The sequence below is a fragment of the Dryas octopetala genome, chromosome 8 (genome assembly GCF_963921425.1).
Source record: "Dryas octopetala chromosome 8, drDryOcto1.1, whole genome shotgun sequence".
NCBI classification, from domain to species: domain Eukaryota; kingdom Viridiplantae; phylum Streptophyta; class Magnoliopsida; order Rosales; family Rosaceae; genus Dryas; species Dryas octopetala.
Window position 1 is genome coordinate 10,404,559 of NC_141373.1, and position 60,948 is coordinate 10,465,506.

Genomic DNA, 60,948 nt, shown 5'->3' on the forward strand with positions numbered 1-60,948 from the left:
AGTCACTCAACCTATTGTAGTACTAAACAGTCTAAACTCATTTGTTCACCATTTCTTACCACTTGAGGTAACCCTTGTTATAACACTAATACACTATTGACAATATGTTACATTTCTCATGCCTACAAAATTATACTAAACAAACTTAAAATAAGCCCTATTCAATAAAAAAATAAGAACAAGTAGAAAATGGAGAAAAGAAATTTGCACTACAGTTGCAACACTCGCAAAAATTACTACATTGCAGAGTAGATCATTGCAAAGTCGATTATTGCCGCTATTTAAAGAAAAACGGAGACGCGTGCCCGTTGGTGTACTTTTGTCCTTATATGTTAATATAAAATGAATACTTATTTTTGAGAATTTTTAAAAATTATTAAGGGATTTTCAAGAGTTATATAATAGTAAATGACTCATAAGTTTACACTACACATGTTAGCGTAATATTAACCGGTCTAATATTTGCAATGCTAAAAAGATTCATCTTAATTTTACAAATGATAAAGAAGTCAACGCCGAGTGTTTGGCAACACATGTAATTTTTCTTCACTTGGAAGCATTGTCACTATTGAATTTAGGGTGGATGTGACTTCTTATTTTGGTTTATTAATTTTTGTCATATTTACGTGAAAAAATAATATATCTATAAATATTATTTTTACTAGATATATTATTTTTTCGTGATAAAATTAATTGTTATTGTCGGACAATTAATGATACAATTAATGATAATGATGTAAAAAAAAAAAAGATGCTCAGAGCTTCGACCTATGAGGTCCTTATTGTTTTTAAGTTTTGAAAAATAAAAACTCTATAATAAATAATGATATTATTAAAAATGCTGAACAAATTTTTATTTCTTATTAATTGCACAAATCAAATATTGGAATGAAAATAAAAATTTCATTAAAAAATGAAATGAAAATGGTCCATTCTTATCTCCCGGAATGGGGATAGAAATGATATTACCTACCAATCCACTATGGGAATTGGGAATCGGGAATCATAAAGAACTTCAGCTTAGGGGGGTGTACAGTGTACTATACTCCCATCTCATCATGACATTTCCTGCAAGCCACTTACAAAAAATGTACCATATAAGCAAAGCAACGACTTGAGTGGCCACACACGAGACAAGACAGTCAAGTTGGTGAATCCAACATTTTTTTTTTGGGTCGAAGAATTCAACATTAATAGTAGTTAAGCCGTTAAGGAAGAGACCTCACCAAGCTCATTGGGTCCCAATCCCAAATGTGGAAAGTTCAGTCAACACTCTTTGGAAATGCTTTCGGCTTTCCCCATTTCCCACGGCCTCTACTGTACTGTAGACCCAGTTCTTCTCCATCACATTTATCTCCACCTCTCTCTGAGACTCCCAGCTGAAAGACAAACAAATCATGCATGTATCTAACAATCCACCACTATTTAATTGTGCAATGTGAATGCTCTGACTGTCCCACTAGTGGAGCAGGTTACTAGTGTGAAGTACTGTTGTCAATTGTCCCACCAACAACAGCAACAACACAAAGGCTACAGCCTACAACCCCAAAAAATTTATAAGTCAAGAGGTGTGTGTGTGTGTCTTTTGGCATTGCCAATTTCAGGACTCACTCTCACATGGCTTCTCCTGCTGGGATTATTGGCACCCTTTTTCTTCTTCTTACCCTAAAACAATCTTGGTTCCTTCTCTCTCTTGCTTCCACAAATGTGAGTCTTTACTGATTATGTGATTTGTTCTTGAATGGTTACCATATGATCAATTTCATTTTCTGGGTTTTTTTTTTGTTTTTTGTTCTCACTTTCTGGTTCTTGGTCTTGGCAGGTTTATATTGTGTATATGGGAGAAAGACAATATGGAGAGCCTGAGCTGGTTTCTGAGTCTCACCACCAGATTCTATCATATATATTTGAAAGGTTCGCTCTAAGCTCCTCTTTGTTAGCTTCTAATGTATAATCTATGCAATAAGAGTAATTTTTTTTATTAATATGTGATTGAGTTTAACTAAAACCAGCAAAAGAAGACAACTTAATGTTGTATTTTTATGTTAGGAACATAAATTTGCCCAAATTGCAAATGATTCTGTATGTTCTTACTGAGAGAAGAGATTCAATTCCTGTATATGTATGAAGTTTAATATATTCAACCAACTCCCTAGACCTATTTGGAAGCATTTTGTGCTTTAAATTTCCCATTTTCCAATTTCAAGCTAGAAATTTAAACTTACCATTGTCCCCGGTTGTGAATGATGGCTTTGACAGGAAAGGCATGAAAACTCCCTTCACCGAAACTTGTGACATGTGCATGTATGCTGCTGTGTAGCATGCTAATTTAGTATGCTTGGGCATGGTATTTTTATCTGCAATATCACAAGCATAGAGTGCATTCTGTTATTCATTTAATTACTTGTAGGCCTGTAACATGAAACATCATCTGGAAAGCACTTTTTAACAGGACATGGTTAGAGCAATTATAAGAAAGTAACAACTCTAGATTAAAAATTCACAGCAAAGAAGCCGCCAAGGAATCAATTCTGTACAGCTACAAGCATGGATTTTCAGGGTTCGCTGCTGTCCTAACTCGGCCTCAAGCCAAGCTTATTGCAGGTGTTACAATGTTGGTGAACTATAAACTATGTTTTTTGCTTTTTCTTTTTGAGTCAGACTTGTTCTTTGCCAAAAAGTACTTGTAGTTAATATTTTCTTTTCCATTAAACTCAATGCAGATTTCCCTGGAGTTGTTCATGTCTTTACAAACAGAGTTCTTAATTTGCATACGACTGGAAGTTGGAATTTCCTGCAATTAAACTCTCATACTAGAAATGGAATTCTATCAAGGAGTCAATCCGGCACTGGGTCTATTATTGGAGTCATGGACACTGGTCAGCGTTTGGAAATTCAGTACAAGCTTACATAAGTGTTTGAGATCAAGTTTAAATTTTGCTCGTCTTTTCATTTTGTTACTCAGGAATTTGGCCTGAGTCTGAAAGCTTCAAAGATGAGGGTATGGGAGACGTTCCATCTCGTTGGAGAGGAATATGTCAAGAAGGAGAAAAATTCAATCGCTCCCATTGTAACAGGTTAATTGATTTCACATTCATATAAGTTGTTCTGTGGTTAATTATTTCCTAATTTGATAACTGTAGTCAACAACTGTTGTGTTCCCACTGATATATAGTCCCTCACTACAACATCATTCATTTAATATTAATTTTGCTGTCAATATTTGTGATGTCTACTCTCGAACCATATTTGATATCGATAGTCTCAAGCATCATCTTTAATACTTATTCTATCCTTATGATGTGATAATTTTGGCAGGAAAATAATTGGTGCACGGTGGTACGTTAAAGGATACGAAGCTGAATTTGGGAAGCTAAATACAAGCGACGGGTTTGAATTTCTATCTCCCCGAGATGCTGCAGGACATGGTACTCATACCTCATCTACCGCAGCTGGTGGTTTAATCGAAAATGCAAGCTTTATGGGACTAGCTGCAGGATTGGCAAGAGGGGGTGCTCCATCAGCTCGGTTAGCTATCTACAAAGTCTGTTGGGCTACTGGTGGCTGCAGCTCAGCAGACCTACTTGCCGCATTTGATGATGCAATCTTTGATGGTGTGGATGTGCTGTCAGTATCTCTTGGTTCTTCGCCTCCACTTGCTACTTATGTGGAAGATGTTGTGTCCATTGGCTCTTTCCACGCTGTAGCCAAAGGAATCTCCGTTGTAAGCTCTGCTGGAAATTCCGGTCCATACCCTCAAACTATCATAAATTCTGCTCCTTGGATTTTCACTGTTGCAGCAAGCACTATTGATAGGGCTTTTCCTACTGTAATTACCTTGGGAAACAACCAAACTATAGTGGTACATCTTCACTTCCTTCTTTCAACCATGAAAATTTGTTATGTTCCAAGTTTGAAACTGAACCGTAAAATTATGCTCTCCATGCTTCGACTTGTTTATGAATTTCCGTCTAAATGTTTTAGTTGGTAATATCAATTCATGTCTATAACTTACATAGAAGTAAAAATGAAATTTATTTTTCTCATACAGGGTCAGGCTTTGTATACAGGGATGGATATGAGCAAGTTTTACCCTCTTGTATATGGAGCAGACATTGCATCTATTGATGCAGACGAAGACAGTGCTGGGTATGAGTCCTATGACAACCTTTTCTCTACTTATTTTGAATGTGAATTCTACATGAACATCCTAGCCCACATTAGAGAATGCACATCTTAATGTTCTGCACTTTTAACAGAACCTGTGACTCGGGAACTCTGAACGATACTTTAGCAAGTGGAAAGGTGATTCTTTGTTTCCAATCTCGATCGCAGAGGTCATCTACTACTGCAATGAGAACTGTAATGAGCGCAAGGGGAGCTGGTCTCATTTTTGCTCAGTTTCCCAGCAAGGATGTTTCTTTGTCCTCGGGTAGTTTACCTTGTGTCCAAGTTGACTTTGCAATTGGCACATATCTGCTCACATACATTGGGGCAGCCAGGTATTTTCTAGTATGGGTAACTTTTCTTCATGCAGAACCTTCACTGCTTGGAAATAAAAATATAGAGTGCATCATGGTGTTCTTGTTTTAATTCCTGTCACTCCTTGTCAGTGTCACTCCTCTTAGAAGAAATAATTGCATTTCCCTATATAATTTACATCCTTTGTCAATTTCCATCTCCATTGTCAAGCACCATGTGTGTTGTAAGCATATGCATTCTTCATTGCATCCACTTTGAAAGAGAATAGATGCATAGGAGTCCTAACTACCTTCTTTTGTCTTAAAAATAATAAATTAACTGTGTGACTTTAATTTGAGAAGAACCAAGAAAATGCCCTTATAGAATGACTATGCCACAGAAACCCCGTAGTCAAGTTCAATCTGACAAAAACACATGTGGGACAGCAGATATCCCCAGAAGTGGCATTCTTCTCTTCCCGGGGTCCCAATTCTCTCTCACCTTCCATACTGAAGGTACTGAAACTATGATATATTTTTCATTGATTGTGCTTAAGATTTCATGATTAACACATTCGAATGTGTTGTGTTATGCAGCCGGATATTGCTGCTCCCGGTGTAAATATATTAGCCTCATGGTCCCCTTCTTATTCCCTATTAGAATTGACCCAAAATCAACCATCTCCGGAAATCTTCAAAATTGAATCAGGAACTTCCATGTCTTGTCCCCATATATCTGGCATTGTGGCTCTTCTTAAAGCCATCCATCCAACATGGAGTCCTGCTGCAATAAAGTCTGCCTTGGTCACAACAGGTGAAAAAGTAGATTTCATGGCATTTTAGTCCATTCAAGACATTTAAGGCCCCGTTTGATATTCTTTCCGAAAAACTGTTTTTGTTTTCGTCAATGGTATTTATGGATGAAATAAGAAAGAAAACTTTTGAAAACTAGGATACCAAACACAACCAAAATTTCTTAGACAATTGATTGCCTTCTCTTTACAGCTTCTCTAGAAGATGAGTATGGTCAAAGTATTGAGGCTGAGGGAGCTCCTCACAAGAAGGCTGATCCATTTGACTATGGTGGTGGTCATGTCAATCCCAACAAAGCCATAGCTCCCGGTCTAATATACGACATAGAATTCTCTGATTACATCCGTTTCCTTTGCTCCATGGGTTACAACAACACAGCCATCAGCTTAATGGCTAGGACTAGCATCACATGCCGTAAATCAACCAACTTCATTGTAAATCTTAACCTGCCTTCTATCACCATTCATGAGCTGAAGCAGTGTATGACAGTATCAAGAACCGTCACAAATGTAGGTCCGGTTAATTCCATCTACACTGCTCGTGTACAAACGCCTGCTGGCGTGTCTGTCAGAGTTACACCATCAAGTTTGTCATTTAATTCTACTGTAAAGAAGCTGGTGTTCAAGGTTACATTTTGTCCCCTGATAAGAGTTCAAGGAAGATTCTCTTTTGGAAATCTGTTCTGGGAAGATGGTTTGCATGTAGTGAGGATACCACTAACGGTTCGAACTGTCCTTAATGATTTTTATGCAGACACATGAGTCCATGATCATGTTTATTGGACCGAATTTAATTGTAATTATAAGTGTATCACTATGACTCAATGATTTATGGTTATGTACGTATCCTCTGTTGCTGCATTCCTCAAAGTCTGTTGTTTGAATCCTTCATCTCTGCTATATATATCTTTTAATCATCATAATTTTCTTGTTTATAAAATTTTGCTAATTTTTCCCACATCCTTTCTTTTTCTCTCTTCCTTTCACTATTTCTCTCTTTGTTTTTCTCTCACAAAGAAATAGGGCAATGAGAGAAAGAGGATGTCAATTTTGCAAATGCATGCATTCACGGTCACAACAAAGTCTGCCCTGGTCACAACAGGTCAAAAAGTTCTACTCAAAAATTGTTTTCAAAAATTTTCTTCAATATTTGATCTATAAATGCTATAAATGAAAACCAAAAACAATTTCCAAAAAGGATGCCAAATGGGGCCTAGATTTCATGGCATGTTTGTCCATTCAAGAAACTTCATAAATTGGTTGTCCTTCTCTCTGCAGCTTCTGTAGAGGATGAATATGGTCAAAGTATTGAGCATGAATATAGTCCATTCAACAATACAGCCATCAGCTTTTAATAGCTCTAGCCCCTGTAATGTTTCGAAGTTCGCAATTTCAATTTCTTCCCTCTAGTTTAAAAACGTACAATCATACTCTTGTAGTATAAATTAGGTTTCAATTAAGCCCAAATTCTTAACAATGTCAATAGATTAGACAAAATGATGGCATCTCTGTCATGTTCTTGCCACGAGCATGAGTATTTTCGTCCTTTAATGCCTTTAGAACCTCCCAACCACTTACCTGTCATAAACATGAATTTGAAATAATTTTTTTTTTCTTTTTGAAAATTTGAAAATTTAAGGATAGTCATAGTCACATCATTATTTCGTCTATTGCATTAACAAAGTTTGGAAATTAGCCTTGATTGCAATATAATGTGAACTACAAAGGTAAGATTATACGTTTTTAAGCTACAAGGAAGAAATTGAAACCCAAACAAACTACAACAACAAAAAGTGTAAATTAAGATTTTTTTTTTTTTTTTACTTTCAAAATCAAAGAAGAGAGTGACTGACATTGTGGTTTCTTGTTAATTTTTATTCATGCTACAAACTTTAGCTTCTTGGATTGTTTTTCTTTTTTATCAAAAGGATAATTTCATTAATGAGAAATCAAATGGAATTTGAAAGCAATTTTAGAGGGTTCTTTTTTTTTTTTTTTCATCAAATGAGGAAATGAGTTTTCAAATGAGAAACATGCATAAACAGCTACATCAGCATCAAGGCAACTCATGAATCCAAGAAGGGCATGCCCAATACAAATTAGTAAGTAAAGTAAAAGCATGAAGTTTTTGTTTGAAATATATTACTAATTAAAATTAGCACTTTGAAGAAGTTTTTGTTCGAATATATAAATTAAATAACTAAATTATCTTAGGTGCTCTCACTATAGATTCTTGCCACTAACTCTCTGATAAATTGAATAGTGTCTTAAGATGGGTTAGAATCCTAGCTTGGTGAACGAAACTCCTGATGGTTGAGAGATTGTAGCCACTGAATTTGGCACGTGGCATGAGTGAAATTGGTCCCTGATATATGATATTTTAATTAGTTTAATCAATTTATACCCTATCCTTTACACATTACAGCAATGTTTTATTAAATTTTACAATATCAGAGAATTCAGAATAAACAATTCAGTGTTGGGTCAAGCAGCCGCATGTATTCTCACGTCGCCGACATAAGTTCAGTTGTCTACATATTTGGACAAATCATTGAGCCTTTAACACACTAGGGTAATTTTATTCACACCCATCCTCTTGCTCATTCCACATCGAAAACCATTTTCCCTTGGAATGATAAAAAAAAAAGAGATCATAGTACCTACTTTTTCTTTTTGGCCAGTAAAAGAAAATTACAAAGCAGCACCATAAAAGTACCGTCGTGTAATAAATCAAACTGGACTCGATAAACAATAAGCATAGGAAAGTCAGAAGTCCAAGAAAAACAAAAAAAAGAAAGAAAGGAAAGGAGTTAGGAACTTAGGAAACAAGAAATGCCCTGTTGTGTTTTGGGCAACCTTTGTCTTCTTTGCTAATTATTACTATTATTTTTCCTTCTGTCTTGTGTGTTTTTTATGTGGACATTACATATTGGTGGTGAATCTGCTGATAGTGAGAGAAAGGGTGAAAGGAGAAGTATTAAAATAGGGGAATAACTTAATCTATTCATTCCAAAATTAAAAACAAAAATCAATTGACTCAATAGATTCATTCATCAACATTAGTATAATAGAAGATGCTATACAACCCATTGTAGGAAATACTATATTAGCATCTTCCTACTATTATACTCATGGGATTTTATCTTTCTTTTCAGTCAGAATGGGATTTTGTCCTTTGTTATTTTGATGAAAGGGATTTTGTTTTTAAGTATAGAAATAGCCATGGACGAAGACTGAAAAAGAATTTTGTTTGACGTACGAAATTAAGCCATAGCCATAGGCTCTATTACTAGATTTATAATTTTTGACAGTGGGTCACTTTGCAAATAATTCCGGTGCTTATCCCTTCACTGTAATAAGTAGGAACAAAAAAATAAGTAGGAACATACTTACAATCACTAATTCTAATAAAGAGAAAGTATAGATTTGATCCATTTATTTTATAATTAATTTGATTTTGATTCATAATTTTTTTTAAGTTCGATTTTGGTCAACTACTTATTATTTCTCTTGTTTAATAATGGTCCATTCCGTCCATTTTAAGTGGATGACTGTTTATTTGAGAGGCAAATATATAATTTTCTCATAAAAATAATTTATAAAATTAAATTAAAAGAAAAAAAAAAAGCAAAAACTTGCAAAAAAATATAATTTATATCTATTGAATTCAAGGGGGGGTAATTTTTTAGTTTTAAATTTATCTTTTTTAGTTTTTGTTTTAATTTATTTTATAAATTGTTTTTATGAAGAATTATAGATTTGTCCCTCAAATAAACGGCATCCACCCAAAATAGACGGAATGGACTAATATGGAACAAGTTAGATAATAAGTAAATCAAAATCAAACTTAAAAAAGATCGTAGACTAAAACCGAACTAGCTGTAAAATAAGTGGATCAAATATGTAATTTCATCTTCTAATAAAGACTATATATTAAGTTGAATGAGATTAGAGATCTTAAAATTATATCTCAAATTTGGTTCCTAAATAATGTAGCAATGTATTTATCAGTGTTTTACTTGTTGTAGATAAATGAGCCTAAAGTGGAACCTACTATAGAACTATGAAACATTGCTACCACATCCTATACCATGACTAATGAGAAGTGAGGGATTGAGGTTGGAGATTTTGCACACATAACCTCCTAAAGTCATAATTTTGATCCTTGAAACTATCTCAAACAACTATTAATTTTCAAAAATTGAACCAATAATGCATATCAAGCTAATTAATAGAAACTTATTTAATAATTTAGGCAATTGAAGTCCCTAGTGGTGGTGCTCAATGGATAGGTTATCTCTCTTTTACGAAACCAAGTCATCTAAATTTACTATCATCTCTAAGTCAATTCTTTAACTTTTTCAGGAATGCTAGCTACTTTCACTTTTCTACCTTATCTCTTATAATTATTATTCTGCAATATAGTCTCACGATAGAATCATTTATTTTCTAGATCGTTCTTTAAATATCATCTTTGTAAAAGATCAACTAAATAAAAAATCGTTTAGTAATATAACTATTATAAAATATGTAGACGGTGAACCAAATTGTTACAAAAATAAAAAATCGTTTAGTAATGTAATTGTAATCAAATAAATAGACGATGAATCTAACAGTTACAAAAATTGTATATTTATTTGATAACAGTTATATAATTTTTGATTTGATTAATTTTTTGTAGAGATAATTTTTAAAAAATGATCTATAAAATGAATGATTCGAATCATAAAACTACACTGCAAACTAAAAATTATAAAAAATAAGATCAAATGAAAAGATGTTTAGCATTCCTCCAATATTTTTTTGTTTAAAGTTTAAACCATCAACTAGTGATTTCCTAAATAATTTTATTTTTTTCAAAGAGAAGAAAGAAAAGGTAGAGAGCCAAAATAAAAAAGGCCAGCTAAGAGCCTATGGAGTCCATGGTGCAACACACTTTCTAACATGATTGGTGACGTGGAGCACTAGGCTTTTAACCTTTTTCCAAATTGAGACAAAAAATTCTCAAAACAAACCAAAACGCATGCATGTTACCTGCTTTTCTGGTTCCACTCTGAGCAATCAATCAACAATTCAACGCGCTTAATGACGCGCGTGGTCTATGACTTTTCTCCATCAATTGTCATCATCATCAGATCATCACGCTCAAATTAAGAAGGTAATGAGCGGCGGGAAAGACATTGCAAATTAAGCAAACAAGTGCCGCGATTAACGCGGCCAAGCAATCCATTGCGATGCCATTGGCGTAAATAAGTGGAATTCCAGTGGCAAATGGCAAAGAAAAATGGGCACACACAAAAACACCAAAATGATGGCGGTTTCCCGGGTGGTTTCCACATGGACTTCGTCTTGTTTTGAATAATCCCAGCGTCAAAGTCCCCATACCCCACTGTCAACAATGAATGCATCGATGCAACACCCACCTCACATTCAAATATCTTCAAAGGTCTTCGTACTTAATGAAAGAGTAAGCGACTGGTGAGTGTTTTGGTCGTTACCACAAAACAACATTCAAATAATACGGGTTCTTCAAAGTTGTTTAAATAAGAAATGAATTTTGAATAACTATGAGAGATTATGTATAATCATAATTTGGTTGAATTGATAAGTGCTAAAAAAAATAATGTTACATCCACCAAATGATGTGGTATTGTTTTATATATGGGCTCATTTTGGAGTGCGGACATTATTTAATTCTAATTCTAGCATGACAAATGACATATGACATATTTAATAACAAAATAGCACTTTTCATGCTAAAATTAATAACTTATTGACAACTCCTTGTATTAGATCAAACCATTAAGTACAATAAGTGCTTACTATTGCTCAAAATTAGTCCCTTAGGTAGCATTTCTACTTATATTGTGTATGCTCATATTATGATTGTGTCTACAAAATTGATCAAATGGTAAAAAGGATGAGCAACAAACAAGCTATCTATCAATATGTGTTAGGTTTGAATACTCATGTGCAAAAAAACTCATTTAACTTGATTCGTGTGGTTTACAAGGTATCCATTTTTATCTCAATATTTTGTGCTCGACGGGAAAGTGGACCGTATAAGTTTTTCTTGTAGCTATAAATCAATTCTAATATACATGTGACTTTACCAACTATCTATTGATTTAATTGTAAGTTTACAACTCCTTTATCCAGATAAAAAGAAAAGATATATGACTATTTTATGAAATATTGTAGCAATTCATCATAATGACATAGTTAATTATTTAAAATAAAATAATTTCTTCTCATTTATAGTTTAGGTATATTGAAATTGAGGAGAAAATTATATATTTCTTAATACTATATATTCACTTAAAGAAATTTAAATTGAGGGACAATATATTTAATAGTCGAATTTGACATAATCATTGAAATTAACAATTTATTATAATGAATTTAACCTTTAAATGTGCAAACACTTATCATTAAAATACATCAATTATATTATAACAATATATATTATGATGAGATATGACCGTAGTTTATATTAGAATATGAACTTTGATCTTGGGCTGCTTAGAAAAGTTGGGACCGAAGGAACCATGATTTTGAAATGCCCCGGAGGCATGATGGTCAGAAGCTCTCACAGGACCATAACTCATAAGGTCAAGGTCAAATTGCTTATAGAAGGGGAATAGGGATGTGGATTTGGTCCGAATAGGCCAAGCATGCCATGCCATTGCCAGCCCTATAAGACCCAACAATTTAGAATAGTCAGCCACACACCCACCAAATGTCACGCCCATAATAAACCAAACCAAACCAAACCAAACACACCCCAATTCCCAACCCCTTCCAATAATTAAATTAAAAAATATCGTGATTTTAACTTAAATTAGTAAAATTATAAATAAATAGCAGAAAGAAAGAGAATAATGAGACAGATAAAAACACAAACCAATAACTCAGCACTAGCTTCGCCCACGAACCAGCCTTTATTTCAGTGCTTTAACCAACCAACTCTGACCCTTCTTCATCATCCACACAACACTTTCATCTTCCTCAACACCTTTTCTCCTACCTTTCTTTCTTCTCAATTCTCACCAGGTACGCAGTACACTTCAAATTAAATAATGAAAATAACAAATTAACAAACCCATAAATTTATATTAAACGAAACCCATGCAAAACTCAAAGAGAACCCACAAGTTTTTTTGTTTTTTCTGTTTTGTTTGAGTTTGTGATTTTTGATGATTGGGGTTTTGGGTGTGTAGAAATGGAGCACTGCATGGCAGATAAGGCCTTGAAATCGAGTTTGCGCAGAGAGCTGGCCATGAAGTCAAGTACCCAGCAAGTTTTGCTTGAGGAGCTTTGTTGTGCCACTGGACTTAGCGGTGTGCCCTTTGAGGATTTTTCAGTGGACGACCTTCTTGACCTCTCTAATGGCGAATTTGAAGATGGGTTTGTTGCAGAAGAAGAAGATGAAAAACACTCGCTCTCAGTTGAAGATGAAAATTCAAATTCAAATTCTAGCTATTTCGCTGCCTCTGCTGACTCTGAGTCACCTCTCGCAACCCAACTCGCTGTCCCGGTAACAATATTTGAATTAATAATTTCTCTTAATAATTTTTGTTAATTATTGAGAATTTGAAGCTAAATTTGGAATTTTGTTTTCTGGGGTTGACAGGACGACGATTTAGCAGAGCTTGAATGGGTTTCTCATTTCGTGGACGATTCTGTCTTAGAGCTCTCTCTTCTTCACCCAGTTAGTAAGCACAAACCGGTGGAGAACCGGTCTGAACCGGAGGTGAAACCGGCTGAACTGAGACCTCTGTGTTTTCGTTCACAAGTTCCAGTGAAACCCAGAACCAAACGTTCCAGACCGGCCGGTCGGGTTTGGTCGCTTTTGAACCCACTCGGCGACTCAGTGTCCTCAGCCTCTTCATCTTCACCATCGTCATCTTCTTCGTCTTCTGGGTTTTCATTTTCAACGCCTTGGCTTATCTTCAGCAACACGGTTCAGAACATGGACGTGTTCGTGGGAGAACCGGCGGCCAAGAAGCAAAAGAAAAAACCGGCGGTTCAAACCGGGGGTGAGGCGGGTTCAGTTGGGTTACAGTTTCAGCGGAGGTGCACTCACTGCCAGGTCCAGAAGACCCCACAGTGGAGAACCGGTCCGCTCGGTGCCAAAACGCTTTGTAATGCTTGTGGGGTTCGCTACAAGTCCGGTCGGCTTTTTCCCGAGTATAGACCGGCTTGTAGCCCGACATATTCGGGTGACGTTCACTCCAATAGTCATCGAAAAGTGTTGGAGATAAGGAAGAGGAAGGAGACGGGTGGACCGGAGTCGGGGTTGACCCAAATGATTCCGAGTTTCTGATGGGTTAGAATTAGAGAATAGTGCACTTGGACCGGTATGAACCGGTTTTGTCTTGTATATCTTTTTGTTTGTGGTTGTAGGAGCTTTTAGACTTAGCCTTAGTTTTAGTTTTAGGCTTTTAGGATTCTAGCTTTATACTTTCTTTTTTTGCTTGTTATTATGTGTTATTTCATATGAGGACTGAGTAGGAGGTTTTTATGTTTTAGGTTTGTTTGGAGCTTAAAATCTTTTGATTTTTTTATTTAATTTCATTTTCACAAGGCATTGAAATGTTCAAACTTCCAAAGTTGAAGTGGTTCAGCGGTATTTGATGGATATTGAAAGTTGAAGGCCAACAGAGAGAGAATGGTGAGCTGGTTTAATTAAGGAAAAAATACTAATTGTGTGGGTCAATCCTATGGCATGACTAATCGCTAAGAACACATTTTTTAATTTCAATACATATCCATCAGTTCGTATGATGACATGGTATGTTTGATACGAATAAGTTTTTCTTATAAATTAAGGCATTAGAAATGGTGATTAATTTTGCATGAAATACATAAGAAATTTAATTAAACATAATTTACATATTCTTTTGCCAAATAAAACAGGAGAATGCAACTTATTTAAGTAGTTTGTTGGTCACCCTAAACCCTAAACTCAACTTTGTTGTTCTATATTTATTTTTCAATATGAAATAAAATACTTTGTTGACATTTTTGGTATTTCTTTTGTGCTATGTTCAAAAAGGCATCATTTTGGAGTCTCAAGATTGAGTATTTTTTATTGAGGGTTTAACACCACGTGATGTTACCAATTCACTCAAATTATAACACGTATATAATAATTAATTTATAAAACTCTAAAATCTATAAAAAAAAACCCTAAAATCTAGGAAAAAAAAACCTTAATATATATTTTCGTCCACGTGTTATAATTTGAGTGGAATGATAACACCACGTGGTGTTATGGTTACATACAATAATTTTTCGACTAGAAGTGATCTCAACTATATTCTATTTTTGTTGGTCACCCTAAACCCTAAACTCAACTTTGTTGTTCCATATATTCATTTTTCAATATGAAATAAAATACTTTGTTGACATTTTTTGTATTTATTTTGTGCTATGTCCAAAAAGGCATCATTTTGGAGTCTCAAGATTGAGTATTTTTTATTGAGGGTCTAATATTTGTAGTTTATATTGAAAAAATAATTATTAAAAAGTCTAAAATGACATATAAATCAACACCGAAAAGATCAATAAAGAATCCAGACACTCATTCTCTAAATATATATTTGAGCTTAGCGTGTTCTCATGTTAAATAAATCATTCTATCTCGAAGATAAATTACCTTATTTATTAGAAACATATAAAAATGGTCTAAAGAGTAAGTTTTAAAATCAATTTAATTTTTTATTTTTTTTTGCCAGTAATATCAATTTGAATTAATATAAAATAAATTAATGAAAACAAAATGAGGCGGCTAAACTGTTGTGAGTGTGTTGTTTTGCCAATTGAAATAGGCAACTAAGGCAAGTGGTTGAAGTATCTAAACCACGTGCGTACCTCTAGTTGCTTGACAGCCTTGACATAATCAATTGATAATTGAATAATAAAAGTCAATGTCAACAGTGGAGGAACACAAAACTAGAAGACATTAATGGCCATAAAGACTAGTTTCTTGTGCTTCAATTGCCATTACATATTTGCATGTACAATAGAGTATTGTGTTGAATTCTTAAGACAAATCATCATAATAAAACTCAAAAAAGAAAACCAAATTTCCATATTTTCTGTTCTACCTAGCAAACTCAAGTCAACACAACCTGCCATCCAATTACAATCTACTTACAAATTGTTTCAAGATCAACCATCCAAAAATAGAAATCAGTCCAATTTTCCCCCTGATAAGAGTTTAGAGTGATATACATGTATACGTGAAAATATTTTGGTCATTAAGTCAGCAATGAAGTGAAAGATAAAACAAGCTCAAGATAATTATGATAAAAAATGCTCAATGCGAGATACGTTTACGGAACACTACGTCAGTGTTACACATCGAAGGCGTGTAATACACACTTCTTTGTGAATATGTTTCATATATTATGACTTTATAAACTTTATCATTTCCAAAACCTCCCATTCTAATAATTTAGATCAGCAAAATGTGCTTCTCATCTCTTCGAAAACCGAAGGGTTAAATGACGGTTTCTTTTTCCTCATTGTACGTCCCTTTGTTATAAATCAATCAGTCTCCTAATCAATTAGGCAAAAATATGTACAATAGAGTACTGTGTTAAATTCTTAAGACAAAATGACCATAATAAAACTCATAAAAGAACACCATTTTCTGCTGAAAATTTTAGGGTTAAACCAAAGAAAACAAAAGAACAAACATGATTTAATATAACTCTCAAGAGAAATAGTTTTTATGCACATAAAATTATATTACATGGCATTCATCTTTTACTTTCTCCAAATTATATATGGGATTGTTATTTCGAGGTAGATTAATTTCTGTACTCAACTCATGTTAGACACAGTAATCACACAATGAACCAGCCCTAACAATATTGGAAGACTAAAGAGACTGAACCTAATTAGTATATTAAGTTTTCACATACATACAACTGAATATCATAGCAATTGCCAAAGATGAATAAAAAAAGTATTTCAAGCTAGCTAAAAAATACATTATATCATTAAAGCCTCAGAAACTTTCAATGAATTAATATAACCCTTGAGTCTTCAGATTTCAACTCAAACAGAGAAAGAGAGAGCTATAGAAAGGGGAAATTTCAAAGAAATGAAAACAAATATCTGTTGCTTCAAATCATCCCTTGGATGGATTTTTTATTTTATTTTATAAATCTTAAACAAATCAAAAAATAAAGGGAAAAAAATGAATAAATTCATATATCAAGGAAAACAATTAATCAAACATCACACCTCATAGATCAACAATGACTACTCATCATATTAATGCTTAAAAAACTATTCCGCCAAACAAACAAGTATATAATGATACGTAGTATTCACATTTTGGTCATATCCTCTACATGCCATGATGAACACTCATCACGTCAATGCTCGATCACATTTTTCATATTTAAGTTATTCCATTTTTTTTTTCGTATTAAAGTTATTCAGTTGTAGAAACATTATTAATGTTGACAATTTTATCCATTTAGTTACTAAAACATTACAATCTTAACATAAATCGTTAAATCCTTCAATTTGAATTTCCATTATTTTTAGGGAGCGTCATTGTCACGTGCAAGGCATTCTTAGTCCATTGATTGGGTACAGGGAAAATGGACTGCACGGGAGGAAATTGTGGACTTTGGGGTCCATCAACTCATTGATTAGTAAAAATTAATTATTTGGATAAAATATCAATCGACTTTGAAACCTAGCTAATTGTTTTTTGTTTTTTGGTAGAATAGACAAAAATTAAAAAACCAAATATTTGAATACAAGGATTTGGCTTTAGAATTTCAAATAAATTATTTAATTATGGGTAGTGATTTTCAGGTTTGTATTTTGTACATTTGTACTCTCTCTTAAGAAGTGCAAACGTATAAAATTAAAGTGTAAAAATCATCACCCTTAATTATAAATGTAAAAAAGATTTTGTTTTTTGTTTTGGGCCACTATATGTAAAAAAATTAAAAACACAAGAATCCATGACCCGTGAACCACGACCCATTACCTGTCAAATTACTCTAAAACAAAAGCCTTCTAAAAGTTTCCAAGAAATTTACTATAATGCCAAAATTAATGAAGTTATAACGCAAAAAGAACAAATCAAATCAGCAAGACACCTGAATTTCGAAATTAATGATAGGTATACAACTAAACCACTGTCATTATATATTCTCTATAAATAGGCAGAAGTACCACAGAATAACCCAATCTCAGAATGTAAGCACTCAAGTTGAGCATTAACAATGTTTGGATATAAGTCAGTCAAGTATGAGAGGCTCGGGTTTCTCTCTTTGCTCCGAGCGTGTCAACCACATCCCCACCCTTAATATTACTGGGTACACAGCCTTCCAAGTGACTACCTTACAACAAACTTTTGATAGGATATGTAGAGGCCAATATTTATGAGTGCCAAACTAAGGGTCTGTTTGATATCCTTCTTGAAAACTGTTTTTTTTTTTTTCATCTATGATATTTACAGACGAAATAAAGAAGAAATTTTTGAAAAGAGTTTTTGATCAGAATACCACACACCCCTTAAATTATGATTTTCAGAAGTAGACTATCCTCACTAGAAGCTCAAACAAAAAGTGACTACAAATTTATCAGTAACCATCATTCATTTCCTCTTTGCCTCTCAAATATGGCAAAAGGGAAGGGAAACAGGCCCAACTATCTCACATTTCAATTTAATTTACTAATTGTTATAGCATCAAATTGCCATGAAAAGAATGACCTTTGAGATTCTGTGTGGCTTTTGATGACAAAAATAGGTATAACCATCTAACAAAATACTTTTTCTAGCATCAAATTGCCATGAAAAGAATGACCTTTAAGATTCTGTCGCCTTTTCTGACCAATGTAGCTTAAACCCTATAACAAAATACGAAGAACAGCGAGACCAACAGCTGAAATGGAGACAAGAGTTCCTATGCAGTATTTGATCACGTCATATTTCGCAGCTTCCAACTGGGCTCTTAATGCATGAATTTCCTGTAGACAAGTTCAAAGTAATTTTTATTTTGTTTAAAAAAACAGCACATAAGTCAATGCATGCAACCAAATATTTTCCAGTGCAGTAATGGTGCTCACTCGGTCAAGTTTGTTTGTGAGGTTGGTCGTTTCTGCATTCTGATTAGCAAGCTCATCACGTATGCGCCTGCACTTAAGCATTAATAGTAATTACAATGGTATCGAGGAACTAATAAAACTGCAGATGACAAGTACAGTAGTGCAGGGAAAAGAAAGTTCAATTACCCTCTTTCAAGATTTAAATCCAGACGTTGCCCTGCTGTAACCTTGTCAATCTCGTACCTGTTTCATGAAACAAAACTATTGAACTAAGATCACAACTCAAAATATTTTGAACAAATAAGCTAAGAGTCGATAATTCTCTAGATATTAGAAGCCACACACATTATACTTAATTGAGGTAGAAGACATACCTCAATTCACTGCGCATCTTCTCTATGTCACCCCGAAGCTTTTCAGTTTCACGTTGCAACAGTGAAAAATGATGCTCCTACGTACAATCAATATGAATCAGAATCAACAAAATGATAATTCTTTTGGTCCCATATAAAGAAATATCCAGAATATAATACTACAACCACAATTAGCACACATATACTAAGCCCATCAAACTAGGTTAGTCTACCCTTGGAAGAAGAAACAGGTCAACTTTCTGATAAAAAGCCAGCAAAATCTGCTGTGAAAACACTTGCCAACCAATCCGTATTTTCTGTTCTACCTAGCAAACTCAAGTCAACACAGCCTGCCATCCAATTACAATCTACCTACAAAACGACCACCATATGTTTTGTTGTTGTTTCAAGATCAACTATCCAAAAATAGAAATCAGTCCACTTTTCCCCCTGATAAGGGTTTAGAGTGATGTACTTGTATTTGTGAAAATAGTTTGGTCATTAAGTCAGCAGTGAAGTGAAAAATAAAACAAGTCCAAGCTGATTATGATTAACAATGCTCAATATGATTTTTTTCTCCTACCCCACACAGATTGCATGAAGAAATAAAGAAAAAAAATGGAAGAAAGCTAATCTAGAGAGCTATGAACTAAATATAATAGATTTCATCGAACTGTAAACCAAGAGAAGAGAACAAAAAATACTACTCCAAATAGCTATAAACGAACAAAACAACACCAGCTTTTAAGAAAGAACATGGACAAATCTGTTCAAACCTGTGAACTTTGAACTTCAGATTTAAACTTGGACAGGTTCGATTCTTGAAGCATAACGGACTGCGAATACCAAAAAAAAGAGAAGAAAATGAATCAAACATAAAAACAAATTTCAATCTCTCAATTCACACAAGACGGATTTGAATTGGTACAGAAAAATTATCGAAGCAAATTCTGAAATACACATTACAAAATATATATATATATATATATATATATAAAGTAAAACATATTAGCAAACAGCTGGAAATATGGTTTAGCTTTACCTTCTGCATTTCTGCTTTGGAAACGAAAGCATGAGCAACATTCTCCAAGCTATCATTCAGAACTTCAGTAATCGCAGCTGTGATCGCCTCGGCCTGCTTCGTCGGCACACCTTTCGCTTCTAAACCCCTCACCTAAGCAAATAGTTCACAATTTTTCAAGCGAATTGAAGAACAATTCATGTATTTTCTTCCTCATTTTTTTACTTGCAAAGAAAAGAAAGTTAAACATCTAGTTTTCTCGGAAACCAAACAGGATTTAGCAAGTTACCAGAGCCAAGGTGTCCACCAGAAACGCGCGATTTCCATTAGGTTTGACGAGCTGCGAGATACGCCTGCGGAACACTACGCCATTGTTACACATCGAAGGCGGGTAATACACACCTCCTCCTCGTCGGAAGTGAACAGCGGAATCGGCCACCGATTGAAGCACGCGCTTGCAGAGTGCCATGGATTGATTCCTCTTCGAATTTTTTAGAGAAGTTTGTACAAACACGTGGAGGGCAACGTATTTGAAAACTTGGGTCCAGCGAGACAGAGAGAGCTGAGAGGCGGCAAAAAAGCGGGGACTCGGGGAGCTATTTATGAGTCGCAACTCGCAACTATTATTTGCAGTTGCTTGCGCGAAACGCACACTGCTAGCGTTGTTATACCCCTTTCGCAAGTCAGTTTGTGTTGCCTGATGGCCAAAAAAAAAAAAAAAAAAACAGTCTTTGTTACCTGGAAGGTTTGCAAGGGCGTGTGTAGAATGATTAAAGAATTTTCCTTTTCTGTTTGTTTGGATGAGAAAATTAAACTTGGTATTTGGGCAAGAGAATATTGCTACCTATACTAAATTTCGATCAGTGAATGACGAGGCAGTGTTCCATTTATTCAAATTTAAGTTTATTATAACTAAGGAGTAAAATTTTGATTTCGAAAGAATTGTGATAAAATCTCCCCTCTCCCAAAAATGAAATTTTCGACGAAATTTTACTGAAAATTTTGAAATTTTCCTCCTTGACTATAACTTTTATTGTGTACAAAATATGTATCAAATAAGAGTAATGCTATTTGGATCAAATTAAGTGATCAAATAAAAGGATTCAAGTGAGGTGTCACTTGGAGAGGTGGTTATCATCTCCATGTGATTCCTCATCTCCACATCTCCACATCTCCTCAAGTGACTCCTCATTTAGTCACTTAATTTGGTCCAAATAACATTACTCATCAAATGATATTCAAGTATATTATATATATATATATATGTGAGACACAAATTTTTGCACCAAAAATGTGCAATATCTTACAAGTATAAATAAATGAGTTGGTGGGGTGGGTATATGGATTTAAATGAAGGGTAATGATTAGGATTTGACAGTGTCCATTTTGTAACTTCCAGGATAAAACATCATGCCACGTTCATCTATCCACACATCAATATAATTCTTCAAATAATATATAATTAATAAACCCTTAAAATAGAAAAATAGCATATATGCCACATAGACCATATTATGTAAGTCATATAAAATATTATTAAAATATTCAGAATTCTGTACACAGGGTTTGGTACATACAGCAATACTGTTTTGGATGAATTGAATGAAAATATATGTCAATAACAGAATTAGTGTGATGAGAACCAATTTTCAATTGACAGAAGTTAGTTTCATAACTCATAAAGAAACAAATTTCGATGCTTCCTATGTTACCCTCTAACTCTCTCCAGATCTCCTTCTAATTATATTGATTCTATTCCATTTCATTTCAATGTCCATTTTAGGCATGCACTTCACTTTCAAAATTATCATAATAGAGATTTAGGAACATTTTTAAAGATAGTGTATGGTTAATTAGAACAGAATAATAAATCCTATGAAAAAATGATAATTAGTAAATAGTATCTAGTATAAAATGTTTTTCGATTTGATTTATTTTTTCATAAATTAATTATTAAAGAGATTTGAAATATAGTTAGTGTTATATTAATTTACTAATCAGTTAGTATTTGAGCACTTCATTTTTTTTTTTATAAAGTTCAGTTTTGGACTCTCACTACTTTTAAGATCCAGGTCTTTTTAAAAAAAAAATATTTGATTTTTTGTGTGAAAAGAAAATTAGAAAATTTCCCAATACATAAAACGAAAGTAAGTAATTACTTCCTAAATAAAACAACATTTGTTTGGTGGCATTAAAGCAGTCCAGCCAAGTGGTGACCATGCCACATTTGTACATATAAGCAAATTCATGATTCTCAAATCAAACAATTCATGATTACAAATTTCATCTCACCAGGTCCACCAACCCCATTTTCCAACAGACACAACCAAACCATGGAGCTCTTTCTCCAAGCTCTGCAATCCCTGCAATCTTCACCCATCTTCCTCTTTCTTCTTCTACTATTCTCCTTCATTCTTTTGCTTAGGTCATTCCGAAAACTCCCATACCCACCAGGCCCAAAAGGGTTACCGATTATCGGTAACATGCTCATGATGGACCAGCTCACCCACCGTGGGCTGGCCCAACTCGCCAAACAATATGGCGGGCTTCTCCATCTCCAGATGGGAGTCCTACACGTTATGGCCGTATCAACCCCAAAAATGGCCCGCCAAATCCTCCAAGTCCAAGACAGCGCCTTTGCGAACCGACCTGCCAACGTCGCAATATCCTACTTGACATACGACCGGGCCGATATGGCCTTCGCCAACTACGGCCCGTTTTGGCGACGGATGCGCAAGATTTGTGTCATGAACCTGTTCAGCCGAAAACGGGCCGAGTCATGGGCCTCGGTCCGTGAGGAAGTCGACGCCACGGTTCGAACCGTGTCAAAAAGAACCGGTTCGCCGGTGAACATCGGCGAGCTGGTTTTTGCTCTAACGAAGAACATAACGTACCGGGCGGCGTTCGGGTCGAGCTCCCACGAAGGGCAAGACGAATTCGTGAAGATTTTGCAAGAATTCTCGAAGCTTTTCGGAGCTTTCAACATGCAAGATTTTCTACCATGGTTGGGTTGGGTTCATGCACGAGAATTTAAGAAGAGAATGGCCAAGGCACGTGAGGCACTAGACGTGTTTATTGATAAGATTATCGATGACCACATGGCTAAGAAGAACAGTGATAAGGACAACAGAGGTGGCAGTGAGGCCGAGACAGATATGGTAGATGAGTTAATTGCTTTCTTCAGTGATGAAGATGCTCCGAAGGAAAGTGACGACCTCAGTTCTGCCTTTAAGCTCACCAGAGATAATATCAAAGCTCTTATTATGGTAAGTATATATGAGAATATATACGAGTCTATTACTTGGATTTATTTCTTATATTTTGTGCATGTCTATACCTTAAAGAAGTATTCTCTCATTAAATATTCTGACATGAAATTAAATTAAATTATTAATTAAGTAGATTTTGTATTTGAATGTGTAGGTTTACTTTTTGACATAGTATGATACTCACTTTTATTAGTTTATATAGGTCGAATACATTTATTGTGAAAAAGAAATCACATATGATAGTTACAAAGAAAGATTTCTTAGAAATTACCCATTTGATGTTATTAACGGATTAATCTCAAAATTTGTCACTTATGAAAATATTTCTAATAATTATGTTATTTTTTATTTGTAAGGGATCTATGACTATTTATATTAATATAATGCTATGTAATTTCACTAATTATGAAATCCACTGTATTGAATATATATATGTAGGATGTGATGTTTGGCGGAACTGAAACGGTTGCTTCCGTGATCGAATGGACAATGGCAGAGCTGATGAAGAGCCCAGAAGATCTCAAACGGGTCCAGCAAGAGCTCGTAGACGTTGTCGGGTTGAACCGACGGGTCCAAGAATCCGACTTGGAAAACCTAACCTACCTCAAATGTGCAGTGAAAGAGTCCCTCCGTCTCCACCCACCAATCCCCCTCCTTCTCCACGAGACTGTCGAGGACAGTGTCGTGGCAGGGTACTCGTTCCCAGCCAGGTCACGAGTTTGGATCAATGCATGGGCCATTGCTCGTGACCCGACTGCATGGGACGAGCCCGAAACGTTCAAACCCTCGCGGTTTCTGAATGAGGAGTCCCCGGATTTTAAAGGGAGCAACTTCGAGTTCATTCCGTTTGGGTCGGGGCGGAGGTCGTGCCCGGGAATGCAGCTGGGGCTGTATGCGTTGGAGATGGCGGTGGCTCATCTTCTGCATTGCTTTGCATGGGAGTTGCCTGATGGTATGAAGGCTAGTGAGCTTGACATGAACGATGTGTTCGGACTGACTGCACCCAAAGCAGTTCAGCTTGTTGCTGTGCCGAGTTACAGGTTGAATTGCCCGCTTTGAATTCTTTCAAGTTTGAAGTGAAGAGGGAGATGAAATTAATAAGTTAAGAGCTATATGCTGCTGTGTTGATTCTGGAGGCAAAGAGTGATGAGCTAGTCTTCTATTAATTCCTCTATCTATGAGGTTTAATTAATAAGGATTTAATTATTGTGTTCTTTGTTTGGGTCTTTTATATGTGATAATGCATATATACATACATATATATATATATATATATATATATATATATCTAACTCACATAGGTAAAAGTAAAACAGTAGGTGGGTTGAGCTAGCCATCTAGGATTGAAAGCATTTCAAAGAGTTGCCATCATGCCATGGCAGCACTCACTTATCACCATGAAATTTAATATGATTGTCAAATATGATATCAAAGTTTAATTTCTTGCTGGAGCTCTTGAGATCGATCTAAACTTTCAAACCTCTATCCCTCACTTATCTATCAATTTGAAAGATGTAATTAAAGTATATAGGCCTAAATTAATTGACCTGGCCGTCCTACACTTCAATGCAATTCATGTATGTCACAGTATCAGGATCAATGTGCATTGTTAATGGCCCACACTGAAAAACTATGTTAATTGGCCATTTACAAAGATGCTAGCTAAGATGCTAAGTTAAGATGCTGGCTAGCTAGCTCCTCACATCTATTAGTGATGTGATACATTGTGTGGTACAGAATTATAGTCCAAAAAGTTTTCATGTATGTTTCTCTAAGTCTATATTTGATCGAGGAAGGGAACCAATTAGTTATTTGTTTTCTGGTATTTTTCTTCGCAATGTCTGAGAAATTTTAAGTTCAACTTTCCCTTTTCCCACATTAAAAAAAAGATGGGTTGACTTGATAATTTAAGGTCCAATTAATTTGATATTGTGATGATACAATTAAAAGCTCTAGTTAGCAGTGTTGCTATTCCTTTGGAGTTTGGAGATAGCTGGAGGTGCCTCTTAGACTTTTTCCCCCTCCCATACTGAAATTAGAATAACAACTTCTAATGTCATCACAACAGATAGTCACAACTGATAAGTACTAAATACCTAATACTACAGATGGAAAACCCCCCAATATTTGCTTTGCTACACAACTCTTTGTTAGCATGCAATACACTTGTTGGGGGTGATGATCTGATGGACATATGGAAAGCTATAAAATTTTATCTGACGTCTATGTATAATTTTTCCTTTTGTTGGCAGACGTCTGTATATATATATATATACAATTAGAGTGAGATAATATTATCAAGTAAATATAAATTATTTAATTAAATTGAAGTGGTTGAGATATGGGGTTTGTGAGATTGCCATGTTGCGTTTGCAATGGCGCAATGCAAACGCTGTTGTCGGTAGAAGGAGAAAGGATAAGAACAACAATGAAAATGATGGATACAGCATACAGCTGAACAGCTGCAAAGCTAGCAATTGAGTGCACCGAATAGCCATAATTCCTTCCACAGAGGAATACCAATAAAGCTAGAATTAACAAATTTATTTACCAAATAATGTGTTAATAACTTAAAACTATCAGTATATTTATTAAAAATAAATAACTCAAAATGAGTTCAGCTCATATCTGACTGAGTGAAATACCATCACATTAGTTCAAAATGAGTTCAGCTCATATCTGACTGGGTGAAATACCATCACATTAGTTTTCGAAGAAAAAGAACAATGCAAATCAACAAGACACCTGAATATTTTATGCTGAAATCATTGATGAAGATGAATATAGCTAACCATATATACATGTACTATTACTCATCAAAATTTGATCAAGGCAACAAGCTCAGAAATTTAGATGATATTTTTACCAAAACTGGATGCTGAGAATACTTTCTTTTCTTTCTCCTACCCAAAAAGAAAAAAAAAAAAAAAAAAAAAAAAAACAGAAATTGAATTTTGGCAAAAATTCTATTTTCAATCCTTGGATGGGATGGTGTATCACATGTTCTTAGAACATTACATGGGTTGAAAAAGGTAAGTCCAGATGTCCTGCCACACACCATCCTAATAAAACATATATGTATTTATTTGGGAATATTTTACATGAAAGATTTTGTTAGTAAGAGTTCAGTGTGCGTGCATAATCTACATAAATAAAATGTTTGGGAACTGCCACCAATTAACCATGCTAGTCTGGTATTCGTCATTACAAAATTGAAACATGGTGTAGCCATGCATCATGGCTAGTTTATGTCAACCACTATAATCACCGGATTATAAATGACAAATTTCAGTTTAATTTCACAACTGGGGCAGTGCCAACTCAGGTACTGGCGTTCTGTTTTATACTATAAATTACTGCTGCAATAACAAATTTTACTTGGGCCTTCTACGGTAGGGGTATAGAATGTCATCCACACTCTGTTTTATGTAGTTGCCCACTCTATTCACATTCCTAGCAACACCTGATGCTACTAGGATTGCATTCCTCTTAAACCTGCATATATATAAATACTTGAGATTTTATGTTCAACCAAATGAGGATAACTGGATAAGCAGAACTGGAAAATTCAAACCAAAAATAATGTAAAAGAAAAGTATTGATAACTCATTTTCTTTGTTAACTCAAATTTCTGTCTTACTTGTGGAGGTATTCATCTCCTGGCGAATGTGCTGGTTTGTAGGTTCGAGGTTGAGGAATAGGCCGAGCATTTTCTGGAGAGGAAAACACACCAAGAATTATGAACTTCAGACTTCGAAAACAATAAAATAGATAGAATTTCATGCGATAAGAAAACTAAATGACTTTTCAACAATTAGTATTCACATATTGATAAAAGTTTGTTGGTTCACCACTATTCTTATAAGATTAAGTTGTTTGAAGGTGAATCAGCAACTATTTTATGTTCTTAACACATAATTTGGGATACATTCAGAAAAGATCAAACTTATAAGTATCAAAGCAGGCACATGTTCTTCAAACAGTTTTATTGCTTTTACATGTTCCAGCATGGCTTTACTTTCAAATAGAACACATGCATCATTCATAGTAGGGCATTTGGTATAAGTGCAACAACAACAGCGCCTTATCCCAACTAGTTGGGGTCAGCTACATGAATCATGTTCCTCCATGTTGTCCTATGTTGGGGCACATTTTCAATTAAGTCACATGCTATATATCTTTCCGTATTATATCAAGTCATCGTTTTTCTTTTGTCTTCTTTCCCTATTAGCAATTTAGCACTACTCTCTATGTTGATTAAGTAACTCTTTCTAATTGGTGCATCTATTTTCTTTTTATAGGATAATTGGTCACTCTTTCCAAAGACTCCAAAACACCATAATCAGTTCCCTCTCATTTTATTTTTATATCTAATTAGTGCTACTTTTTTTTCTTTTAGGCCAATCAATGAGTAATTGAGTACTACCTTAACCTTCTCATGTATGTGGTCATTTTCAATCCTATCCTTCCTTTCTTCCCACACATCCATCTCAGCATCCCCATTTCTATCACACTCATTATATGAACATATATATATTTTTTTTCTAACTGCCCTACATTTTTCGGTCTCATACAGCATGGCTGACCTAATAGCTATTAATGAGATTTACCAGGCATTTGGGAGCCAAATGAAAATGGGGCCGTTGAACACGAATGCCATGGGGATCATTTATTTGATTTCATAAACTATATATCAAAATAAAGAAAAAAGTGGAAGAACTCAGTCTGATGGTATGAAGGTAAACATGCCCTTAAAGAATGCAGGATAATCACATTGCAGATGGAAATGACCCACAATGATACAATTTCATGAATTTCATCTAACTTCAGCTAGTTTTGGTAATTAAAGAAGTATATGTGCATTCCTTTAGAAAAAGTAAAGCTACACAAAATTTCACTAATGTAATTGCAATAAACTTTAGGCATGCGATTTATTTTCATGATAGGGCTATGACATATACTCTTTAATCACATTGCAGATGAAATTTCCCAGACTACTACAATTTCAAGAATTTAACTCAACTTCAGCTATTTATAGTCAAAAGAAAGAAGAAATGAGAAGTGTATGTACACAAATAAAATCATTAATTTAATTAAAATGAATTTTTGGCATGTACTACATTTGCAGCACAGGGGTTGAAGAACATGCGAAAAATTTAGTTTCAGAGACTAAGAACCCCTTAGGGGAAGATGGATTCTTTCAAATATTGATTAAAATCAGGAATTTATTCACATTCCCGCTGCTCCCTTTTCAAGGAAAAAAAGAAAAGAAAACTTCATATACCTTCACTTTTATGAGCAGGAGCAGGAGCAGGAGCAGGAGCATGGCCTGCTGGTCGTTTGTTATACAATACCTGACACAAACTTGTTATGTCACATTATCAATTGAGTTAATGAGAAGACCATAAGCATACAAATATGAGAATGATGAATTATGAATTATGAATGTCGCTAGACTTTTAAAATTCCACTTCCTAAGCATTGAACCTTAAGACAAGGTTAGACTTTCTGCTCCTAAACTGGAGCTGTTCCTAGCCATTTATTATTTGAAGGATGGGCATGGCAAGACTCAAACTCTTGCCATTGTGTGTGGGGAAAGAGCTCTACCACTGGTGAGTGGGAGAGCTGTTACTAGCACTAGCACACTAGCCAAATTAAATTCTTATCCATAAGATAAAAGAGTTTTATAATAAAGATGCACACATAAGGACAGTAAACCTGTTTTTCACTTAGATAGGAAAGTGATATAGAGCATTTAGTACCTCAAAACCAACACAAAATGGCAGTTCCGCTTGTTTATTTTGTGGATCACCAGAAGAATCTTTCCTGTCTAGGAACACCGAGTAACCTACGCAACCATACTTAAAATCACAAAGATTGCGGCCTGCTTTAGATGCTTTCAACTCTGTTTCTCCCACAATGTAGCTGGGTACTGACCATAAACACGTAAATAAACGAATAAATTCTCAGTTGATATATAAATGTATTGGGAGAAAACTACAAAAAAAAAAAATTAAATATTAACTAATAACATGGACCTTACAAACTGTAGAAATATAGCAGCCAACCCAAAACCAATTGGCATTGGCAATGGGTGGAGTGACCAGGATATGCAAGGCTTAAAATTCCCAATGTGGGATATATCATATACTCTCAATAATATTCCACAAAGATAGAGCCTTTCTTATTACTATGATCAAATATAAGCAACAGATTCAGCCTACGAATGTTCAGCTCTAGAATATCAAAGCACCAAGCACCAGAGGCCACACGAATCAAGGAAAGTTTCAAGCTTTCAAATTTAGACCCATTCAAAATGTAGACACTATTGCACTATGCTGGCTTATGGGTCATTTCATAGAGATACGCATAAAAGTCATTCATCGATTGGGAAAGCCAATGAATTTTGACAAACAAAACATCATGCCCGAAAACAAAAAGTAAGATCAATCAATATTGGCTGTGAAGAAAAAGTGAAAACAATAGGAATTTGATGGAGAGAGAGAGAGAGAGAGAGAGAGAGAGAGACCTTGTTGGAGGGTTTTGGAGAAGCCAACGCAGGTGGGGTATTTGGATTTGGATTTCTGTGTGGAAGAGTAATAGAGGCAACCCTTGCATGACTTTCCCCTTGTTGAGGCTCTGCTGCTCTGATTAGGGTTAGGGTTAGGGTTTTGATCTTGGATTTCTCCATCTCCATCTCCCTGTTCACCTTGCTTATCCATCTGTATTTAGGTTTTTAGATTATCTCAATCAAATATCATAAGCCCAATTTTCCTTTTCCATTGTATGTTTGTTGTTGCAAAAGTGTCCTTTAACAATTCCCAAAAAGGTCAAATACCCTCTTTTTACAGTTTTAACTTTTTACATTCAGTTTTCACTTTTCACTCCCTCCAACTTTCCAAGTGGAGTGATCTCCACTTCATTTCCCGACAGTTCGATGCTAATCCGATGGCCGGAAATTAAAGCATGAATTTTTTTTTTTTTTTTGGTGCAGCAGTGTTTCTCTTATATTTTTTCACTTATCAGTAATTAATAAAATATTCTCATAAGTCATATTACTCAACAAAAGTTTTGAAAAGTTGAGATGGCCACAACACATCACCGTAGTACTATTGATTATCATCAGAAAATGTCTATTGTATGTAGTTTGACCCTGCAAGTTGAGGACGTGGAATTCGGCTGAATTGCATCTATCCCTTCCCTTATTGTACGGCTCACCAAAAAGCCCAAGGCCGAAGCCCGCCCAGCCTATTAGGCCAGAAGTCTGATTTCACCCGAAATTTGGTTCGGTCCGATCTGGCCCGGCCTGAAAGTCTCTTAGGTTGGGTTGGGTTTGGCCCGATCATCCGTACAAAACATCAGCTAAATCGAAATTCATCTACCCATTCGATCATTATTAGAAAAACCACGATCGTTCATTAATTCGACCACCATTATGTCACTTTTACATCTCCGATTGAGCTAATTTTTTGCACGAATTATCTTTGAGTGAGGAACTAAAATTTAAACGGTTCGGATCGTTGACAACACAATTGCATCGTTTGTTTAGAAAAATATGTAATAAAATATATAATAAAACATATGTACATTTATGTTTTAGTATAGTTGTAATGTTGTATATAATTTTAAAAGTTTATTATTTATGGTATTACACTATTACTAACATAATAGTATTATACAATAACTTAATAAGCATATTAATAATTTATTGAAGTAAACAAACGAAAGAGCTATTAAATATGTTATGATTCATAAACTTAACAAATAAACTAGTTAGCTCAGTTGGTTGAGAGTTAAAGCATGTTATGTGAGGTCTCATGTTCAAATCACAACATAGCCAAAATTCTATATTTTTTTTTAAGATATATATGTGTTTAAACAGGCTTTGGGCCCATTTTTGGGCCGCCCGTTCGGGTCTAGCCCGGCTCGCCCAAGCCCGGCTTGGCCCGAAAGCCCTATTGGGCTTCTATAATTCAAGCCCGAGCCCGGCCCGAACCCGAAAAATTTGGCCCATTGCGGACCCCTACCTTATTGGACTCTTTCTTTGTAATGTTTCTATTTTCAATGCAAGTTTTATTGTTGAGCAAAAAAACTCATAAATTGGAAATTTCTGCCATATAATCATTATATGCTATACATGTACTTTTTAGTTTTTATCCTTTAGATGTTTATGAGTTCACTTATTAGAATATAAATGTTTTATCATTAAAGGCATAACTTATTAACCAAGTAGAGGAATGAGAATGATTTTAACATATGGGAATCATTCTCATTTCTTATTCCTGTATTTACTAACATATTGTGAATCAATATTGATGTGAGCTCAAATGAAATTAAGAATGAAATTCTTAATAATGGGGGAATGTGATTCCTTAGGGAGTTCTGAATTGGAAGAGGGAATCGAAATGAAAATTTTCATGACAAAAATACCCTTCCATTTTTTCTTAAAAAAAAAAAAAAGTCCTCTACATATAAACAAAATTAATTTTAATGAAGGGATAAAATAAAAAAACTTCAAAAAAATTAAATAAATTTATATAAACTTAATTAAACTACATAAATTTTTAAAAAATAAATCATTTATATATATATAAAAAAAAAACCAATTTTAATTGAGAAACAAAAGTTAGTATAGGTTTTAGTGTATTTAGTAGACTATAAATAGAATTTTCTTTTGAAAAATTATAATTAGTTCATTCAAATTTCTTATGATTACTAAACACATTAATGAAAATGTCTAATTCTGATTCCTTATGATTTCGATTTCTTCTTATTTTGATTTTATTTATTCTAATTCTTTCTCATTCTGATTCTAGTTTAATAAAAATGCCCTAAATGTGATTATATATATCATATAGCCATTTTTAATATTGAATTGACCGACCAATCAAGCTCGGGCTGCAAGCGAACCCAGTTGACTTGTTTTTTAAGGATCATGACTTAATCTTCTACTTTCCCTTTATCAATCACGGGAAACAAATTTGACACAATTACAAAAGCCATTGTTTTCAATCCAAAACCAAATAAAATTGGGCATTGGAACCTCGAGTTTACAAACAAATAAGAAAAGGCCAAATGATCAATTGTGTTCCTATTTATTTCAATTTTATTCGGGTAGTTCAATTTCAATAAGCATGCTCTAGTAGTTTGAGCCGTTTGCAATTTAAGGGCAAACTTCATTTTTGTCAAATTTGTTAATGAAACAATCACCACTAGTAGAAATAACCCCTATTATAGCATTTACTTATAGCATTTTTTTTGAACTGCTATTAAAAGTAGTTTAATTATAGCCCATTAAAAGAGAAACGCTATAAACCTTTATCTGGCCCACGAGGTCCTTACGCGCGAGATCGAGCTAAACCCAAAATTTCCTTACTCGAGTTATTGTCCTTGCATAGAACGCGCATTCTCCAAGAGAGAACGCTCATTCTTCCTCCCTCCCTCCCTCCCTCCCTCCCTCCCTCCCTCTGTCTTTCTCTCTGTCTCTCTCTCTGTCTCTGTCTCTGTCTCTCTCCTTCCACCGCCGACCAATCTGCCGCCGAGAGCGACCAATCCAGTACTTGGTTGGACTAACGCTCTCTCTATCCAGCTTTCTCTCTGTGGTTCGATCCAGTGCTTGGTAATTAAGCCTATTCTCTTGATTATCTACCTATATGATTTTAGGGTTAGTGGGTTTTGGAGAAAATTGATTCTCTTTATTCATAATTTTTTTTCTTTAGAAAATTTTCATGTGCCTATTCTCCTGCTTCAGCTAGGTTGGGTTCTTTGGGAAAGTTGAGTTTTGGGTCGAATCTTTGAGGAAAAAAATAAGGCTCCTACTTATTTTGGTCGATTGGTATTCTGATTTTTCCTTCTAGGTTATACATAAAAACCCACATTATTTTGCCAAGTTAAGCATTTTGATATATAGCAGTTAATTAGTGACAAACATTATTTGGTATATATTCATTATTCTGATTTTTCCTTCTTATACTTTAAAACCCACATTATTTTGGTTGGTTGGTTTACCAAGTTAAGCATTTTGATACATAGGACTAAAATTACCTAATTTTTCTCAAGGTTTAGTCACTGAATAGTGACATATTGCTGCTATATATATGCATATTTGAGTTACAATTCTTGTTATTCATCAAGTAGTAGTTCTAGAAGTATTCTATTTTCTTTGTATTCAGTCATTTCAATTCTTAGTGTTAGCTATGTTTGTCTCTTCTCAGACTTAATATCAATTCTAGTTTAGCTATGTTGTAAGTCATAATTTAAGTTTTTTACAAGCTTCCATTCATTCAATTAGTATGCTTTTCCTTGTTAAAATATTAAAATAAGTTTGGCAGTCTGCAAAGCTTGACTTTGCTTCGTCTACTCTTATCTCTATTGTGTCATAGATATGTAGATATAGCAAGTATCCTCTAATAATCATATGCTAGCTTCACGTGTCCATACAATCCAACTTTAATCTTTGTCATATGATATTATTCTTAAGTTTTTATTGGAGACCAACCAATGAATGTGGTATGTGAAATCTATGTCTTGTGATGATCATTGGAATATAATACATGGAGTCTAGAGGGGGCTGGTCTTTGCTACAAAGCTAGTTAATATTATTGTTCTAGGTTTATATATGATAAACTATATGGGGCAAACTTATCATGATCAAGGTTTGGAAAGGATAAACGACTATTAGGAATTGATAGAATATTTCCCTTCTTTTAACATGAAATTTGTATTGAAATGGGTTACTGAGGTGGGGGTGCATGTATCTGTAGGTTGGCAAGCTGGTGCAGAAATTGTATATATTTGAAACCAAAATTTAAGTTCTACTTTGTGACTTGCATCTATGCTTGCATTGAATTTGCATTCTTTTAGTTTGTCAAAACACCGAGAGCCTAGAATAAAGCTTTAAGCTCTAGTAAGATACTTGCCCTGATGATATGGAATCAGTTCTTTATAGCTTATAATGTATTTAAATTTGTTAATTTTAGTTTTGGGCAATTGAGTGATTGATATGGAATCGGTTCTCTGATAACTTAGAACTTGTTTATGTAGATCTTATGTGAATTTAAGATGATAGATAAAGAATGTGTGCATCTTAACAAGTAACAATTACCTTACAATCTAATTGAACACTTAAAATTAAACAATCTAGCTAGGTAGGCTTTTGAGTGCATTCCTTTTTTTTTTTTTTTTGAAAAAATGAGATTGGAGGGAGCTGAGGTTGATGTCATGACCATGGTGAGTGTTCTTTCCAGTCTCACAGAAGCAGGTAATATGAGACCCAAGAGGTCAATATTCCCTTTTCTTTTTTCTTTTGGCTCTATACTTCTGTGTGATTGTGTTTATTGCTAAATTCTTTTGCTACTGTTATTGCAAGTTATATCAAATATTTGTATTATTGATGGAGATGAGACATTTTTTTTTTCTTATTGTATATGCCATAGATGATAAGAAGAAAACAAAACACTTACTTGTACTAGATGGAGCTAAGGAAATGCTCCAATTGTTCACAGTAGATCTACTGGAAGAAGGGTCTTTTGATTTCGTAATTGATGGATGCGAAGGTATTTTTCATACAGCATACCCATTTAATCACTGTGTCAGTGATCCACATGTGCATTCCTTTTTAGTTTTGTAGAGTTAATATTTCGATTCAATTGCAATGGTTTTATGTTAGACACTTTTATAGAGTTAATATTTCGATTCTTTTTTATCTACAAGATGAACAAAATTATCACCTTTAAAATTTATTTTGTTATGCTCAACAATGTTCACATGATGCTTACTAATTTCTTGTTGCTACTTACAAATTTTTTCCAAATAAATTTGCAAGTTTTTGTTTCGTATCACTTTGAGTAAATTTAAAAAGGAGGTCTTCTAGTAGATACTTTTTTGTAATTAATAATTAAATTATTTGTTTTGCTCTGTCAGGCATAATTAATTGACCATGCTTTAAAGGGAACACTTAATATACTTAGATTGTGTGCTAAGGTTTCATTTATCAAAAGGGTGGTTATAACATTGTCTATGGCAGCAGTTGCATTTACTAGAAAACCCCTTCTCTGAATGTACGTAATAGTTTTTCAATTTAATATGTCTTATGTGTTCTTTGTGTAATAGCTCTTGTGAATGCTGATTCATTGAATTTATACTGTCAATGATACCAGAATTGCTTATGTCTTCTTCAATTTTTATGGTAGTTTTGTTTGTGGTACATTATTGTTTTATTATGAGCCACTTAAATTATACCATTTAATTGTACTTTGGACTGCTGTGATAATTAGAAGCCATATATGATAGTTGAGTGGTGATCAACATGATCATCGATCATGATCATGGTTGGTGCAATATTTCTGACCTGTAAGTGGTGCAGTTTGCAATTTCTCGAATTTGAGTGTAGAAGATCAAATGAACTGCCAAGATTTGGATTTGAATAAAGCTTGCTTTTTACTAGCTAAGAGTATGTAATGCATTGGTCATCATCTGTTATGCTGAAATTTATTTTGTCCCAAATTTTAGAGGGATTCACCTGCATTCTGATGTTTTATAATGGTGGATTTTCATTATCATTTACAGAATGTTTTAGGTAGTGGGAGTTCCAAACTTTTTGTTGTAGCATTGCTATCTTGTTATTGAGCTAGCTACCGTTTGGAACATGCTTTCTTTTCATTGAACTAGCCCTTGAAAAAGGCAACATGGAAGGTAGTATGAATGGCTTGGGGATAATTAGTAATATCAATTATTTTGGCGGGATGCAATATTTGATTTTCTATTTATTTGTGTGTACACAGAAGGTGGAAATAAGTGCAGGCACACTCATGACTTTTGGTGAGTTCCTTTCATTCTTGCATATCAATTCAATCTACCTTGCTCATATTGTGGCACTGCAATTTTTCTTATTTTTTAGTCTTTTAGCAACTTATCTTGTGACACTGACTTTGGCTTTCATAATGGACTACTGGAGTCTGTTTGAAAATTTTGCATTGCCATAAAGATAAATTAAAGGTGAACAAATAAAATAAAAAAGTAACACAAATAAAAAATTTGCTGTAGTGCAGTGCCCTTGTCAAGATGGAGGTGTGGAATGTGGTTATATGTGATGAGGTACATGAAGGTGATCATTGAAGATCCAAGGTGCTCAATTATAAATAAGGTGAGTACTAACTATAAAGAATGGCACCATTTAATTGTTGTGATTGTCCTTCTCTACTTTTTGGTGCCTTTACCTGCCTTTGAAGAAATTTGAAAACTTCAATTAGCTAGTTAGCTAGTTATTTCTGCCTTTGGATGGACATAAGCTGCAGCAGCCAAGTAGCTAGCAGACAGTTACTATACATTCAAATAAGTGGGCGTGCCTCGATCTCATTTCTTATTTGCTTCATGATTCTTATTAGTATACTAATGTACCTAACTTTGGTTAATTAATATTAATCTAAACTTTTTGATTGCTTTATTTTCATGGTAGTAGTATATTAATGTGAATATATAAACTTCTGAGTGATTGGACATTTATTGGCACGGATATGATTTGTTTTCAGTTTTCTTCTTTTCTTATACCATTTGATACCACACAAATTCGTGTATTTAAGAGGGTCACATATATGCATGTTTTTATTTGGTACATTATAGAGGTAGTCATCCCTTGTTAGTACTACAACCTTTAGTAGATTGAGGGTACTAATGAAACCTATTGTTGACTATTCTTTTTGGCAGTTTGGAGGCACTTGGGATATAATTGGATGTTTGCGTTTTGACAGTTTGGAGTCTCTTGGCTATTGGATGTTTTATTTTGAAGAGAGTTAACAAGTTAGGCTTGTTTTTGTTACTATAGGACCTACATATTAGTATTTTTTAAAGGCCAATTTGAAACTATTGACACTTATGAAACTATTATGCTTATGCAGTCTTAACATTGGTATTTGATGTAACTTCTATATATTGTATTTCAAGACCAATATATTTAATGATCTCTTTTAGTTCCGATTGTTTCTTTTAATTTATATATATACTTGATAGCACATAATTTTCATACGAAATACTATATATAAAAAGTTTCTAGACAGTAGCAATCTAAAAAGCCTAAAAAAGGCACCAAAATATGTAATCAATAACTATTATATGTTTGTAAAAATTAATGATAACATTTTAAAAAGCTATAGTAATAATTATTATAGCTTCTTTAAAATGTTATGAAAAAACATTACATATTGAAGTATTTTTAAAACGCTATTAAATGCCACAATAATAGCATTTTTAAAATGCTAATATATATCTTTTATAGCATTTCCAAAACGCTACTATATAGATTTTTTATAGCGTTTTATAAATGCTATAGAAAGAAATTTTTTTATAGCGTTCCAAAAACGCTATAATAAACCTTGGGTCTATTATAACGTCGGCTATCATAGCGTTTTTAATAACGTTATAAAAGGGCTTTTATAGCATTTTTTGAGTGCTATAAAAGACCTTTTGTGTTCTAGTGCACGTTCTACGAGCATGCAAGGATAGAACAACTATTTTGTGTTCATTTTCACTATCCAACTTTGTTACAACTCATGGGTTGGATAGTCGGGTTAGTGAAAATGAATAAAGCGCTATTTTGGCCTACACGCCTGTGGCATGTGACTATTCTGTCAACAAATTTGATGAAAAATAAAGGGAAAAATTTTCAAAAAGGACACGTACTTTGGGGTCAATCTTAGTTTAGAACACCAGTTTGGGTTTGTGTTAGTTTAGGACATATATTTTGGGTTTGTATCAGTTTGGGCTTTTCCGTCACCTCTGTCAAATCCTCCGTTAAAAACAGACCACGTGACTTGCACCTGACTTATTTTAAAGGGCAAAATTGTCACTCCCTAAACCCTAAGACAGATCCAACTGCAAGAGATACTTTAAATAAAAGGGAATTCAGTTTAATGATTTAGAATTCAATCTGGTCGCGCAAAAGTGTTCGCTGGTTAGGGTTTTGGACTCTTTCTTCTTCGATTAAAGGTGTAAAGGGGATTTTGGCTTTCTAATCACTGCGAAAGTGATATTCGCTGCAACAAAAAGTGATATTCTCTGTGGAGATTCGAAATGGAGTTCCTGAGGACAGATGGAGATCCACCCGAATACAGTAAGTTGTCCCCTTAAATGACTGTTTGAAGATTCTCTTTGTGGGGTTTGATGGTTTATGTTGGTGAATCGATAAAGAATTTTTTTTTGGCTGGGTCTGTGTGATGTTGTGTTCTGTATTGACTGTCTTTGTCAATTGTGACCCATTTGTTTATTGGAATTGCTAGGCCGTGCACGCCATATGTTCAAACATTTTTGACCTTTTCTGCTTTATTATTGTCTTTATGGGAGATGGGACCAGAGATGTTGAATAAATAATTGAAAGTAATGGGAATCCCACATGGTCTGCTATGGTGGGCGTAGAGTAAAATATTGATAGGTGTAGTATAAATGAGACTCCTGGTTTGGTATGGTGTAACATTTGAGTCATGTTGGGATTGCTACTGGATTAGAATAATGTAAAGGGGATTAGAAGAATGTCGTAGGGTTTACTAATTAGAATAATGTATTTATTGTAGTTTAGACTCTGATTTTGTTTTACTTTAGGGTTTACTACTTAGAATAATGTCTTTATTTTTGCATGTTCTACATTAGTGCATGTGACTTTGAACACTGTTAATAAGCATGACATGGCTTTATTTCTGGCAGGTAATCCAGACCATTTCACTTTAGAATTTCACCATGGTGGTAGGCTAGTGAACTTAAATGCTGATGGTAGTGAAAAGAGATATGTTGGTGGCATGATCACTTGGGGGGATTATGCCAACATTGACTATATGTCTTTACTGGAGATGGATGGTCTAGCTAAGTTATTAGGGTACAATGAAAACATTGTATATTATTACAAGGAACCAGGACATCCAGAAGACAGGGGGTGGGTAGCTGCTATAACTGATGCTTGTATATTGAGACTGTGTGGTTTTCAAACACCTCAGAGAGTGGCTGTGGTGTATTTCTGTCATCCAGGGAACCTAAATACTGGTGCACAACAGGTAGTGCATGAACCAAAGCCAATACAATTGTCTGATGGCTCTGAACCAGAGGTTAATGCTGATGAGGGACTATGTGAGAATGAGGCATTTGGAGAGTTTGATGCAGAGCCATCAGTCAACCAACAAGGAGAGGTACATGTTGGAAGTTATGAAGATGAGAATGCCGAGGTGCCTGAGGAGGAAGGTGGTGAAGGAAGAAACTCTACAAGTGAGGATGAAAACGATGAGGATGAAACAGATGAGGATGATTTTGATTATGTGGATAGTGACTATGAGCAGAGTGAAGATGAAACAAATTGGGATGATGATGTGGACCCTGAGGTTCATAGTGATGATGATGGTGGGGGTTTTGGTGAGTTTGACTCTGAGGACATGGCTGATTCTGACAACATGGGGAGTGTACAAAGTTCATCAGATGACTTTGAAGAAGATGATGTTCCAAGGAAGAGACCTAGGGTAAAGCCACCAAGGCTTACTGTTTTTAGAAAAGATGTGGATATGAAAGATCCTAAATTTACATTGGGTCAGTGTTTTGCATCTATGGAGGTATTCAAAGAAGCTATCAAGGAATACTTCATATTGAATGATAGAGAGCTGAGTTTTAAGAAGAACCATGCAAAGTGGTGTAGAGTAGGGTGTGCACCACACTGTCCTTGGCATATCCATGTTGTCAAGGATAACAAGAGTGACAATGTGATTGTGAGATAGTTCCTTGATGAGCATACTTGCACAGGTCCTAGATATAACTGTCATATCAATGCAAAATGGTTGGCTAAAAGATATGGGGATGATTTTAGGACCAATCCTAAATGGGATGTTGGGGCTTTCCAAGAGCAAATCTTGAAGCAATTCAATGTAGAGGTTACTAGGACAGTGTGCTACACAGCTAGAAGGCTTGCCTTCAAGAACATTCAGGGACAGATTGAGGAGCAATTTGGCATGCTGTGGGATTATGCTGAGGAGTTACAAAGGACGAATGAAAATACAACTGTCAAGATTCAAAGTAACCTTCTTCCTGGGGATCAACCACAGTTCCAGAGAATGTATATATGCTTTGGTGCATGCAAGAGGGCCTTCATTGATGGATGTAGACCTGTGATAGGTATGGATGGGTGCTTCCTTAAGGGACCTCACAAGGGGCAGTTTTTGGCTGCCATAGAGGTGGATGCTAACAATGGAATGGTTCCATTGGCATATGCAGTTGTGGAAATCGAAAACAGAGACAGTTGGGGGTGGTTTATGCAGCACTTGATTATGGATTTGAACTTGGAGAATTCACACCATTATGTGATACTGAGTGACAAACAAAAGGGTTTAATTGATGCAGTGAAGGACTTGCTTCCTAATGCAGAACACAGGCATTGTGTCAAGCATTTGGGGGAGAACTTCAGAAAGAAGTTTCCGAGCCTCTTATTGAAAGAGATTTTTCAGAGTGCAGCAAGGTCAACTTATGAGGCAAAGTGGAGGTCAGAGATGAACAAGATGAAGGAAATAGATGGTGAGGCATACAAGTGGTTTGATGATAAGCCTCCACACAATTGGAGCAAGGCATTCTTCAAAACAGAAGCAAAGTGTGATTTGATTCTAAACAACCTATGCGAGTCATTCAATGCAGCAATCTTAAAAGCAAGGGACCAGCCAATACTTACCTTGCTTGAGAGGCTGAGAATGTATGTAATGTTGCTTTTTGCAAGAAGAAGAGAGCAAGCTCAGAAGTGGAAATATCAACTAGGGCCAAGGATTAGAGGCATAATTGACAAACGAAAGAAGGACTGTTGTATGTGTAGGGCTTTTTGGTGTGGTGGAAAAAAATATCAAGTAATCACAGATGAGCATCAGTATGCAGTTGATTTGGATCTCAAAACATGCTCTTGCAAGCAGTGGGATGTAAGTGGTATACCTTGTTGCCATGCAATATCATCTATTTGGAAGCATGGCAGGGACCTTACAATTGAAGAATTCACATATGAAAAGTATCATGTTACTGCTTACCAGGCAACATATGCACCAATGATTAACCCTATGCCTGGGAAAGACCAGTGGATTAGAACAGGAAAGCCACCACTCAAGCCTCCATGCTATAAGAAGCAAGCAGGAAGACCCAAGAAAGTAAGGGCCAGAGATTCAAATGAACCAAAGAAGCCACCAAATCCAACAAAATTGATAAGGTTTGATGTCACCATTACCTGCAAGAAATGTGGTAAGGAGGGTCACAATTCAAGGACCTGTGGGAGAGAAAATGATGTACAAAAGAAGGTACCAAACTGACTGTGTGTGCTTAACTGACATATTCATTGACTAGATTTGAAAATAACTGATGACTCTTTTTGGTGTGTGCTTTGCTTTCTGTATGCAGGGAAAGAGGAATGTTGAAGGTGATGGACAAGAGCAAGGCCAGGACCAAGACCAGCAAGCCAAGAAGGTGATCTAAGTCAAGAGCCTTGTTATTTTGTTGTCTTTTTAATTGCAGTCAGAACACATTATTTATGGACTTGAGTTTGCTTGCAGGTAAGAAAGAAACCCCAAATTCGAAGACTAAGGTCTAGGCATGCAATGCAGCGATCAAAAAAGGCTTCACTAAGACCACCATCTGCAGGTTCATCCAACTCCCAAACCAGAGAAGTGTCATCTCAACCATCATCCTCTGTGAGACCACAATCCCAACCAACATTCATTTTGCCACAAAGTTCATCACAACCTTGTCCTTCAAATGTGACTGCCTCTGTGCTCCCCAAAAAAAGGTTCAAATCACCTGTCAAGAAGAAATCATTAAGGTCGAGGATCCCATGAAGACAATACTGATATGTTGTATTCTGAAATTTCTGAAATGTAGTTTGAAGTTAGGATGATCACAAGGTTTTTTTTGTGCAGGTTTTAGGAATATGACCACAAGGTTTTTTTGAGTTGTACTTCTGCTTTTGGGTTAAACATTTTAGTTTTGGGTTGGAATTCTGTTTGTGTGAAGTTGGTTAAACATCTTACTTTTGGTTAAACATTTTACATTGTCATGATTAGCTATATGTTGTACTTAATGGGATCACAATGTATGGAACCATTTTTGGCTTCAAGTAGTTTGGAATGCTTTCCTTTGAATGCATATATAACAGGTCTAATTTGATTTTTGTCCATATGACTTGTCTTGGATTGAAAATAGAAGGCTCATTTGCATTTCGAATGAAATCAACTTATTTTTGGTGTTGCAAAATAAATGGTCAATTCTTCCCTTTAAGAGGTTTATGTGTTTATCTTCAATCCAATTTGATACAATCCAACAAAAAAAAGGTACCAAGACCAGCAAATTGCCAAAATATCTTTTCATTTAAACTTAAACATTGCCATTACAATATAAGGCAATCTGAAATGTCTGGCCATACACAACACAAAAGAAGATAGCCTTAATCTAAGCTATCAACCCAAAACGGATAGCCTTGATCTATTCTATTCAACCCCAGAATATTAACAACCCGAAAATACAAAAACCCGAAAATACTCCATTCAACATTTATGGTCCATTGCTTTTGTCATTCATCTAGGAAAACACAAAAAACAACCAAGACAATATCAAACAAAACCAGAGCTTCTTCACCCTTGCTTGACCTCGATCAACCTGTGTCTCCAGCAAACTTTGTTTCCTTAGCAATCCAGGTATCACTTGCCTTGACCTTCCACACATGGGAGGATCAACCCATCTGAAAAAATCACATCCTCCCCTGGGTTTCTGCAAATAAAAACATAAATTACTTACCTAAACAACCCATATTAATCTACATGTGTAACGAAAATCAAACAAACACAGAGCTTTTATACACCCTACCCTGGAACAGCCATCGAACCTTCTACCAGGGTTTGCATCAGTCCAAGCCGTGATCCTTGCAGCTGGAAAACCACAATAGCAGTACCTCCGACCCACCGGTTCCATCATCGCAAGTATGTTATTCAAAACCCAAAACCTCTATTTTATTCTCAAATGAGCAGAATTTTGTGTTTTTATAAAGACTTAAGGTCAGATTTTAGGGGGAAATCCCAGAAAATTGGAGGGATTCAATGTTCTGTGGCGGGAAGACGAACGGGGTAGATGCTTGCAGTTGGATCTGTCTTAAAAGCAAGGGAGTGACAATTTTGCCCTTTAAAATAAGTCAGGTGCAAGTCACGTGGTTTGTTTTTAACGGAGGATTTGACAGAGGTGACGGAAAAGCCCAAACTGATACAAACCCAAAATATATGTCCTAAACTAACACAAACCCAAACTGGTGTCCTAAACTAAGATTGACCCCAAAGTACGTGTCTTTTTTGAAAATTTTTCCCAAAAATAAATGAGCAAATTACAATTTAGTATCTTAATTTTACATGTTGTTTCAATTTAGTATCCCAACTTTAAAAATTTGCAAAAACGTACCTCAACTTTCATTTTGTGTCAAAATAGTACCTCCGTTAGTTTTTATGTCAAATAAACCGTTATCTGCTGACATGACATGGGTATTTTCGTCTTTTTTTCTACATTTAAAAATAATAATATTTTTTATAACTTTTGAATAAAAAAAATTCTTAAAAAAATTAAAACTTTTAAAAATAAAAGAAATTTGGGAGGGTCAGGTTGGTGGGGTGAGGGGGGTTGAGGGGGGCTGGGTTGGGGTTTTGGGTAAAAGGGGGGGTAAGGGGTAGGAGGGGAGGGGACGGGCTGGGATTGGGTGGCTGAGGCTAGGTGGGGAGGGAGATAGTGGTCGGGCAAGGAGAAGAGGGATGGGGGGCGGCCTGGGGGGGGAAGGGATGGGTGGGGCCTGGAGGGAGAGGGAGAGGGAAGGGAGGGGAGGGGAGGGGCTGGGTAGGGGGGAGAGGGTGCGACGTCGGGCAGGGAGGGGGGAGGATGTGAGGCGGGATGGGGAAGGGGGAAGGGGAAAACAATTTTTAAGAAATTTTTTATTTTAATTTGTTTAAGAAAATTTTTTTAGGAAATTTTTTTATTAAAAAATTTAAAAAGTATTATTATTTTTTAAATGTAGATAAAAAGACGAAAATATCCCTGCCACATTAGCAGATAACGGTTTATTTGACAGAAAAACTAATAGAGGTACTATTTTGACACAAAATGAAAGTTGAAATATTTTTTTACAAGTTTTCAAAGTTGGGGTACTAAATTAAAACAATAGAAAATTAGGATTAAATACCAAATCTCAATAATTTTTTGGTATAGCATGAAGACTATATAATATTTCAATTGAACTACCAAATTTAAATGTAGTTTTTTAGATTAGGTCACAAATATGTTGGCCCCTTTGATTTGAGCCTTTTCCATTTGACATTTTTATCCTTTGACCCACATATGATGGGTGTTAGTTAAAATTTATAAGGTTTTGACAAAATTGTCTTGAGGCTTTTATATTATCTTGAAAATTTGCTAATATAGTCTCAACTTTACATTTAGTTGTGACTGTACGACACTCACAACTTCAAATTTAGTTGTGACTGAACGACAGTCACATCTAAGTTGTGAGACAGTCACAGTTAAGTTGTGACTTAATTGAATTTTTTTTAGAAAAATTATACTACAATATAATGTAAATAGAAGTCAAAACAATACTTTTACTCAAAATAATACATAGTATAGTGGTGTAAGTTGTCTCTTTCAATTTACCAAGACAGTCACAGCTAAGTTGTGACTGAATTGATCATTTTTTTTAATACAATATAATTTTTTTTAATACAATATAGTATAAATTAATGTAATATTTGTGTGTAATTTTATTTTTATTTTTTACTGTAGTGGCATGTGATGTAATATTTGTAAATTCTAATATCTTTTACTTTATTATTTTGTTTGACTTTTCAACTAGTAATTAATTTAAAATACTATTTAATTTTGGTACCTAAACTAAAAAGTTATTGAAATTTAGTAGTTAAAATCAATGGACCTTTAAAACAACATGTAAAGTTGATGTACTAAATTGTAATTTGCTCAAAATAAATTGTCCTAGAATTGCAAACTGCTCAAACTAGAAAGGTATGATTTCTGAAATTGAAATAATAACCAAACTACAGGGATGCAATTGGACATTTAGAAAAGAAAAAAAAAGAATGAGTACAAAATATTTTGTCCATTGAACTTACACAATTTAAAGTTTCATATTTTGAGAATCCAAATGAAAACAGCCAACTCAGATTCATTTTTTGGGCTCAAGTGCTCAACTCAAATGGGTATAGAAAGTAGATTTAATAGCTAAGTGTGTTTGGGCGTCATAACTTGAATTACCAAAACCTCTAACCAGTCATTCTTTTTTCAGTACATAAGAATTTTCTGAAAGCATTGGATTGATCTCAACACCCACCCAATTCACTTGACAATATTCTTAAGATCCCCATAAATTTGCAGGATGGAAGACCCTACAGCTTTAAGAGGCGTACCATCAAGTTGTTATTCGGATCAGAGCACCAAGTTATATGATCCCAACCACCATCTACCGCAGGAAAAAAAAAAAAAAAGGAAATTTACCATAAAAATAAGGCTTTTTTTTTTTGTCGAAAAAAAAAATTAATAAGGCTTTAACCTACTGAAAAGGAGAAAAAACGAAGCTAAAAGAAAAACACTAAACCGCAAAAGTTATAATAAATAGAAGACAGGATAGGGAGGCTTATACAAAATCAAAACCCTTTAACGGGAAATTACTGTACAGTATTGACTGCTATGCTGCTACGAGTTCCCAAAACTTTTTAATGGTCAGGGTGCAGATAATCGCATGATGCACCCTTCTTGCAGTGTCCACTCTCGTAGAACTTGCACACTCTCTGCCCTTTGAAAGGAGGCCTGGAGGAACCTCCTGCCCCTCCACCACCAAATGTCGACTGCCTGTTCCAAGGCTTACCCCCACCAAAACCAGAATCTCCACCATGAGAACCACGATCCCTTTGATTTGCGAACCTATCTCCATTCTGACTTTGCTCACTTCCCCGCATCACTGGGTTTGAAGTAGGTGCACCACCCCAACCAGAATTTGCATTCCCATGTACTGGCCCTTGACCCGGTGCAACCCAACCAGGATTTGCACTTACAGATGGTGGTCCCTGACCAGGTGGGACCCAATTAGGAACCACATTCCCAGGCGCAGTCCATCCTGAACCCTGACCCGGAGCTCCAAAATTCATGTTTGCATTTCCTGGTACTGGTCCTCCCCAGGCCATGTTTGGATTTCCCGCCATTGGCACCCAACTAGTATTTTGATTCTCTTGCCCCGTTCTCGGCACAGCACTTTGGTTATCTGCAACACCCATGCCCCAAGGTACTTGGGCTGGTGGTGGAGGCTGAACATATGATTGATTACTTGGAACTGGAGGTCTCCAAGGTTCAGAGTGCGGAACACCCGAGAATCCTGTTGTTGGGAAATTTCCAGCTGAATTTCCTGTATTAATAGATGGCGAAGCATTGTTAGTAGATGGCGCATTTCCCCAGTAACCATGGACTGGATGTTGCACAGGCACAGTAGTACCATTATTTGGTTCTAACTTTTGAGATGGAGCACCTCCCCAGGGTTGAGATTCACTCCCCGGTACTGGACCTGAGGCAGTAATTTCCTGTTTTGGAACTGAACCAGACCCCCATCCTCGAGGATCGCCAGCAGGAGTACGACCAGTCACAGACTGAACCAGATTTTGAAGATTTGAAACAATGTTTTTCACATCAGCTACTGAATTCATTGAGGCATCGGTCAATACAGGTGCTGACCCCTGACCATGAATTTGACGAGCATTTGTAGTGCCCACTGCAGTCATACCAGGAAGAGAACTTGAGCGATCATTTCCAGAAACTCGCATCGCACTTTCTGGAGTAACTACTGCAGGTGGTTGCAGCATTCCATTGCCTCCTGGTAATGAATTGGCTCCCAAGACAGATCCAGCGGGATGAAGAGGAGTGGGTGACCAATTATTTTCATAACCTTGCCCCTGTGCCCCACCCATGGGCGTTCGAGATGGAGTAGGCGAAGGAAAGTTTGTTGTACCCCACCCATCTGCGGAATACTTAGGGACCTCAACTGATGAGGGAGTACCCCTGCCTGTGGAAGAATTAATTTCACTTTGGGATCCCCAACTTCCCCCTCCAGCTTGGCCTTCTGCACCCCGGTGTAAGAGAGCTACTTGAGCCTTCCCAGAATTTGCAGGGGAGAGATGTGAGTCATGCACCATTTGAGACTTTGGAAAACTGCTGTCCATCAATGAAGGGTCTTTCTGGAACTTTCCAGCCAGTGCATCAGTTACCAGTATAGAATCTTCTTGCTTCTCAGTGTTTCTCCAAACTCTCAAGTTGGCAGGAAAATAGCCAGTGTTATTCCATTTACGAAGCTGTACCATGGAAAATGGTCCCTGGACTTTCCCGGATGGATCCTGGTAATGCCAAATTTTTTCTGTTTCATTGATATTGGCCGCAGATTGTGCTACCCCAGTGGAGAGAGGTTCCACTAAATTTTCTGACCCCCGAGCAGGAGATGATTCAGATAATATCACAGCCTGTGTACTCCTAACACCTGTTTCTAGACTAGAAATATTTTGATTCTTCTCCCAGTGGTTTGTTTGCTGTGTTTCTCTGTCTCTTCCTTGATCCCATGAATCATTCACCATCTCACCAGCTCCAGTTGTATTTTCTGCTTTGTTGAAGAACCCTTTATTAGACATGTTTCTGCTTAACTCCCGATTCATATTGGAATTATTCCTCGTCCCACTCCAGGAATCATTCAAAGAGGATCCTCCTCTTCGTGGAGAAATTGGCTCCCTTCCCTTCCTGCCAAAGCCAGAACCCGTAGGTCTCATGTAACTTTCTGCATGAATCCAAAACTATATGTTATTATTGAACAATTAAACAAAGAAAATTGCACTAGAGAATTTAAGGTATACAAATTTCACAAAATGTTGAAAGGGACCTTGTCTCTTGTCATCTCCTTCGTCTTCATCTTCCTCGGACTCATAACTTGGATCCATATTTGGATCTGCATGTATTTCTACAGCTTCCTCTAGTCTACGCAGGCGCTCCTCGGGTGTCTTCAGAATCTGCAATTTCTCTACACATTCTCTAAGCGTGAAAGGTAGTTAAGGATTACTTTTATCAATTCCTAGTCAACTAGAGTAACAATTATAACAGAAAGAATTATAATAATAAAAAAAGTAACTCAGGTTTTTCTTTCCTCAAAATCAAGAAATAAATTAGATTATTTTATATTAATAATGGTGATAAGTTTTTGGGCCGCAACTTTAGTGCAAAGTATGAAAGAGAAGCAGAACACTTGCAAATAGGAAACTGATGATTTGTAAAGTACCACCACGACAAGCTCAGAAATTGCATACATTCGCTCAAAAGTACACAACATGGCGTACAATACAAATTCATTTAGGCTGCTGTGTTTGACTTGCATTGTTGGTGCAATAACACTTAAAGCTAACTGCACCACACCAAAAATTTTAAAATTCTACAACTCAGCTTCACTATCTTATCCACCTTTTATTCTAAGGTACAAAGTTTAAGTCTACCAATATTCCAAAAACCAAATTAAATGACAATTTTAAGGCTACTACTAATAATCCAACATAGCCAAAATTTATTGGAAAATATTAGTAAAACGGATGCCAGCTTATCTAGCATTCTTTTATTTGTAAACTAGGGATATTCAACCAACTCTTCCTCCAAACTCCAACATAAGGAATGCGATCACACAATAGAAAAGAAAATACTAAACCTATTGAAAGGGATCAAAAACCATACATGACCTTGACAAAGAAAAATAAATACCTAAAATGATTTAAAGTTACCCTAACATATGTCACTCATAAGTTATTATCATAACTATATACATTCAAAAAGAAATTAAAAGGTAAAAATTCCACATAAATTTACACTACCTCTTTTTTTTTTTTTTTTTGCTTTTTTCTTTTTCTTGTAAGACTTCTATGGGAAATCACTAATATAGTAAAGAGGTCAACTTATTTCTAAGGCCACAGCCTTGGTCCTTGAGACAGAGCAAGGAAAAGAAGTTGAAACACAGGCTCATAAACAAAATTAAATCAATAACTCAGACTTCAAGAAAGAAAGCAATGAATAAGGCCCCAAGTAGCACATTCAAACATTGTACCACAAGAAAATATGTTCACAAAAATGTGTTAAACTTGAAAAGATAAGGATATTCTTTCCTATGCCCTTTTTCACTAGCTCGATCACGAAGATGGCTGAGTCGCACTATCTCCGTTTCTAACCACTGTAGCAGAGTAAAAATAAATAAATATAACACGTCAGTAAAAAAAAAAAAACTTAACATAAGATTATATATCACCCACACTATAGAGCAACACAGAGGATAAAGAAAATCTATTCAATTTAAACTAGAAGATCAAAAGTTGAGTCAACACTAAAAGGAGCCACAGTCTAGTCTCTGAAAAGACAAAATGATCCTTTTTAAGATCCTTTTTGTTGATGTCAGCACCAAAAAAATTGATGTCATCTTTCAAAAGAAAAAAAATAAATAGAAGATAAAACCCATAGCATATTTATAATCATTATTATCTGAGATAACAGACACATTCGGAGAGAAGAAAAGACCTCACCGATTAAGACCATGTGTACCAGAAAGAAGAACATTATTAGAGGTAATTATTGTAATTGACTAATTTTAAATCTATGTCAAGAAGAGAAACCTGAAACATGCAGTTTAACTATCAATTATCATAAGCATTCAGTACATGCAGTTTCCTCACATGTAAAGGTTAAGTCATTACTGTTCCAATAACAGAGTCTCAAAAGTCTACATTTATGCCTAAATCATACACACTCAAAGCCTGCAGACTTTTGATAACGGAATCCTACATTCATTGATTGAATGTGTATGTGTGTACTTTGTTATCTCTCTCTGTTCTCTGTTCTCTGCACACTCTTCACTAGAATGCAGTTAGCAGCCATAGAACATGAAAATCACTCCATTTTTGTTTCTTCATATTCCCAATTCTTCACCCATTTCTTCCTTACCTAAAAGCCTAACATCCCAAATACTGCTAACCACCTTTAGCTTCCCAAAAATCTTTTAAAGCAACCCTTGTTCATTTCTTTTCTTCGACTCTACAGATTGTCAATCTTTCATAATGCACATATTGCTAAAATGTCAGTAAACACCTTTCTTCCATTATGTTGGGATTTTAGTTTGAGTAGCAATTTGAATAAATTGAAAATTGGGGAGCTCACTTTCTACTCTCTCTTTTGGAGAATGTTAGTTTGCATTCTTCAAGGCCGAGTACAGTTTTTATTGTATTGGCTGGATTTTGGGTAGTATGATTGGAGTGAACTGAGAGGGTTTTTTTTTAATTGTAGACAGGGAGTGGAGGTTCTATGGGATAAAGTATGAGTTTGAACTTCAGTTTCTGCTGAGTTCTGGGGAATTACCTTTTTTCTTCTGTTTTTTCAGATTGGAGGGCTGTACTTAATTAAGTTTTAATAATAATTTTTCTTTTATTTTTTCTGGCTGCTTGATAGAAATTTAAAGTTTTTATTGTATTGTATGAAGTGGATAACTTGTCCACAACTCTTTTTCTTTTATGAAAAAAACAAATTATAATTTTCTTCCTCGGAGAACATTCAGTTCAAATTTGCAATAATGATAAAAAAAAAAAAAAAAAAAAAAATTCCTTCAGTGTCACCATCTTTTCTTTTTCTTTTGATTTGTGTGCAACAAAACTTTCCTAAGTGCACTCCAGAACTTATTCTAACAATCAATCCACAACAATCCAAATCCCAATGCTGCAATATAGAGCTAAATTTTCAGATGTATCAATCAACTTCAGGTGCAACATGCAACATGTGCAAGAAGTAAATAAAAAAATAAACTTTATAAACAAGAAAACTCCTTCAAGTATAAAGGCAAGAAACTTACATCCTTGACTCTGGCCTCTTGGAGTGCCATTGCTTTCTCTTGAACATCACCCTACAAGCAACACTTTCTCAGGACAAAAAAAGTTTCATACCAACATACAGAAGTGACAGTAGAACATAGAATTACCACAGTTAGCCGGTTGATTAGTCCACATTTTATGCTTTGTCTCAGTCGCTTGCATTCGTCCTGATAATAAAACCAAGAAACAAGGAAATGTATCAAACAAGTGACTAACATCCAAATAAAAACAGAAAAGCAAAATATTTAAAATAAAAAATTGCTTTTTCCTGCAATCTTTATTACGTTGCTCATAAAGCTGCAATTTCTCTAAATAAAGGCAAACCCAACCATACAAGTCATTGGATGTCAAAATCAGTTCTTATTACCCTTGTAGGCAACATAAATTAACCCAGTGGCAAATATTATATGACTATCTAATGATATTTCTAATGTAGGTCATCCCTTAAGAACAAGGAGGGAGATATCTAAATCATTTCTCTTTTTCAGCCACATTTCTGTTATTTTTTAACCAAGTTAAAAGTCAACAGGAAATAGTTAGCTATGATAATTGTGACAACTCTCTCTCTCACTCTCTTGCCAGTGGAAAGAGGAGAAAGTTATATGCTAAATCACCTCAGTGAATTCTTGGTTTGAGATGATATCAATTGAAACGATCTCTGTCTTGTTTAAGTTTAATATCTCTAGTAAGATGTCTGTCATCCTTTTACCAACTTTATATGGCTCAGCAGCTTTGCATGTACCTGTTCAGAAAATCATTTAAGAAAAATGAACTATACAATTCTGAAAATTTCATGCCTTCTTTGCTCAGGCCAAAAATACAATGAAAGACAGTTAATCAGATAATTACCTATAACTTGGACCAGCCTATACAAATCTTGCTTTTGATTACTACCAGAAATTCTAATTCTCACAAAAGAACCAACAACCCTTTCCTGAAAGTTATCTATATTTTCAAGTAGATCTTCCACCAAATTACGCCTTAAGTAAATTAAAGTAATGTTGTGGATATCAATGGCTGCAAAATCGTCAATATTAGATTGAGGTCCTCTTCCATCACCCTTTTTACGAGTTTTACGTCTCTTGTCCTTATTGGACTTTGCCGAGGCATCAGTGTTCCCGTCAACCTCCAACTGACTACCTTCGGTATCAACAACACTCCCTTGAAGATCATCAGCCTGAAAATCCTCTTTTATGAGAAAGTGGGATTCAAGAAGCTTTAACATTTCAAAATGCCCAACACGAGGTTTCCCAAACAAAGTTTGAAGCCTTGAATCACAAATTATCTGGCTTTTCCGGCGAGGATCACGAAGTTTGTTCCTTTTTATATATTCTAGCAAGAGAGCCTGGACATCAAACTGAGACAAAGCAGATTTGTCACCATTTCTCATGTGCATAACAAACTCCAAGAGTTCTTGTGATGCCCAACCAGTAATGTCATCTGCAGATGCACCTTCAGAACCGATTGCTGTTGCTGGACTTGGTGAATCTTTCACCTTTCCACGAGTTCTCAACCGTTTTTTGCCCTTTCTTCTTTTAGAGTTAGTTACTTCCAAATTCTCAGAATTGTCTGAATCAGACCCGCCATCATTACTAACATCATAAGGTTCATCACGTGACTCCTGTTTATAAGCATGTGCAGCTGATCCTTTCCATGGATTCTTGGCCTGAGCAAGTTCATCAAGCGTTAGAGATAGCCTCTCTTTTAAGTCTATCCAATAATCCTTAAAGAGGTACTCCCAGCTGCTTTTATCATCAAAATCGACTTCAACCTGCACAAGCACAACAAAAAGAAAAACTAGGAATAAACAGAATGCCGCTTCAAAATTAGTAAACTTGAAAAATCACACCTCAGAGTTCAAGCAAGAAAAAAAAATGTAAAAAGAAATAAAGGGAAAACAAAATAAGATAAAACGGGGAATTGTTTCATAAAAATGGAAGTACTTAATTTATGACAAAAATTTTAAAGGTAGAAAATTCCTGAAATAATTCCAAAAGGTTATGGTATCTAACTGCCTATGCATAAACAAGATAGTTGCAAGTCTATCTGAAAAACAAAGGCCTGAGATATGCTCACTTGATATACAAAAGTTTTTTCATTTAGTTTTTCCTTCTTTTTTGTAAATCAAAAATTTTATAGCAGGAACTGAAATGACAAGAATATGTTTTAAGGTCTTTATTTATGTCTTGATTCTTCTAAATGATGATTCCATCACTGTAGCAGTAATAGTAGCGTAAAGTTGATATCTCACAGGGATTGATAGCAGGGAATAATTATAAATCCGTATGAACCAAGCCCTGGTTTGGCTTATCATATAGAAAACTACATAAATAAATTTGAGAAAAATTTGAATTATAATTATCCAATCTTAGGTTAGTCATCCTTTTGACAAGAATCAATGTCCACACTTCAGAATAAATTGGGAATAGGTACCAATTGTATTTTAGATAATGAAAAATATAAAAGCACACAGTGTTAATCAAGAGTTTTTTCCTTCTTCCTGCTCAGTGGCTCAGCAGCTTTTCATTTGTGCATGAACGTTATTTAACAAGACTTGCAAAAAAAAAAAAAACAAACAAACAAACAAATACATGTTAAAACTACTGACAGTTGGCAAAAGGATCCACCATCTGGCATATTCAACATTGATTACATGCAATAGATACCATACAGACATGACAAATTAATTAAAATTATATGAGTTGACATTGCTGAGAGTTCCCCATCGAAAGGCGAGGCAAGCTACTACTCTCCCAGCTTTGACTTGTATAAAGCTACAAAGATTTTAACGAATTAAAACTCAAATTTCTCCATTGCAGAAGGGGTATGTGAATCATTTATTTCAACATTGTCCAATTGTATATTCCTTGTGGCGGAGGCTGTTCAGGGAGGATGGTTGAGATGGGAGACTCTGGATTCTTGCGCTGCTTTGCGGTTGGAGAGATTTAAGTTCTTTGAAGGGAAGAGGGGTGTTATGTTGGGCAGGTGTGCAGTGATGGCTGGATTGTGGGTAATTTGGACGGAGAGAAATATGAGGATTTTTTAAGATGTAGAGGAAAAGAGGTGGATAATTTTTGGGAGAGAGTTCGATTTTGGGCTTCATTATGGGCGTCAATCACTCCAGCATTCAGGGACTATTAATTTTCTGCAGTTATGTCTAATTGGGAGTCTGTTGTGGGTTAGGGTTTGATTATTGATGCTTTACTAGGGTCTAGAGCTTGTTTGCTTTTCTTGGGTGCTTTACTATACTATCGTTCTCTGGTTGTTTGGTTTTTATAATATCCTAGAGCTTGCAGTCTAGGAACTTTTAAGAAGGTGGACATCTTGTCCACTGTATTGTACTATGTACTCCTTTATTTTCATTTATTGAAAGCATGTTTCTCATCAAAGAAATATATATGTCAAACAAGCAATTGGGATCCCACATTTAGGCTTATTTGTGGCCTTGTGGGATCTCTCATGGGGCCCACTCCATATTGTATTTCGATAATCGGAATTGTCTACTTTTTTTGTCTCCATTGAAGGATCGTGCTTGCAAAAAATTAGGTTAATCGGAAACCATTTGACCGTTGATGAAATGATCACCATTTCAAGTGTTTATCGAAAATATTTTGTTCGTCTATTTATTTGATCAAAGTTTGATAGCTTAATGGTTTCCAATTTGCTTAATTTTTTGCAAGGATGATCTTTGAATATAGACTTATAAACAGTTCGGATCGTTGAAATACAATGTGGGGTGGATCCTACATTGTATATATATATACAATGGGATCCCACACTTGAGGCTCCCTGTATATATATATATATATATATATATATATCAAACAGAAACACACCCAGTCCAAAAACACCAGCGGAAACTAAGAAAATGCTGTTTCCCAGTTCAAATTCAATAGGGAAAAAGGGCTAAACTCATTAGAAACTTCAGGCAAAAAAAAAAAACTCACTAGAAAGTGAGCCCACAACGATGCCCAAAAATAAAACTTTGTTTCTTTTGCCTAACAACTATTTTATGATGTAAGAAACAAACCTTATGATAGCCATTTTCTAATGAACTGTAAAAAATGTTCTACTGCAAACAAAGAAGAACTTCAAAATTAAGCATCCTGTTGTAATTTCTAAAGGTTAAAACATTATTTTGCAAATTATATTCAACAGAGACATCTAATTATAATTTCCCCTTTTTTATGAATTCCCAAGACATGTCATGCTGATCAGAAGTGAGAATTAACATATATGTGTAACTAATTTTTGAATTAGGGATGATCGTGTTATTACACTATTATAAGCTACACACCTAAAGAGTGTTCAGCAATGTAAGGAGAACCTTTAGGATAATTTCTTTGTTGAAGCTTTTTAAATAAGTATGTAAATAAGTAAAGGATTTGTCCTTGAAATGATTGGGGACGCCAATTTTAGTCAAGGATAATTGGGGACGGCGGGACGCCAAAGATTTGTCCCCTAATAAGTAAAGGATAATTGGGGACACCAATTTTAGTGATCCAGACAGGTTGTGTGATCCAGATCGTGGCATGTAAGAGGGTGTAGCGATCCTGGTAACACTGGTTTTCAACATGTACCCATGCCCAAGCATGTTCTACAGTTCATATGGAGCAGCTCAAACAAAATCAGTAAGTGAACATAAACATAAAGGCAAATGACCATTTTGGTCCTCGTAGTTTGACCTGGTTTCACTGTAGTTTAAATTTTTTTCAATCAAGTCCCCATAGTTAACTATTAGTTGCAATCAAGTCCAAAATTAAATTCCCCTCCCATGGTAGTTTGACCAAATTACCCCTGCACCAGCAATACTACTGTTTAAAAATGTGATGGAATTCTAATTTTAGACTTGATTGAAAATTTTGAATGTTAAAACAAATGAAGTGCCCTATCTTTTTGTTTTTGCCAAGCCAAAGAGGACACAAAACAAACCAGAAAAAAGAAAACTAAACTACACAGGAAACCCAAAAAAAAAAAAAGAGGAAAAAAGTGAATATCAAACAAAAATGACCCAACAGACATCTACATCAAATCAAACACCCTATCTGCCCATGTCACAATGATTCTGTTTGTACTGTAAAACAACGTAAAATAAAAAATGAATAATGAATTATTATTGTTTACAGGATGTGGATAAGTACAACCTTCCCTCTTACCAAATAGAGATTTTACAGAATTACTTTCACATGCTAAAATACATGTAAGATATACCATTCACACAAATAACTGCAATGCTAGCAAAAGGAAAATACAAAAGCAATAAGACAAAAGCAGAAGAAGAAAAGAAAGAAGGCACACATACCACGTCCTTGTTTCCTTGCTCATTCTTTTCAATCAACATGACAGTTTTCATGCATGTATCACAGAAGCCTTTGTTTCCACGAACACATAAGATAGCAGCATCTTTGATACACCCCTTGCACAAGGAAAAGGTACATGTATAACACATGTAGTATGCATTCTTCTCACAGTTGCTACAGAGGTGCCAACCTAAAATACAGGAAGGTGATTATTCATTTATTGGACTTTGTCAAGAAACCCAAAGAAGTAAAACCATGTTGGAAATATGCATTTCTATAAATGATAAGAAAATTATGAGTAAACATTGCAGTTAAGAACAACCGAGATCCAATGATAATTTGGAAGTAGCTTTGATGAAACAAAACCACAAATGTAAAAGAACTTGAGCTGATAAATACATATATGCATGAAGAAATCAAAATAACAGTCAAAATCCCTGAAATATCTCTTAAAAAGACTGGCTATTAAATGCACTAAAATTAGTAAGCCAAGAAAACACTAAAATTGGTGCTTCCACACACAATACAAAACCCTACTATTCCAAATTTCTAATTCTTCACCTGATTCCCCTCTTGCAAAATTATCTGCACTCTCACACTCTCACACTCTCAAACGAGAAAGGGGGAATGAAAGAGACGGCAGAAATTCAAACATTTCTGTTGTTTTGTAGGTTATTAAAGTAGGCTAATTTCATTTTAGTATTAAATCCGCATATCAGAGTACAGAATAAGAAAATGCAATGATGAAAATAAGTCTTCTTCATTGGGAATTAGAGGGGGAGAAAATGTATAATATGGGATTAGTTTTAGGTTTCTACTTTCACTGAGTTTCAGTAACCAAGAAGACCATTTACTCTCTCTCTCTCTCTCTCTAACAGTGACGCAAAACCCATTTAGGTTTTTGGGGTTCCATTTAGGATTTTTGCTTACATTTAGGCGAACTCGTGCATGATGCATGATCTGGATGAAGTCTGCAACATTTCCATAGCTGCAGGTTCTCTTTCAGTTTTGGTTTTATTCAAAAAAAAAAAAAAAAAAATTCAGCAGTTTTATAAGTAAATAGTATAAGAAACTTTGGTCAGTTTTTCCCCCAAAATGTTGGCAGTATGCAAAACTTTTCTCTCTTAGTCAAAAAAGCCGAAGTTCGCCAACACTTTCAAGTTTATAGTCTTTTCCAGCAACTACTGGAATTGCATTTTTTTATATTTAAAAAAAAAAAAGGATGAACTTTAAGAATTGTGGTAGAGAACATCCAATTTTACTCATGAAAACACTAACCCAATCATTACTACTACTGATAAGGATTCCACTTAAATAGCTAGGGTTCAAAGTAACAAAACCACATGGTAAACACATAAGTGATCACCAAAAATCAAACATTTGAATGACATGGAATAAGTATAGAAGAGAGAATTAAATAAAACGATAAGAATTTGGTGAAAGGAAGAAAAATTTGAGTATAGCAGCCAATTACCGCAATTCCATCGACCCTTCGATTGAAAGAAGGCCTCATCACGATTAACACATGAAGGATGGTATGCCTTGGGACATCCCCTGAAAACGACCAATAAAATGAATCTCATTCAATCAATCACAGAAGTAAAGAAAGAAGCCCAACAGTGAGGCAGAGTTGAACTGACCTGCGGTCACAAAGCACGAGCTCACCCCCATCAAAGCAAATGAAACAGACATCCTCTTCCATCTTCTTCTTTGAGAGGACTTTCCCTGAGATCTTGGAATTCTTCCCGCCACGCTTCCTCTTCCCGCCAGCGCCATCCCTACTCGTCTCCTCTACCACCTCCATTTCTTCTGCTTCTTCTGCTGCCTCTGTCTCCTCTGCCTCCTCTGCCTCCGTGTTCTCCTCCATTACATCATCAGCCTCCTCCGCCGCCGCCTCAGTCTCAATGTTCTCAGAAACCATGTCCATCACATTCTCTTCATGCCCCTCTGCTTCAGCCTCCTCCTCTTCTTCTTCAGCCTCCTCTCCCATCGCTTCAGTCTCCTCTCCCTCCTCTTCAGCCTCCTCTCCCACCTCTTCAGCCTTCTCCCCCACCGGTTCAACCTTCTCTTCCTCCACTCCAGCGTCCTCTTTCTCCGCTCTGGGGTCATCCCTTTCCGCTTCAGCCGCATCTCCCTCTGCCTCGGCCGTCTTTTCCTTCCATGAAACTACTGTCTCCTCCGCAATGTCAGCTACATTAGACTCCTCCGCCACCACTCCTGTCTCCTCCTCCTTCTGCACTGAATGAGCCACCACAGCGGCCTCTGCCAACACCTTCTCTTCCGTCTCCAATGCCTTATCGTCCACATCCCCAACCTCGGTTTCCACTGCCACATCACCTTCGGCCACATTTCCCTCCTCTTCACCCACCAATTTCTCAGCCAAATCAACCACAACCGTAGTCCCCTCGGCCGCGTCCGCTCCAGAAGTCTCCATCGCTATCTCCGCCCCCATATCCTCTGCCACACCAATTACAGAAGTCTCCTCCACCACCACCGAATTCTCTCCCAAACCACTCGTAGCAGTCTCCTCCACCACCACCTCCGCATCCTCCGCCACATCCTCCATATCGTTATCTCCCTCCTTATACTCTCCTTCAATTCCATCCCCATCGCCCCTTTCACCTACTGAACCTGCTACCGATTCAGATTCGCCGCCACCACCAAGTCCGAATCCCTCAGGCTCAACCTCAAGCTCGGGCTCGGGTACAGACTCCGACTCGCATTGCTGCTCGGTGTTCTTGAGCTCCTCTTGTGTGTCACGAGGCAGGGGTACGGCGTCGTATTGTTGGGGTTGAAGCGAAGGTTCATTGACGTTCGGAGCATCTTCTTCGTCGGCTTCCATGGAAAGTACTGGAATTGGAGAAATCAGAAATTGAAAACCCTAAAATCGAAACGAGGCTAGGGTTAGGGTTTTAAGCTCCGGTTCCGGGTAGGATTGTTAGTGTCGTTTTATCGTTACAACACTATAAATGATTGTATTAACTGAGTATCTGACCAAAAAATAAAATGATGTATTAACTGAGTAGAATAGAAGACAAGGAGAGGGAGCCAACTGCCACAGAGAAGAATTGCTTGCGTATGCAAAAGGAGTTTTCGTGGCTCCAGTCTTTGATTTCGACGTGGGCAGATTAGTCAGCAAAAAAAACTAAAAGCTCTAACCTTTTTTGGTTGAAACCACAAAAATCGATGGGTAATACTGGGAGTACCATCTAAGTGTACTATTTTTATAATAGAAATGGGCCTCATTTGGGTGGGTTTTACTTGGTGAAGCCCACTTTTTTTATAGAAAGATGATATATTTAGATGGTATAGTTAAATGATATATCTAGCATTTTCTAAAATCGATATATGCTTGATTCTTCCTTTAAGACAATTTTTCTTGGTGTCACTTATAATTATTGAATAATTATTTTTGTGAAAGGGCTAATGAATGATTATAATTTATAATTAATGAAGCACAAATCCAAGGCTCCAAAACTCAAACGTGTCACTCTATGAGCTTTTATCTCTATTATAAAGTCAAAACAAATTTTTTTTTACTATAAACTTTACCAAAATTTGAATTGCTATTATTATCTTCAAAAACGCTCTAAAGCTAACTGTTTAAATTACACAGTGCTAACCACCATTTTGAGTCAACTACACAATGTTATCTTACAATTCAAACGATTCAAATATCATTCTTACAAAAAAAATCATTTAATCGGAAATTATTTAGCGATTTGATTATCATCACAATAAGCTTATTTATAGTTGATTAAACGATTCATGATGTAATTAATTTTTTGCAATGATAATTTTTGAATATGGATATAAAAAATAAGGCTTATTCACACCATTGCTCCCTATAAGATACATTTTTTCTCACTTTGCCCTCTGAAACTTAAATCTTCTCAAATTGTCACCTGAACTTCACACAGTTGTTGCAAAAGACCATATGCCGTCAATTTTTCTGTTAAAATAGCTGACGTGGCACCTATATGGCATGAGTGAGACCTTTTTTTAGTTATGTAAGATCCATGTGAACAAAAAAAATAATAACAAATAATTTTTAAACTAAAAAATAATAAGATCCATGTCAATTTTTTATAATGTTTTGTGTTTACATGGATCTTACATAACTAGAAAAGGGTCTCATCCATGCCATATAGGTGTCACATCAGTTTTTTAAAAAGAAAAATTGACAGAGTTGACGACATATAGTCTTTTGCAACAACTGTTTGAAGTTCAGGTGACAAACTGAGAAGATTTAAGTTTCAGGGGACAAAGTGAAAAAAAATGTATCTTACAGGGGGCAATGGTGTGAATAAGCCAAAAAATAAACGGTTCATGAAGCCGACCAACAAGGTCGGTTACCGCCTGTTTCGGTGGAATTTGGTTTCAGAGAGAAAGAGGAGAGGGGCAGGAAAGGTTTGTCGGTGACTTTGGTAGAGGCACGGGAGGTCGAAGTTGCGTGCATGCATGAAAGGAATGCTCGACGGTGGTAGTAGAGCTAGTGGCATGGAAGAACGAAGTCGAGCTTTGCTGCTGGCGAGGTGAGCTTGGGTGCGACGCGGGCGTTGCCTGCACTTTGGGGTGGTGTGACCTGCACGGGAGAAGCCATTAAGCTTTGTCGGCTGCAAGGAAGCTCGATAGCGGGAGGGAAAGATGGAGAGACTGAGAAAGAGGTGTTGGTCGGGTAACCTGCAAAACCAGCCTGG

General features: G+C 35.6%; 7 protein-coding genes across 7 annotated transcripts; 4 read left to right on the top strand and 3 right to left on the bottom strand.

Annotated features, from left to right (window-relative positions):
- The first annotated feature begins 1,275 nt into the window (after positions 1 to 1,275).
- On the top strand, positions 1,276 to 6,179 carry LOC147277088 (subtilisin-like protease SBT3.6). Its single transcript, XM_086253779.1, has 11 exons — positions 1,276 to 1,707; positions 1,823 to 1,914; positions 2,507 to 2,604; positions 2,724 to 2,879; positions 2,966 to 3,077; positions 3,319 to 3,862; positions 4,052 to 4,149; positions 4,260 to 4,502; positions 4,862 to 4,976; positions 5,058 to 5,274; positions 5,466 to 6,179. Exons 1-11 carry the CDS (start codon positions 1,618 to 1,620, stop codon positions 6,032 to 6,034), a joined length of 2,334 nt encoding a protein of 777 aa, XP_086109905.1. The 5' UTR covers positions 1,276 to 1,617; the 3' UTR covers positions 6,035 to 6,179.
- Positions 6,180 to 12,151: 5,972 nt separating this feature from the next.
- Positions 12,152 to 13,904, top strand: LOC147277089 (GATA transcription factor 5-like). The gene is made up of 3 exons (XM_086255399.1): positions 12,152 to 12,325; positions 12,493 to 12,809; positions 12,906 to 13,904. The coding sequence occupies exons 1-3, from the start codon at positions 12,154 to 12,156 to the stop codon at positions 13,596 to 13,598; spliced, it is 1,182 nt and encodes a 393-aa protein (XP_086111525.1). The 5' UTR covers positions 12,152 to 12,153; the 3' UTR covers positions 13,599 to 13,904.
- A 3,673-nt stretch (positions 13,905 to 17,577) lies between these two features.
- Positions 17,578 to 20,395, bottom strand: LOC147277090 (coiled-coil 90B-like protein (DUF1640)). The gene is made up of 7 exons (XM_086254428.1): positions 20,022 to 20,395; positions 19,754 to 19,885; positions 19,488 to 19,547; positions 18,733 to 18,809; positions 18,545 to 18,601; positions 18,380 to 18,446; positions 17,578 to 18,280 (listed from the first exon to the last, which is right to left on the bottom strand). Exons 1-7 carry the CDS (start codon positions 20,199 to 20,201, stop codon positions 18,161 to 18,163), a joined length of 693 nt encoding a protein of 230 aa, XP_086110554.1. The 5' UTR covers positions 20,202 to 20,395; the 3' UTR covers positions 17,578 to 18,160.
- Positions 20,396 to 22,065: 1,670 nt separating this feature from the next.
- LOC147277091 (cytochrome P450 84A1-like) lies at positions 22,066 to 24,111 on the top strand. The gene is made up of 2 exons (XM_086253616.1): positions 22,066 to 22,998; positions 23,440 to 24,111. The coding sequence occupies exons 1-2, from the start codon at positions 22,066 to 22,068 to the stop codon at positions 24,058 to 24,060; spliced, it is 1,554 nt and encodes a 517-aa protein (XP_086109742.1). The 3' UTR covers positions 24,061 to 24,111.
- A 1,953-nt stretch (positions 24,112 to 26,064) lies between these two features.
- Positions 26,065 to 29,755, bottom strand: LOC147277092 (uncharacterized). The gene is made up of 5 exons (XM_086254231.1): positions 29,531 to 29,755; positions 28,764 to 28,933; positions 28,286 to 28,355; positions 26,642 to 26,714; positions 26,065 to 26,496 (listed from the first exon to the last, which is right to left on the bottom strand). The coding sequence occupies exons 1-5, from the start codon at positions 29,721 to 29,723 to the stop codon at positions 26,376 to 26,378; spliced, it is 627 nt and encodes a 208-aa protein (XP_086110357.1). The 5' UTR covers positions 29,724 to 29,755; the 3' UTR covers positions 26,065 to 26,375.
- Positions 29,756 to 40,979: 11,224 nt separating this feature from the next.
- LOC147277093 (uncharacterized) lies at positions 40,980 to 42,033 on the top strand. Its single transcript, XM_086255415.1, has 3 exons — positions 40,980 to 41,294; positions 41,395 to 41,460; positions 41,547 to 42,033. Exons 1-3 carry the CDS (start codon positions 41,049 to 41,051, stop codon positions 41,826 to 41,828), a joined length of 594 nt encoding a protein of 197 aa, XP_086111541.1. The 5' UTR covers positions 40,980 to 41,048; the 3' UTR covers positions 41,829 to 42,033.
- Positions 42,034 to 45,615: 3,582 nt separating this feature from the next.
- Positions 45,616 to 59,231, bottom strand: NERD (GW repeat- and PHD finger-containing protein NERD). The gene is made up of 10 exons (XM_086253486.1): positions 57,889 to 59,231; positions 57,723 to 57,802; positions 56,251 to 56,438; positions 51,798 to 52,719; positions 51,563 to 51,690; positions 51,056 to 51,115; positions 50,930 to 50,980; positions 49,197 to 49,267; positions 47,942 to 48,096; positions 45,616 to 47,839 (listed from the first exon to the last, which is right to left on the bottom strand). The coding sequence occupies exons 1-10, from the start codon at positions 59,088 to 59,090 to the stop codon at positions 45,744 to 45,746; spliced, it is 4,953 nt and encodes a 1,650-aa protein (XP_086109612.1). The 5' UTR covers positions 59,091 to 59,231; the 3' UTR covers positions 45,616 to 45,743.
- Positions 59,232 to 60,948: the final 1,717 nt, after the last annotated feature.

Coding starts and splice junctions, on each gene's coding strand:
- LOC147277088 (XM_086253779.1), top strand. CDS start 1,618: ATGGCTTCTCCTGCTGGGATTATTGGCACCCTTTTTCTTCTTCTTACC. Junction 3,078..3,318: donor AATCGCTCCCATTGTAACAG/GTTAATTGATTT, acceptor TAATTTTGGCAG/GAAAATAATTGGTGCACGGT. Junction 4,503..4,861: donor ACATACATTGGGGCAGCCAG/GTATTTTCTAGT, acceptor ACTATGCCACAG/AAACCCCGTAGTCAAGTTCA.
- LOC147277089 (XM_086255399.1), top strand. CDS start 12,154: ATGAGACAGATAAAAACACAAACCAATAACTCAGCACTAGCTTCGCCC. Junction 12,326..12,492: donor TTCTTCTCAATTCTCACCAG/GTACGCAGTACA, acceptor TTGGGTGTGTAG/AAATGGAGCACTGCATGGCA. Junction 12,810..12,905: donor CAACCCAACTCGCTGTCCCG/GTAACAATATTT, acceptor TGGGGTTGACAG/GACGACGATTTAGCAGAGCT.
- LOC147277090 (XM_086254428.1), bottom strand. CDS start 20,201: ATGGCACTCTGCAAGCGCGTGCTTCAATCGGTGGCCGATTCCGCTGTT. Junction 18,447..18,544: donor GATTTAAATCTTGAAAGAGG/GTAATTGAACTT, acceptor GCTTAAGTGCAG/GCGCATACGTGATGAGCTTG. Junction 18,281..18,379: donor TCACAAACAAACTTGACCGA/GTGAGCACCATT, acceptor ACTTGTCTACAG/GAAATTCATGCATTAAGAGC.
- LOC147277091 (XM_086253616.1), top strand. CDS start 22,066: ATGGAGCTCTTTCTCCAAGCTCTGCAATCCCTGCAATCTTCACCCATC. Junction 22,999..23,439: donor ATATCAAAGCTCTTATTATG/GTAAGTATATAT, acceptor ATATATATGTAG/GATGTGATGTTTGGCGGAAC.
- LOC147277092 (XM_086254231.1), bottom strand. CDS start 29,723: ATGGATAAGCAAGGTGAACAGGGAGATGGAGATGGAGAAATCCAAGAT. Junction 28,356..28,763: donor CATTTTGTGTTGGTTTTGAG/GTACTAAATGCT, acceptor AGTTTGTGTCAG/GTATTGTATAACAAACGACC. Junction 26,497..26,641: donor GGAGATGAATACCTCCACAA/GTAAGACAGAAA, acceptor ATATATATGCAG/GTTTAAGAGGAATGCAATCC.
- LOC147277093 (XM_086255415.1), top strand. CDS start 41,049: ATGATTAACCCTATGCCTGGGAAAGACCAGTGGATTAGAACAGGAAAG. Junction 41,295..41,394: donor AAAATGATGTACAAAAGAAG/GTACCAAACTGA, acceptor TTCTGTATGCAG/GGAAAGAGGAATGTTGAAGG. Junction 41,461..41,546: donor AAGACCAGCAAGCCAAGAAG/GTGATCTAAGTC, acceptor GTTTGCTTGCAG/GTAAGAAAGAAACCCCAAAT.
- NERD (XM_086253486.1), bottom strand. CDS start 59,090: ATGGAAGCCGACGAAGAAGATGCTCCGAACGTCAATGAACCTTCGCTT. Junction 56,439..57,722: donor GAAGGGTCGATGGAATTGCG/GTAATTGGCTGC, acceptor CCTGTATTTTAG/GTTGGCACCTCTGTAGCAAC. Junction 51,691..51,797: donor TAGGCTGGTCCAAGTTATAG/GTAATTATCTGA, acceptor TTTTCTGAACAG/GTACATGCAAAGCTGCTGAG.